This window comes from Lutjanus erythropterus, chromosome 14 (assembly GCF_056507025.1).
Source record: "Lutjanus erythropterus isolate fLutEry1 chromosome 14, fLutEry1.hap2, whole genome shotgun sequence".
In the NCBI taxonomy this organism is placed as follows: Eukaryota; Metazoa; Chordata; class Actinopteri; order Lutjaniformes; family Lutjanidae; genus Lutjanus; species Lutjanus erythropterus.
The window spans coordinates 21,444,117-21,509,038 of record NC_139330.1 but is presented as its reverse complement, the minus strand read 5'-3'; the positions used below and the strand labels follow the sequence as shown (position 1 = coordinate 21,509,038).

General features: G+C 39.8%; 5 protein-coding genes across 5 annotated transcripts; 3 read left to right on the top strand and 2 right to left on the bottom strand.

Annotated features, from left to right (window-relative positions):
* Positions 1 to 6,902: 6,902 nt before the first annotated feature.
* Positions 6,903 to 9,315, bottom strand: mzt1 (mitotic spindle organizing protein 1). The gene is made up of 3 exons (XM_084736065.1): positions 9,051 to 9,315; positions 8,710 to 8,855; positions 6,903 to 7,444 (listed from the first exon to the last, which is right to left on the bottom strand). Exons 1-3 carry the CDS (start codon positions 9,100 to 9,102, stop codon positions 7,421 to 7,423), a joined length of 222 nt encoding a protein of 73 aa, XP_084592191.1. The 5' UTR covers positions 9,103 to 9,315; the 3' UTR covers positions 6,903 to 7,420.
* A 78-nt stretch (positions 9,316 to 9,393) lies between these two features.
* On the top strand, positions 9,394 to 15,292 carry bora (bora aurora kinase A activator). The gene is made up of 12 exons (XM_084736064.1): positions 9,394 to 9,512; positions 9,813 to 9,970; positions 10,158 to 10,264; positions 10,950 to 10,995; positions 11,105 to 11,183; positions 11,312 to 11,356; positions 11,460 to 11,516; positions 11,613 to 11,878; positions 12,738 to 12,900; positions 13,060 to 13,655; positions 13,791 to 13,931; positions 14,506 to 15,292. The coding sequence occupies exons 2-12, from the start codon at positions 9,818 to 9,820 to the stop codon at positions 14,524 to 14,526; spliced, it is 1,674 nt and encodes a 557-aa protein (XP_084592190.1). The 5' UTR covers positions 9,394 to 9,512; positions 9,813 to 9,817; the 3' UTR covers positions 14,527 to 15,292.
* An 849-nt stretch (positions 15,293 to 16,141) lies between these two features.
* Positions 16,142 to 23,400, bottom strand: dis3 (DIS3 exosome endoribonuclease and 3'-5' exoribonuclease). Its single transcript, XM_084735521.1, has 21 exons — positions 22,908 to 23,400; positions 22,604 to 22,761; positions 22,279 to 22,475; positions 22,027 to 22,100; positions 21,683 to 21,850; positions 21,344 to 21,508; positions 21,021 to 21,134; positions 20,423 to 20,560; positions 20,169 to 20,315; positions 19,955 to 20,071; positions 19,766 to 19,867; positions 19,381 to 19,445; positions 19,145 to 19,229; positions 18,867 to 18,994; positions 18,489 to 18,575; positions 18,209 to 18,365; positions 17,685 to 17,899; positions 17,358 to 17,526; positions 16,985 to 17,143; positions 16,729 to 16,851; positions 16,142 to 16,503 (listed from the first exon to the last, which is right to left on the bottom strand). Exons 1-21 carry the CDS (start codon positions 23,124 to 23,126, stop codon positions 16,435 to 16,437), a joined length of 2,856 nt encoding a protein of 951 aa, XP_084591647.1. The 5' UTR covers positions 23,127 to 23,400; the 3' UTR covers positions 16,142 to 16,434.
* A 264-nt stretch (positions 23,401 to 23,664) lies between these two features.
* Positions 23,665 to 45,701, top strand: pibf1 (progesterone immunomodulatory binding factor 1). The gene is made up of 18 exons (XM_084735522.1): positions 23,665 to 24,493; positions 24,702 to 24,802; positions 25,638 to 25,836; positions 25,980 to 26,099; positions 28,042 to 28,175; positions 28,961 to 29,069; positions 29,194 to 29,313; positions 29,414 to 29,475; positions 29,642 to 29,767; positions 30,082 to 30,180; positions 35,710 to 35,875; positions 38,041 to 38,191; positions 38,505 to 38,595; positions 39,485 to 39,587; positions 42,572 to 42,702; positions 43,899 to 43,983; positions 45,040 to 45,219; positions 45,505 to 45,701. Exons 1-18 carry the CDS (start codon positions 24,227 to 24,229, stop codon positions 45,556 to 45,558), a joined length of 2,298 nt encoding a protein of 765 aa, XP_084591648.1. The 5' UTR covers positions 23,665 to 24,226; the 3' UTR covers positions 45,559 to 45,701.
* Positions 45,702 to 47,536: 1,835 nt separating this feature from the next.
* Positions 47,537 to 56,955, top strand: klf5a (Kruppel like factor 5a). Its single transcript, XM_084736326.1, has 4 exons — positions 47,537 to 47,994; positions 49,315 to 50,431; positions 52,473 to 52,532; positions 56,211 to 56,955. Exons 1-4 carry the CDS (start codon positions 47,830 to 47,832, stop codon positions 56,387 to 56,389), a joined length of 1,521 nt encoding a protein of 506 aa, XP_084592452.1. The 5' UTR covers positions 47,537 to 47,829; the 3' UTR covers positions 56,390 to 56,955.
* Positions 56,956 to 64,922: the final 7,967 nt, after the last annotated feature.

The following is a 64,922-nucleotide window of genomic DNA, read 5'->3' as shown; positions in this document are numbered from 1 at the left end:
TAAAAAAATAAGCTGACAAACTGGAAAAAAAAAGAATAAAAAAATGATAAAAATCAGCCGTAAAACCCTTTGAAGACTGGTGTAAGGATAAAGGTGTAATTTTGGACATTAAGATAGTGTTAAAGGAGCAAGTCACGGAAATTTTGAAATCACAGTAGGTCAGTTACAGGTCTTTGGGAGCACGACTGCATATCTGAAAAGTATGGGAAATAAATTGCCTCAAGTGATGTCACTTGAGTCAGTGTTGGTTGGATCTGATGACTCCAAGATTAAAAGTGAAAAAAAGAAATTAGGAGCTGACATTCAGACAGAATCAGGTGTTACAGCAATTTGAGCATAACCTCTGTCTTCCAGTCCACCAAAAGCATCTCAATGGCTTAGTGATCGGATGCTCGTCCTTAGATTAGAAAAGATCAACCCAAAAATATAATTTAATTTAGGAGCCAAATGTTTTTAATGCGGCTTTGACAAGGAAGAAGAATATGTGGAATAAAAGAGATGATATCTCTGCTTCTGCCGCATCGATTTTGATGCTCTTTTGAAGCTGTCCTTCCAAGTCAATTTTACAGGAGTCCAAGGCGAAATCAGCGGAACAGTCTTTTAAAGGACCGGTGTGTAGGATTTAGTGACATCTAACAGTGAGGTTGTTGACTGTGACCAGCTCTCACCTGGAACCTACTATCCAGAGCCACTGTCTGATTTGTCTGTTCTATGCTACTGTAGAAACATGGTGGTGCAACATGACAGAATCCACTGAGGAGGACCCGTGGTCTCTGTAGATATAAATGGCTCATTCTAAGGTAAGAAAAACACAGTGATTCTTATTTTCAGGTAATAATACACTAATGAACATATATTGCATTTCTGCAATATTCTGCCAGTGAATCCCCTCAAATCTTACACGCTGAACCTCTAAGTACTTTACGTTTCTCTTTCTCTATCTTGACTGCCTGGGAAGATTTTCCCTTCACTGAATATTATCGAGTTAATTAATTTTTCATATCTTCTTTAATTCCCATAATTGCTCCAGTACAGTGTGATTCTTTACCTCTGACATTTGCCTTGATTCTTGTTATTGTATCGTATAGTGCACATTAGTTTGTTATTTGAATATTTTTGGAGGAAATAGGTGACCTAATTTCTTTGGTATGTTTCGATCTCAGGTAGACTTGCTGATTAAATTAATTAAAGATTAATAGGCCTAACAGTCGGATCCCAAGTGAATCACCTCCCTGGACCACTTGAATCTGGTTTCAGGCACCTTTTCCTTACAATTTCTACTGTCTGAGACAAATAAAAGCAACAGCCTTAAAGAAACTGAATCTAGCTACTGTTTTAATAATTCATATTCGTCTTGCCGTAATGCCATTGTGAGCCAAGGAGACAAAGATAATGTTCATGTTGTGTCGCTGTTTGAAAGCCAAGCTCTGGTCCTTTCCACATGTCTGTTTTGGCCAGTGAGCAGCAGAAGCATGAGGGAAATGTGTAGGTGGCTAGATCAGCCGATGAAGTGTAAATACCACTCAATCTGTTCTCATTAGAGGAGTAAAAACATACGAATCACTTCGCCTCTATTAAAAATGCCCCAGGGTCCTGGTTAAGTGTGTGTGCGTGTGTGCATTTGGTCATTTATGTGGTTGTGTGTGAGGGAGAAGGAGGGGGGGGTGACAGGATGATGTTTTGGCATTTGTGTCTGCAGAGGGGATCTGAAATGCCACCACCATCAGCGCTGCTTAATTCTCAGAAACACACTCTTAATCTGAACAGACAATCCATTCCGACAGCCACTGTTATGATTCAAATCAACTTGGAGTGAAGGGTGTGTGTGTGTGTGCTCTTGTGAGTGAGAGAGTATGTCATTGTGTTTTGGTATGTGATTAGGTGTCTGAGTGTGTGTGTGTGTGTGTGTGTGTATGTGTGTGTGTGTATGACCAAGATATCACACATCCATTCCACATTCCCCTATGATAATGTGGATTGATTATGGATATGATAATGAGAGGCCGGCGCGGCGTCGCGACCTTCACAAGGTCTAATTGAAACAAGCGTTGGTCCTCCGAAGCACTTATCAAGTCACACAGCACATCATTAATCACGGAGAATACAAGCTGTCACTGTAACACACATGCACACACACAGACACACACACACACACATATTCTCTATTTTTTCTGTTTTTCTACCATACACACACATGCTCACTCTCCTGTCTCCTTTCTCTCTTTTTTCTTACACACACATACACACACACGCACGCACACACACAATGCAAGCTGTCACTACAATATGCCTGGCATTGTCTTCTTTTAAGGAGAGTGGACAGCTAGTCCACCCTCCATCTCTATTTTCTACAAGAAAAGTTGGAGAACAAACAGGCTGTTGGAGTTAAACCTTTAAAAAACAAAGAAAAGAGAAAAAAAAACATGAGAGGGAATGTTAAAACAATTCAACAAATACGAACAGCTGTTCACTTCAGCCAAACTCGCCTGAAATTGAATTAGCTCAAGTTGTTTTACTACCTGCTTTTATTAGGGAGACAATTTAACAACCAAATGTGATTCCAGTGTCTGATTAAGGCAGCATATGGTGCCTACCTGTTAAACACAACGTGTTCAATACCAGCTTAACGGCTCAGTGAGCCACTCGAATAAACTAATAAGCTCAATATCATATTAGTCATTACATAGTCCAACACACAAAATTCCAATCTGATAAAAAGGTGGTTTCATTATCATCATGGGGAAAACACAAGGGAGTTTGCACGCGCTGCGTCGATGCCATCACCAACTTTGTTAATTGTTATTCAATTAACTGCTTTTGTTAATGAAACCAATTAATACTTTAAAACAAGCAGGGAGATATACGATTATTATGCATCTATGCAGAAGACAGCTAATTACAACTGTAAATCAATCAATTCTACATTAATCAGCTTGGAAAATGTCCAAAAACAACAAAGTCACTAAAAGACTTTGGAAGTTTTTTTTTAACATATTTTGATTGCCATGCCATTATCCTGTCTAATGATTGTTAACGATCCTTTAAAGAGTTTATGATCCAATTTCCTTGCTATGAATTTAATTGGGATCTAAATAGTATAATCTTGCAGTGTAAAAGTGTGGCCCGTATTTAATCAAGGGTGGTGTATTGGAGGAAGCTCTAACAAGGTCACAGAACTCGTCTCAGGGCAAATACAGTCGGCGGAGCTGCACATCGCTGAAAGATGAGGGCCAGACGAGCTCGATCAGTTACAGAAATATTAATACATCAGTCGTTTTAGTGCCAGAATACAGACTTGTATAAGTATAATCTCCTACGGATATACACTGCTTAATAACTGGCTTTCAGTGCATTGAGAATATGCTGCTCTGTACTTAGTCAGATAAGTTATTTTTTCATTTATTCTCAGTGATATTCAGGTTCTTTTTAAGTAGAAATACCACAATGTAACAGTGGTCCATAATAAGTCGTAACTTTAATATTTTACTTGTAAAGCAAAGTAAAGAAATAACACAAGCTTCCTACAAATTAAAGCTACACGGTCTGTTAAAGCTAATTTAGGGGTTTTGTGGCTACAGTGTTAATTGGTTTGGCATGACCCTCAGCTTATGGTGGCTAATGTTAGCAAACTTAAGAAAGATACTGCTGTTTGCTGGCTTTATGGCCCCTCTCTACTTTGGCTAAAGAAAGGATGAACATTTTAAAACAAGATGTAATAAGGCTGTAGGTAAACCGGAGGCATTTTTTGTTGCTGTCAAACAAAAGTGTCATTTAGTCTCACTTTAAGTAAAAGTATGTGATTATTATAAATATTTCATATTTAAAGTATTCATTATCTACTAAAGGGCCTCTGATGGTGTTGCATTGTTTTATATTATACTTTTTAATTATTATTACTGATGAATTAGCAGCATTTTAATGTCACGGCTGGCTGCTGTGGAGCTAAGTGAACATATTCTATATACTGCTGGGTGGTTACATCTAGTGTAATACATAATATTTTATAAAGTATATGTATACTATTGGTTTTTAAACTCTTAATCACTAGCTGTCAGAATAATGTATCAGAGTAATATAATATTGCCCTCTGAAATATAAACCGTAAAACAGGAATTTATTGGAATCAACTAATCTTGTCTCATTAACTTAATGTAAGCATACAAGAGTTATTTATTCAAGGTACTAAAACTTTAAAAAATCTAATATTTATTTTCAGAATGCTATGGATTCTTCTAACCTGATATCTTTTGACTTTAAATGAGTTGAATGACTGTACTGCACAGAGTTCAATCAGCTCATGAATTTATGTTTCTAAAGAAACATGATCAGTATATTAGCAGACTTGCTCTAAGTTTGTGTGAAATGAAAAACTGACTTTTCAAATATGAGAAAACATTAAAGGAAATCAAATCTGTTTGTGATGTTCATCAGTGTGACAGAAGAGTTGTTGATTCATCTTAATATCTTAAGCTTATTGAACATGTTTTCTACAGTAGAACTAATTAATATAAAGTTTATTTGACTAGAAAAGTTTTGGTGTTTTCAATCATTGCAAACTTATCAAATCATTACAAAATCAGTCACTTAAAGTTTTAAAGCAGCCCAAACACTAACTTTTTCAAGTTAACACAAGTATTTTATTTTTAATTAGTTGAGTAGTTGAGTAGAAGTTTTAAGTATTATACAATTAAAATACTGTGTGTACCCATCCCCACATGGATTTTCTGTAAGACACCAAAAATACAGTGAGAATATATAGATGTAACATTAAATTACAAAGAAATTTGTTCACTGCCTGGGGCTCTAGGAATAAAATTGGCCACAAAAAAGTTCCTAAAACACAACTTGAGGGTTTTTTTTGTTTGTTTGTTTGTTTTTTAAATAATTATCCAACGAGAAGAACTCATCAGAAACCTTTTAACTAAAAATTCTAGCCCTAAAATCATCAATGAGAAATAAAACATGAAATGGACATAAACAAAGCCGTGTCTCTGCAGGGAGACCATTATATCTACCTATTTATGGCTAATGGTAATTAGTAACCCAAACATAACCGAGCACATAGAGATCTCTGACTTTTGGTTAAACTCTGCTTCGCACAAGGCTCAACACTTTGGTTGTTTTTCATTAGACAATATGCTTAAATTTAGGTTTGTACAAACATCAACAGACCATCTTCTCTTATGCATAAGGAACCTCTAATCAGTCCAGTCTAATTATTTTTGTAATATCTAATGCAAACACCTGGACCGTAATTGCAGCACACAGATCTTTCCCTTTTAAATGAGACTGCCCTCATTTATCAGAAAAATAATCCTCAGCCTGGATAATTATCAGACGTACAAACATAAACACCTTCAGAAGTTCTGATGTGAGGACCTGCTAGCCTCTTGAGTTTATCCAGTCATGTGACCTGACCAGTGCCCTAGTTGAACACCTCTTAGATGTTTATGCATATATGGACGCTAATCTCTCAGTCAGGACTATGGGATTTGTGAATATTTTGTTTTACAGAGATCAAAGTAGCCGGCTAAGATCAGGAGAAACCCTTCAAACACATCAAACAGAGAGCAATGGATCCTGAATCCCACGCCCACAGTAGCCAATCAAGCCATGCATAACTCTTATCCTTTGTAAAAAGACAAGGATTCTTGATGTGGGTCTCCCTCCATCAACGTCTCATGCAGCTCACCCCCCACGGAGGCCATGGGGTTGTTTAGGGCTGATGGGCTATCAAGGAGAGCCACTGCTCCGTATCTGTATGCCTCTCATACTTGGCGAACACGATGCTGGTATTGGGGAACAGAGGAGATACTGTGTTAAGAGATCAAAGCAGCAGTGCAGAGATTTAGACTCACAGCCTGTCAGTCAAGATGGCGAGACAAAGCAAGAGAAGACAGAAATGCTTACACACACACACTCTCGCTGGCTTTCTCCACAGTGAGCCTGTGAGGGGTGAGGTGTTACTGTCAGATGGCTTAGGGGGCTACTCATTTGTAGCTGCGTGAACACCTAAACTCTCACACACACACACATTCAAAAGATACTTGGATGAGAGGTCGCCTCTAGCCTGTATATTGGCCTGTGGAGGAATGTTCTGTGCTCTCAGCATTTTCCCTCGTCTTGAAGATGAATAGAGCTATTTTACAGACAGTGGAGAAACAACACAATGCTCTGTGTGCTCAGACACATGATGTAGGGGTTTCATTTCTGCTTGATCAAAGACATGTTTTTTTGTCAAGTTTGCAATAAATCTTAAACACTTTTTTGTGTGTGGATAGAGCACAGACATAAAGGGGCTTGGATTTCAGTTCAACAGGACATCCTGCTGTAAAGAATGACCCTTGTTCATGTCTTCTCTTTTGTACACGTGGATGTGATCAACCCTGCATGGTATGCGTTTGTATTATTGTGAAATGTTCTGCTGCAATCTTTGTCCCTTTCACCTAGTGTGACAGGAAAGATCATTTCCTTTGTAAAATATGAGGCCTGTAAGAATGATATCACTGGGGAAAAATGCTTTGGTACAATCTACAATGGGATAAAGATAGCACAGAAATATACAGCAATTTAATGGTAAATATATTTTTGGACTTTTTATGCTTTTATTAGAAAGGATAGGTGGTGTAAAGAAAGGAAAAGGGGAGAGAGATGGGTGTTATTGGCCCACATACAGGAGTCAAACTCACAGCTGCTGCAAAAAACACAGCCTCAGTACATTAGGTAAACACACTACCAGCTAAGCTACCAGGCCACCTGAAAATATTTTTTATTTTTAATTTTAAAAAGTTGAAATTACACTCTTAATGCCGTTGAACATCATGAAAATTCACAGTAGAAAAGTTGCAGTTAGAACACCCCAGAGGTACCTCAGATTAGAATAAGAATGACACAACACCACCTTGTGGCCGTTCACAGCAACAACCATTTTAATTTCTTTCCATCATTGATGGTTACATGGAAAATGGAAATGGCAAATGAATTAAACTGAAATATGCATAATGCTGACAAAATTGTTAAACAACTCATCACAAACAACAGACATTTCAAAACACCGTAAAAAAAAAAATCCTAAATGACAAGTGCAGGAAAAGTTGACTGTCAGAAATTAGAAGTAGGCTTTTAAATTAAGGCAAGACGTCAATGCTAATACCGCTTTGAACTTTACAAATGGCAGCAGGAGAAACTCAGAGGAGGAAGCAGACTGGCTGAGCCTGCCCGCATTTCAGGAGAGGACTAAGGTTCAGAAACTCAGACACAAGTCAAAGCACAGATCAGGAACAGTTAGTCGCTAGGGAGACATGGAGAGTGCCAATACACAGACAAATCTGATTGGCTGGAGACCTCATGGTAGGTACAGAGATCCAGGAATGGGACATAATCCCAAAAGTTTCCAAACTGAGGTGATCAGGCTCCAGTGTCAGTTAGTGCAGTTTTCAGAAGCCTGAAAGAGAAAATAAATATACAACAGTGATGCGTCATTATGATAATTATGCAATCATTATGCAGCATTTTTATTATAATCAAATTACAGCTGCTTCGTGGGTGGGCTACAACTGTGCACACAGCAAAGAAAATCCTAATAATAGTTGTCTCAATTGTGACTGAAATGTTTCCCTTCATGATTCAGTCACTAATAAGATGTGGAGCTCATATCACAAATATTATCTTGTCATTTGGTTTACCACAAAAACAGATATGATGGTCAGGGATGCATGATAAATATCATGGATGAATCATTTTTGGCCAATAAAGGGAAATTCATTATTATTATTTTGCAGTTGTGCTCATAAATATGAATCACTGCTCACAATGGCCTAATACACTGAAGGAGGGACACCTCAGTATAAATGACAATGCAGAATCTCTGAGAACTGACATTTTTTATTGTCTCATCATATATATTGTCTACCCCACCCTGCGCTACGTCACTGGAAACAGAACTGAACTTTGTTAACAGTTATAAGTTTCAGAAGATATCTAATTTGCAGTGTCAAAACACCGATGTAGCTAGCAGCTGCAGGCATCTCAATTTTGTTAGTTGATTAAGTGTCCAACAGAAATGTATGACAAATGCAATAATATATCTTATGCAAGTCATTAATCAAATAAAAATACCAAACACTTCACAACACCCTGGTTACAGCATCTAAAATGTGAGGTTTTCTGCTATTTCTACCTATATAGTATAAAAAAAACCCATATCCCTTCATATTGCAATTATTTTGACAGATGTTGCAGTTGTGTTATGATTCATGATCATTTTTGCACCTCAAATGTAACTTTCACTGAAGCCAACAACATAACATTTGTAGGGGTCTGTACCAGACAAATATGTTTTCTTACAGCTAGAGAACAAGATTTGTAGGCCAGAGTATCTCTGCAGCACTACAGTACTTAAAATGCTGTTCTGTCACACATTTTTACCTGTGATTTGGATAATACACTTGGCCATAATGCAATGCTGATAATATTCAATTAATTGTGCAACCCTACGAGATACTGCAACAAATTCTTAGAGACAACAACTGGTAATTTCACTCTGACATTTGACATTGTTTCTTAAGAATAATTAGGTCTTACTGATTGATAAGCAGTTATGAATAAATGGTAAATGGGGCTGGAACTTAAATGACATCGATGGCCACTCCCCAAACATGCTCTTCAATAATGTGATGATGTGACCTCTTGGGAAGCCTGTTTATGTACCTTGAGGGATTCAGATGCTTTTCTCAGTTCTTTGATGACAGCAGACAAAGCTTCTGGGTTGATGCCCTGCTCACACAGTCTCACACAAATGGACAGAGACTCCATGTCCAAACCAGTGTTTAGCAGCCTGGAGATCTCCAGCAGCACTGTTTGAGGAAGAAGATGACAGGTTACCCAAGTCAGATTAATTTAGTTTTGACAACCAGACAAAACCTGACTAAAGCAAGCCCTAAGCAGTTTATTAGGAACGTTATTACAAATAAGATAGGGGTTAGCAAAAGCCTGTTGATCTGAGACTAAAAGTGTAATGATTTCACAGATTATTATTAAACGTTGTTTACCGTCCATTGTCTCCCGGACTGCGTTTAAGTTTGCATTTGCTGCACTTGCCATGGTGTAGAATGAATATAGTTAGCCGACGCTAGCTAGCAGATGGCTAACAAATACGACGTGACGAGGTCTCTGATGCGAAACAACAATAGGTTATTGCAAGAGTTCAGCCAGACTTTAAACGTTTGGTATTCATCTTAGGTAACACCTCCCAAAATAGAAATACACGATATTTAAGGGATGATATCGGCAGCTAGCTACCTTACACTGAACAAAATTGGCGGAGGAAGTGACGACACGGATTGTTCCATTGATTGGTTCCCAAGAACTTCCTGAAACATTCCTATTGGCTAGCGGGCCCTGTGGGCGAAATTGAAATAAACGTTTGAGCCCTCTCGCTGCTGATTGTTTGCTGACTCTTCAATGAAGATTGTATTTAGTTGTGTGTTCAAAGTCCTGGCTCACTAACACTTGTAAGTACCAGCAGAAAATGTATATTTCTGATGTTTAAACGTACCATTCATATCTAAGTAAAGTTGTGTGCTAAAGGAAGACGGCAAAGCGAAATGTGTAACGTAACTCTGTAACCAAGTTCCTTCCCTCGAAGGCTAGTTAACGCTATAGAAACAGGAAGAGTTATGTAGCTAACGTACCAAACTAAAGCAGAATAATTTCACCGTACAAGTAATCATAGGCTGTTGTTTGTGTGAACTGTTTCTTTAGAATTTCCTTTTCCTTCACAATGACTGGAATATTTGTTGTTGTAATGTCAGGTAAGATGGGGGACCACCATGTTGAGGTACAGATCACTCCAGAGACTCCAGGCAGACCCTCCATTAGAAACCCCTTTGAAAGTCCCAATGACTACCACCACCTCCGTGAAGCCCTGGTGCCAAGCCCATCTGTCTTCAAGTCCAAGCCATGTAAAGCTGTAAGACTGAACACACCTCACACACATCACCTCAAACGTTTTAGACTTACAACAATATTGTGTAACACATATCCAGAGACACATCTCTTATTGCAAATATCTAAATACTGTATTATGTCCACAGCTTTTGCTTAGCTGAATGGTGTACGTAATCTGTTGTTCACTTCCTCGTTTGTTTCTCCTACAGACTCCTCCCAAGTTTAACTGGTCTATTGACGAAATGGCCAGTCTTCTCCCAGTGCACATAGACCCAGAGGAAATCCAGCGACAGTCGTTTTACCTCAGCCAGACAAGGTATGTGCTGAAAAGCAGTAGTCGTAGTAGATGTGTAGGTAGTACGGATGACACTGTGACAGTACTTGTGATGTACAACAGTACTGTCACACTGTTTAACTAAGTCCATAATATGGATGACTTGATACCACTTTTTCATGCCTGAGTATCATCCGATATTGTCTTTTTCCCTCTCTTAAACAACTAAGCTGTTGATACTACCTTGGTATGCATGCACTTTGCTTGAAATAGCCATCTATATACATATAAGACAAATACTCTACTCCCATTAAGCAAGTGATACAATATCCACAATGTGACTGTTATACAATGCAACTCCTTCTTTTTATTTATACTTTCTACCCACACCAATCAAACATTCAAAATGAAATTTAAATAAATTGCACAAATTGCTCCTGGTTGTTGCTGTTTTTTTTCTTTCTTGACCTTAAAATAACTCCAAACAGCTGACATAATGATGCTGACAGGCCTCATACACATTCTAGTTATTCTAGTTACTGTTCAAGTGACATGTGCCTCTCATCTGTGTTACTCGAAACACATCTCTCTTTAAGGCATGTTATTCAAAGTTTCATGTTGCTATTTGATTGTCTGGGCTAATGGCTCATGTTGAATTATTGATAAGCAAATTAACGATGGCAGGAAATTTAAATGACACAACTTTTTTTTTCTGTTCAACAATTAGGATGGATTCTGACATTGAGGAAAAGTGTCAAAATGCTATTGAGCAGGTATGAGATTCTAATCAAATCTAATCATGTTCTATAATAATGGAGAAGTCGATACATTGATGATTTTTTAACTTCATTTTGTAATTATGCTATTTGTCTCGCAACAAAGTTTTTCACCAAAGGAGCCATCGTGCCTTCCCCCTGGGCAGGATCAGACACCCGTAAAGGCCCTCAGATCTATACGAAAAGTAAGTTATCTTATTGTTTATATAACTTTTTAATTCCTCAAAATCTTTTATAGTCACATTTTCTTCCCTGTGTACATTATAGAAAGATTTCATGCTCATTTTACTATATTCTGTCTTTGCACCTGTAGGTTGTCTGTCTGCAATGATCACAGAGGAGCCAGAAAAAATCTCAGGTTGGTGTTTTCTTTTAGTGGGTTTTAAATTACTTTCTACAAATGACATCCTATTTCTTCCTCTTGTCTTCACTATCTGCTAACTTGATCTTTTATTCTACAGTTTCTTGTCAGACAACTCTTACATTACCTTTGGGTTTTGATTTGGAGAAAGTACTAGGTGAGGCTCAATTAACATTGGCATGATCAAACCAGAGGCTCTCTTATCGAGCATCAAATCAAAATGATTATCTGTCTGTTTCTTCCCTCTCCTCAGGCGATTATTACCGCCATGAGGAAGCATGTGCTGCTGTGCAAGAGAGTCTCAGTTCCTCCTCCTTGAGACGAAAACTCTTCCTCGACGGTCAGGGCAGTTACAGCGGTTCTGACAGCTCCAGCCCACCAAGTCCAGAGAGAAGCCACACCAGGCAGGAGAGGCCTTCTCTAAAACATGGAGAGGGAGCTGTAGGAGGGACTGAAGCCATATCATCTATTTTTTCCTCCCCTTTGACCTGTGGTGGGTCAGCTCCAACTCCCTCTACGGTGAGTGAAGTGTAGGACTGCAAATGATTATCTATTGATGTATCTTGGAAAAATTGACATGTTGACTATCAATAATTTATAAAATTCTGCCATAAATTTAGTGTAAATGGGGAAATCCCTGAAACACTGTGTTCAGACAACTCTGATTAATGTTGGCGGGTAGAGGCACTTTCGACACAGAGTAGCCGACATGTCGGTACAGCCTCGACAAACTGATTCACTGTTTTGTGCAAGGAAAGAAATAACTTATTTGAACTCATAACCACAAACGTCTGCACCAAATTCAAGATATTGTGGAATCATTTGAAGCACACCGTGTGTTCATAAATGTCTTGGTGCTTATTTTAGCAGGTGAGAGAGCCCAAATGTGTAACTTGCATTACAGCGAACAAAATAGAAATCAGACAGCTGTTTTGTGTGTGCTTACAGAGCATCCATTGAGTATGTGGTACTTCACTGTGGCCCGGCACACTTGTGTATGTTGTTATGTAAATATTTGTACATAAGCGGCGCAGACCACCTCCAAGTTTGGTCTGAGTGATTATATCTCTATAGCCTCTTTAACACAGCCTGTTCAAGGTAGGACTGTTACACTCTGCTGTCTGTAAAAGTTGTGGAGATGCTATGGAGGGTTATTTTCATTCTGCCTCTGATTCACCAGCAGAGGCTGGAACAGAGCTGAAACGCCGTCTGTGTAAAAGGGCAGACTTGCATGTAGTTGTGGCTTACATGTAGTTGTGGTAACTAACATTTATGCTAAGTGATTTTTATCAAAGAGTTACAGCTTTTTGTGTTTGGGTGACACTGTTCAAGTTAAATTAACACTTGCACTGTTGTATTTGCATTGTCTTCACCACAGGGTCAGTTCTCGTCCAGTCCCATCCAGCATGGCTGCTTTCGGGACTGCAGCCTTGGCAGCATCAACAGTCCTCTGTTTCCTGATGGGTCGTCTCCCGCTGGTCTCGTCTCCCCTACAATCTCTCCTATTGTTGTGCATGCAGCACGCACACCCATAAGCTCAGGTAGACTATTTGCTTTGGAAAATAAGGCAGAACTGGAAAAAAACCCATAATTTTCATGATAGGATTTTTCAACTTAGGATATAAGATTTAATAAAAAAAGACACTGATATGATGGTAACCGATTTTCTCTTCAAATCTGAATCTGTGTCTTTTCTTTAGCTGAGAGGAAGCAGCCAAGCAGTTTGACTCCACATGGTGTCCCCCTGGACATAGATGTCACTTCCTGCAATGAGAGTCCATTCGTTGAGGGTTGCTCTCCCATCCGTAGCTGCTCCCCACACCAGCTCCACTGCCACAACAAGCTCCAGCACAACAGCAGACCCAAACCCCGGCCCAGAGTCCGCTACTGGGCCTCTCCTCCCCTCATCTCCCCGATCCTCAACCCTAAGCTCCAAGACAATCAGGAGACGGAGGAACAACTCCCCTTCTCTGCCTCCTCCTGTTCTTCTTCTTCTCTACCCCCTATGGAGCTAGATCCATCTTCACCCATGGCCCGTGATGCTCACCCCGCTGATACCGAGAAAGTTAACCTGGATCATATAGAACCTGTGAAAATGGAGGAGGACAAGTTGCCGGGGATTGAAGGGAGGTTGGAGGTTGAGGAGGATGAAGAGGAGGAAGAGGAGGAAGGTGGAGGGCCTTCGGGACAGCTGACCAGCTCTCGTATGGGCAATGTGTCAGCAACAGAAAGCTCTCAGATGTTTGTGTCTCTTTTGGCAGAGGGAAGCAGCATACGCTACGATTCCAGCATGCAGGTTAGTGTGAGCCAGAACTAAAAGCAACTTCTTGTATTTCTCTGGATATTTAACTTACTCTTATATGAATTAATTCTTGTTTGTCGTTACATAATGTGTTTGTCTAATGCAGTGTTTTATTTTTTATTCCTTCAGGTGGACAGTGGATACAACACTACCTCAGCAGGCACCGCCAGTCTTATCGATGGCCTCAGCTCAGACTATCACAGCAAAGAGTCATTCAGTTCAAATCTGACAGAAGAAGCCTTCCAAGGCACTCGGCACACTAAAGTAAAGGTACTGTCTGATCTAACACAGTCTCAGTACTTATTTAAGTGATAGCTCTGATTATTTGAAGAGGTTGTATGAGGTATTTATCCATATTCAGTGTATTACCTACTGTAGGTGGTGGTTTGGAGGAGAGAGGAGTACTGGATAAGCCTGTGGACGAGGTTAAGTGTACACTATATTTATTTTTTACAGCCGAAGAGACTTATATTTGTTTTAAATAACATTAGATGTCCGTTGGAAAAATGCTGTCTGATGGCATGGTAAAATGGTGAAAATATTCTAAATATAGTGTTAGCTAAAATACATGAAATACACTCTGTTGCTGACCCTGCTGCTGCTTCTCCAAACTGGGGGTCTGCCAGTCATCACTGACTGTAGATAATAAGCTGACTATGAAAAACTGCCTCAAACAACCCCACTTCAAATAATCTGAACTATCCCTTTTGAAATACATCATTGACGGTACCTCACAGAATTTGCTGACTGTATTGTGCATGCTTGCAACACTTTATTGGTTTTATTTCAGTGACTTTCTCATTTTCCTTTTCATCTCACTCAAAGTAAGTTTCTTATTTTCCAGGCATTTTATCCTCACCACTGAGCCATCGTTTGAAGGGACGCCTCTTCCAGGGGATGCTGAAGATGATTATTTTGCAATCAAATACAACAAAGTTTACACTAAGTTTGGAGCATTTATGTGGAAGGGATGAGGTTATGGTGAAAGGGGTCGAATGTTAAAAAGAGTATGAACAGAATTGAGGGATTTCACAAGTGGCTATTGATTCTTTTAAGGTTTAAAGTTGAAGTTGCCTGATTGGAAGCAAATGCAAAGTAAGTTTTATCACAGGTTAGAAGGGAGGAGACTAACCCACAGCCTTTCAGTCTCACTGTAAGACACTGAGAAGCTATAATTCAACAAGGGTTTTGCACCCAGTATACTAGTGCGATGAGGGAGAAAAAACAATTTAATTCTGTATCAAATTTGCACAACAGTAACCTCCTTGAATGCTGTATCGATGCTTATGCGAACATTTCACTTTTATATGGTGCTGACATGATCGACCTAATAGATCCTGACTTTGGGATGACATCAGATTTGTACTGTATTTATGTTTTTATAAAACCGTTTATCATGATGTTTTTATACGATGAGAGCTTTTTCTTGTATTATAAGAGTAACAATTGTTAACATTCAGGTCACCTGTGGATCACATTTGAATTGGTAGAATATTTATTCCTGAATAAGATGGACTGACTGATGCCACTAGCAAATTAAAAGCTGATTGAGCCATTTCTTTTTTATATATATATATATGTATACTTAAAAGCATGGGCTGGATGGTCACATTAAATTCACTTGAATTCTTTGTCTGGCTTGAGAGCACAGTTATTTTTGAGTTGGGTGTTTTTTTTCGAGTATCACTCCATGTAACTGCATTGTGACGACTGTTGTGGTTCACAATTTTGTTCAAATTATATTTGACCAGAATATGTCAGTGTGAGAGTTTAAATAGTTATATAGAATTTAATTTTTCAAATTGTTGGATTTGCTCTAGCAAGATTTAATAATGTGATGTAGCTTTTGAATACTGATATCCTGGTCACATTGATAGAATGCTGCAATATTTATTTTGTACATAATTCATGGGGTATGTGATTATAACCAGGGGTGTCAAACTTCATTCCAGGACACATCAGTGTTATGGATGCCATTAAATTAATGGACACTACTTTTTCAATGCTGCATTGAATTGTATTATGCAAATTATGTTCTTTGCGAGCTCTTGTGGGCCACAAAAAAAGTGAGGGGTTTGACACATTTTTTGCCAAATTCAGTGAATATTTTCTTACAATCTGCAAGCTATTCATTCTATGTGCACTAAAATTAATTAAAAGAAAAAAGGTTTTTGGCTCAGAGAGACTTGGACTGAGCTACACAACAGTTTCAGCCAATCAGCAACAGGTCACTGTGCACAGGACAAAGGAAACAGGAGGGAAGATGGGAGAAGTGAAAAGGATGTTATATCTTCTGAAGCACAGAAGGGAGGGGTGTATTTGTTTGGCTGTTGACTTCAACTATCAATCTCTTTTCCAGAAACACATACCCCACCTTTAATTTGGGTTGTTTCTGTCAATTTTATTCGCCATTTTCTGTACAAATACTTAAAGTTTATAGGTGAAGATTCACACTAGTACACAAAACACAGAAAAATGGGTAAAAAACAAGACTTTAATGACAGAGTCATCTACTACACTGTTATTTTACAAGTTATACTGCACTCATGATTTGTCACTTGCACCTGTCTCTGTACGACCAAGTGTTTCACGTAATGTAAAATGACAATAAAATCAGGGTGGTGCATGTGAAGTTATAGCAGTGCAGCCTCACTGTGGTACATTTATTAAAATGGACACACTTGCTCAAAATATAACAGTTCGCTGTGTCAATGCATCAAATATACTAGAAGATCAACTGTTGGTTTGGGTGATAAAACTGCTGCTTTCTGTGTCAGCGGTCCAGTTTTGGTTTCTTGGCCTGTGGTTCAACATCTGGGGCTGCGACACTGACACCAGGAATCTAAAATAAAGATAATTAACTTACATTAAACATAAATGGTGGAAATCTTGAGTAAATTCTCCCAACTGAAAACAACATCTTAACTTTCCTTAATCAGACCAAGCTGTTAGCTGAAGCACAAAACAGCAGCATAAAAATCTTAAAAAGACTAAAATTAAAGACATATAGATAGTGATTGTGTAACAGGTCATTCGATAGTGAAACTTCAGTTTAGTCAGTTCTTACCACAGGGTCAATCAGAGCCATGCGGATCTTCTGGTGCTGAATATTGGAGTCGTCTAGGCTGATGGTGACCTTCACCTTGTCAAATATTCTGAAGGTGTGCTGCTCTACCTTCAGAGTGGGGCCCTAAACACACACACACACACACACACACACACACACACACACAGAAGAGATCATATAAACACAGTCTTCTGATGGTTTTATTTCTCAGTGATATCTAACCATCTATAAAAAAAAAATAGCTTGTGTGTTATACCTCCTCATCAAAAACAAGGTTCGGGGCTGCCTTGTCTTTGGTTTCAAAGAAGACAGTTCCTTCCAGTCCAAACTTTGGGATGAGAACAATGATGGCGTTCTTCCTTACAAACAGAACGAATCCTTCTTCATTCAGAATGCCTCGACTCTTGAAGAACAGCTGGAAAGAGATCATTTGTATTAAAAGCATGAATTTTCAGTAATTTTTTCACATTGATGTGGGCCGTTTCATTCTATTTTAACTCAAACCAAAGGTTCATTGGGTTATATATATACATGCTGATTCTTCATTTTAATTTTTCACAGTGGTTCAGGACAGTGAGTTCACACAAGTTCCTGAACCAGTTCAAACCAGTGCGTCCATGTGTGCTCACCTGTGTGTGGAAGGCCACAGACGCCCTCTGTGCATACTGAGACATTTTATGTCTGTAGTTGAGGTTGTTGGCGAGGGCTGACTGCTTATGTTTGTCCATCAAGTCTGGGTAGGTGCTGTCTGCTCCTATGGCCACTGCCAGCAGACGATGTACTATAATATCTGCGTACCTGTGTAGGAGAGCAGGTGAACAAGGTTTAGAAAGAAAAAAAAAGGGAAGAATATGGATGACACAAGGAGGTTAGTGGGGGTTTGCGCACATTTTTTAAATCAAAAAGTCCAGAGCCACGATACTTCATCAAAATGTGTAGTGTGTCTGTTTTCACACCTTCTAATAGGTGATGTGAAGTGTGTATAAATGGGTGAGGCCAGGCCGTAGTGGTGGAAATCACTGTCCATGCCAGAACAAAAATAGACAGCCTGCATCATGCAGCGAGTGGCCAAGATGCGCAGTAGCGTGTTAAAGTATGGGAAGCCGTCCACTTTGGCCACGTCAAGGGAGTCAGCCAGTGCCTTGGCCGAATCCGTGTGAATCTCCACTGCCTGATAAGAAAAAGAAACAAAGTGTTGACACCTTAAAATATATTTATAGTAGGAATCATGATGATGCTTATTTTTATACAGGCAAATGGCTAAACAATGGTTGAAATATTTAGTTAAAAGTAACGGATCAATGGTTGAAATAAATGGCCACAATGATGAGGAGACTTGAGTTCATCTGACAGGGACATCAGTGAGCTGTTGAGATCTTTTGTTCTGTGTCTGTGGATAGTTTTGTATTGTCCAGCAACTTGCAAGTGTATAACTTGAAAACCAAAGCAGTTCTCTGCATGAGCATCCCCCTCCACTCACCTTGGACTTTGCAGCCTTGAGCAGGATGTCATAGTTGGATGGAGGCGGTGCTGGATGTTTCCTCAGCATGGCAGTGTCTGAAAATTCTTCATAAATCTTCTGGGCAACTGAAATATTGGCGAGCAACATGAACTCCTCTACCATTGAGTTTGTCTCCCTAATAACAAAGAGATGGGTTTATTCACACATGTCCAAAACAACATGACACGCAAAAAAACATAAGTAATGTACTACTATGGAGAAATGGTTTCAAAAAGGACTTCTTTCTTAAGTTACTTACATGAGTTCTTTGGTCTGGAGGTCGATGGGGTCGTGTGTTTCACTGTCAATGTGGAAACGAACCTCTAAGGACGACAGCGTCAAAGCCCTGAAGGACAATAAATGCAACACAACACACAATTCATGTTAAATACAGCAGTTTATAGCAGTATTAGGAGTTATGATCAACTAAATTAATGTTCTAAATGAATTTGATTTAAAGTTTAAGTTGTCAGTCAACTGGAATGCATGTTTCTTGATTTTGAAGGCAACTGAGCCAAGTAGAAACAAATAAAAACTCAAGCCAAGAACTTTTTCCACCCACACCATCACAATGTACCATCCAACGTTTCGTAAATCTATTCTTATGCCCCTATTGCTTCTGCCTCCCAGTCCTTACCCATTCTCTATCCTCTTCCTCTTGAGGATTTTGGCTAGTTTGTTGAGACCTCGGAGGCTCTTGGTGATGTCATCGTTCTTTGTGGTGTCATCGATCCTCATCTGGGCCTCGGCGTAGGTCAAAGACGCCTGAACCAGGCAGGAGAACAAAAACCATGCTTGAAAGTATCTTGACACTGTAATTTTGAGTCTTATAAATACATACTTAAAGGCAGGTGGTAGTATTGTCATTATTATTATTAGTAGTAGTTGTTATATTTTTGTGTGTTGGTACTATACCTTGGAGTTAATGACGCTTTTAGTGAAATGTGTCTTTAGAATTTCAGCCTCGTGGTTCATCTCCCAGATACATGAGAAAGCCATCCTGGTTAAAAAAAACCCCAAAAAAGAACCAAAGACATTTTAACTGCATTCAGTTCACATCAGCTAACATGGCAAAAAAAAAACCAATATGAGCATTGACGAGACTGATTATTGTGGGTGTGCAAGTGTGTGTATGCATCTCTGATCCTCACCTCTCCACATTGGAGCGAAGAGAACAAAGATTGGAACTGAGCAGCTCAGGAACCATGTCTATCCTCTGATGGAAAACACAAATCGAACGCAGCATGTAAATTCAATCAAATTTATCGGTCAAGGAAAGCAGATTAGTTGTCAGTATGCAAAATGTCAATACAACCCAAATATCCCTCCCCAAAAATGAATTTATAAGAAGATTTTGTAAATATTCAACAATGTCACCAAATATGTTGGCACCTTCAGAGTCAAATAGATGAAAACATGGCAAAAGTGCCAAATAGTCATAAGCAGGTTTTCTAATAACATGAACTGCAAACAACCTTTTAACATATGAAACAACAAGGCCTTATGGAGTCTCAGTGTGTGCGTGTTTTTCCTTACTTTGCCACACAAGTAGACAGTGGTGCCACGATTTGCAGCCTCTTTGTCCAAAGCGTTGCCAGGTCTGATGAAGTGACTGACATCAGCAATGTGGACACCGACCTACAGCAAACAAACAACATTCTGTGAAACATCAACACAAGTAACTTACTACTCTCACCTTACAGTGCCTCTGTATAATACGAGTACCTCAAGATTTCCATTTTCCAGCTCTCTGCAGTGCAGGGCATCGTCAATGTCTGTACATCCTGGAGGATCCACACTGCACACCGTCAGATGCCTCAGGTCCGCTCTTTTCAGCATGTCCTTTAAAACACACAGCCACATTCATTCATACGCAGAGTTATACATTTGTGCTTTCAAATTATTGGGTAAAAGATAACTAAAATACTACTGTTATTACCTCTGGTGTGATGGACCATGGCATTTTGGGAAGGAAACTGAGCACAGCCTGAGAGAAGGCCTGGTGGGGGACATCATGCTCCAGTAACAGCACCTCCTCCTCTGTGTCCTTCTCCCCCGCACCTCCCAAACTGCGCACAAAGTGACCCTAACAAACAGAAGCGTGCCTTCAAATAAATGCAGAAAACACCGACCTGCCTCTCTGGCAAGTAGAGATGCACCCAATACTAGTAGGATATCTAAATTCCAACTCACATTTGGATATCTGGAGTGTTTGGGCCAGCCATCGATGGCCACCATGATCCTCTGGCCTGCCAGTGTGGATGCTTGACGTGTTTCAATGCGAATGCGGGGTATACGGCGGTCTGCTGGAGTAAAAAGATGCCGGGTTGACTAAAGGAAAAAGGAAACAAAAGAGAGAGTCAATGCTGATGAGAGGAGACAAGGATGTGTTAGAGGAGTTTGCACAGTATACCTATAAAAGGTTTATTAATTTAAACAAATAATTTGGAAGCCATCCTGGTCCAGTACTCAACCTGCAAATATGTGATGTGGAATCTTGAAGGCTCCAGTGCACAGACACTAAAAATGAGCTTTACAGTGAGGACAACAGGTGTCTAAACACCATCATTTTTAATGTTGGCAAATGAGTAGATGTAATTTCAAAGATTAACAAAATAATTTAACTTTTGTGAAAATCGGTTACACAATTATTCAACACAGCAGTTTATATATGTACATGTTAAAATGTGTGTGTGTGTGGGGGGGTGTCTTGAGTAATATGCATACCAATTCGGGGACAAAGCAAAATTAAACTGTTATGATGTGGTATTATAGAAGTGTCTAGATTTACCTCTTTGATCTGAGAAACATTGAGCATGCCACAGTACGGCCTCCAGCTCCTTTTGATGATTCCCACGACTTTCCCTGTTGGCTTCCTAGCTGCTTCAGCTGCCGAAATCCTCAACTGCTCAGACACATGGGGACATGGAGGGTCATTAAGATACCGTAGCTACAAAAAATAAGAGTTGTCATTCAACTGCAAACTTTTTGTGTCACACAGCACTCAGATACTGTCCATCCACACCAATGAAGACACTGCTGGATTGGAAATAACATATGCCTCCTCTAAATGCCAGCAGAGGCAAAGCCGGTCTACTCAAAATCTACATTCACCTCTTTCTCCTCATCATCTTCCTCAGTATTTTCATCCTTTGCTGCGCCTTCATCCTGCAGCACAACTGAGGAAGGCGCCACCCACTGATCCCGTGGCAAAAGCTGCACAGCAACCACATCCTGGTGCACTGATCTGTTGAGGTTCTGAAGACCCTGGATGAGAACCTGACAGCAAGCCGAAGGGACAAGAAAGAACTTTTTAAAAAACGCAGACACTTTACTACATTTGTCAGTCAATTAACTTGTAGTGATTCCTCTAACTGGAAACGTACATCTCAACACAGCATGAGAAATGGATTATGATGCATAATTGACCAAACCCTCCAACATTGTACACACCTCTGTGCCGTCTTCCCCCTCTCCTTGGACAAAGACTGTGGCCTCCAGATAGTTGTCCCTGCTGGCCCTGAAGGTGCCCTGGAGGAAAGTGCCACTCTTGATTCCTGCCTGGATCTTGGACAGAGGGAGGTGCTCTGGGAATAATACCTTACTGCTGGTGATCTCATTCTGAGAAGACAAAGAAAAATACATCAATGGAAGGAAAAAAAATGATGTTCCATAGAGTTTGGGCACAAAAAAGCAGCTGGGGTGTAATAACAACAAAATCTACAGTCTCACCATCTAAAACTGAAAATAGATTTTGTCTCTAGAAATAAATAGTACAAAATCGTGTGAGTGTTTACCTTGTCATCATTGGACAAAGCCAGGCGATCCACAAGCTCAGGGTTTGCTATCAGACTCTTGATGTACTCATCACCTGAAACATAAATGAATTAATACTTGTGACAAAGTGATAAATACAGAGATTATACTTCTACCCCACAGAGCCCAGTGGGAAGGTCTTAAGGGGGGATCTGCTTGCTGAAAAGGGGATGGAGAGTCAATCAAGAGCTGTGTTCTTGCTATGCAAAGCTTTTTTTTCAAAGTCCACTTACATCTGTACACCAGGACGCCACGCTCCTCTGCCTTCTGCTTGTTCCCTCTGTCATTGGTGAGGAGGACCACCTTCAGCCCATCAGTGCTGGACTCATCCGTCTTCAGGTGCTGGCTGTACCATTTAGCCGCCACACGGATTGCACGGTCATTCCGGTCATTGGCGCTCTCCCCTGGTTCACGCTCAATGAATGTCTCTCTGGAGAAAAAGAACAGAATTTACACGCAAATGTATATCATTAGGGACGTTACTACTTTTTACAGAGTACTGTCATGCAATTAAGATGTTCTGATGCAGTAAAAAAAAAGGCAGCAGCATCTCTGTACCTGTGGTGTTCGTTTGTAAAGGTGTAGAAGTGTTTCTCTTTCTCATGTATGACATCCTTCAGGCGTTTATAGACTGGTGCACTACGGTGGCGTACCTCTTGCAACACAGTCTGAAGGATGATCACGTTACGAATCACAGGGTCTTCCAACACATCGATCTGCAGGACACAAAAATCATAAACATGAGACGAGATAATTAACGAAGTCTCACACTCACGACACATGACAGTCACAAACTGGGTATACATGTCTGTATGAGAAATTATATATCAAGATGTCTGGAAAAAAAAACTTTTTTTTTTACCTGATGCAGAACCACATTTGTGTCAGGGACAAGATAATGTGGATAAGAGCAGAGGTTGCTCTCAATACACGCGTCTCTCTGCAGCACCGTAGACTCCTGTTTGCATTCAGTGCAAACTTCGCTTCCGCACCAAATATCATCTCTCAGATAATGTTCCCGCACTATCTTCATCACCCCACCCGACCGGGTCTTCTTAACGAAGGTTTTAGATTTCAACATTATGGTGATCCTCAAAAGACTAAATCCTTGTGTTTTATCCTACCATTTGATGCTAAGAAACCAGTTAGCTACCCATGTGTAAACTACCTCTGTGGGCCGACAAAACCTTCCCGGAGCTTTGATAAACACAAGTCGGATTTTAGGACTTCGTTTTCAACTATGTATTTTTCCTTTATGCTGATCTCTATTTAGAAATGATTTCGAGAAATAATACACAGATAATAACACGACTACATTTTACGAATTTTGTGTAAAATACTTATAATGTCCGTGTTTAATTTTGGTTGGCCATCTAATTCTTGTTCAATGACAACAAAACAGAAGACGGCAGTTCATAACAAATTGTCGGTTTTACTGCGGCGCCTATGTTTAGGAGGAGGTACTGCATGCTTTGTGCATTGTAACATGTTACAAACGGAGACTTTGATTGTATTGCACGTTCATTATCGCAGAGGGCGCTGTAGTTGTAGCCACTCAACACCATCATAGTCGTATTTAAAAAGGAACCCCAGAACTGCGAAAGATCTCGCGAGATTGATCATTTCGCTAACTCACAGATGTGTTTATGGAGAGGTTGTTCTATGTTTGCTGTGCCTAAAAGATACATAGTTTTTAAAATTAGATTCAGATTAATATTTAGTTTGTCCAAGGTGCACAATGAATAAACCCAAACAAATCTCGCGAGAGGTTTGCAAATCAAAGGATCCCTTCTAAGCACGACACACTTTGGTTGTTGTGAGCCGTTGGCGGTTAGCAAGGGGCCAGGAGCGGGACCCTTGAAAATAAAAACAACTCACTGTGTTCTTGTGAGCTCTGGGATATCACGACAATGCGTTATTAGGGTTTACACGTTTTTTAGTCGACAATGAGTACGTCGGTAGTCTGTTTTAAACGTTATAGCCATACTGGTGTTCAGTTGGGATTTGTTCACCCTGCTGCAAACTAACGTCAAAGTATCAGATATCGCGATGTCAGTGAACTCTTAATTAACTAGCTAGCTAACTTTCTAATCTCACGTAATCTCTGCTACAGTAACTGCTTCATTCGTTTTAGCTAACGTTAACGTTAGCCAGCAAAGAAGAGGGCTAAAACGATACAAAATGCCTCCCAAGAAGCAACAGCTGAAGCCGACAGCAGCCAACGTCTCCAGCTCTCTGGACCTGGAGTCGGAGGACATCAGCCTGGAGACAACCGTGCCCACAACCGAGGATGTCTCCTCGTCCGACGAGCAGCGAGACGGCTCCCAAAAGGTGACCCGACAGCTGATCGAGAGGAAGGAGCTGCTTCACAACGTCCAGCTGCTGAAGATCGAGCTTTCTCAGAAAAACCTTATCATTGACAACATGAAGGCCGACCATATGTCCAAGGTAGGAGAGAGGGATGCTGCAAAGTCTGAGTCAGGGGAATGATAGATCGTTTATATTAACATAAAACAGTAAACATTGTCCATGTCATATATAGTTATTAAATAGTATTATTATAGGTAAGAGCCAGAGCTACAGTATCGTTTCCTGATTATCTTTGTTGCAGTAATAGTCCTGTGATCGCTTCCATGAATATGTTTTTATATGTCAGGTTGATGAGCTGGAGGAGAGGCTGAATGATGCTCTACATCAGAAACAAGTCTTGGCCCTGAGACTGGATAGTCAGCTGAAACTAGCTCAAGAGGAGATCAGGTGAGGAAACTGGACAGTGAAATGTGCTATAAGAAAACTGTCATGCCATTGTAATTGTTGATTCTTCTGTTGTCGTTTCGACAGTTATTACATCCATGTAGACGTATCTGATCTGGTTTTTGTATTGTTTTGAAATAGAGCTACAGTGATTATGCCTAGTTGATAAGTTGTCAAAAAAAGAAAGCATAGTTATTTGCAGCCCCATTTTTTAAATATTTATAAATCATTTAAAAAATTGAAACTTGAAAAGGATTAAATTAATCACAGAGGAATTGATACTGGTCAACTGCTTCTCACTGACATATTTTTTGCTTCTAATAGTTTTCCTCTGCCATACTGTCACATAGTGTTTCCACAAACACAAATCTCACTGAACCCAATTAAGAACACACATGCTGAGGAAGGCAGAGCTAAGATTTGTGGGAATTAATTGGCAGAAATGGAAACGATGAAACGATGAAAACACACCTATGAATATTAGGTGTGTTTTCATCGGTGTATGATCACATGAAAGTAAGAATAATTATGTTTTCGTTACTTTAGACTGAGCCATATATATCTTTAGTAAGAGTGGGTCCTCTTACATGGAGGCCGCCATGTTTTTATGGTAGCCTAGAATGAACAAAACAAACACTTTAGTTAAGGCATTTCGTGTTATTAATGAGTTTTGTAGCCACCATACTTTCTTCTGCACGCTTGGAAAAGGGAGAGTAAGATGCTACTAAATCCTAAACTTAGGCCCTTTAATCAGGATAAGTCTGCCTGTGTTATCCATTTCATCATTTAGCTGGTAAGCACAAATGTGAACTGTGCTAAGAAAGATTCTTATCACCAGAAAGCAGCAGACTCTGCGTAAGCAAGAGATGGAGGCTATCTTGCTGAGGCAGCAGCAGCTGGAGGAGACCAATCGACAGCTGTGTGAGAAGGGTGGAGAGCTGCGCAGGTCTCTCAGGGATCTGGACATCTCTCAGGACAGGTACCAGGAGCTCCGTGACCTCCCTGATGACAAAATCTCCATACAGGAATACATAGCAGTAAGTACTGTATGAAGGCGGTCTTCCCTCTCCCTAACTTCTAACCACCTTGTTAAACCACACTCATAGTTACCAGAGATAAGATATGATGCTGTCATGGTATTTCCAGGTATGGTGACCATTTCTTTGTGCTGTGTGTTTAGATGCGCTTCTATGAGGTGGTGACTCCTCTGCGGACTCAGCTGGCTGAGCTCAATGCGATAAGAGGCAGTTTGAGTGAAGAGCTGGATACACATAGAACTCAGATGAAGGCTTTGATGGAGGTACCACACACACACACACACACACACACACACACACACACACACACACACACACACACACATATATATATATAACTTTACTACAGCTCTGTGTTGCATTTGCCTTTCTCTCTGACTTAACATGTTATGAACTCATAGGTTATTCTCCTCCTACCTATGCCTTATTGTATTCCTCCTGTTTTCTTCATTTTTTTGTGTATTGCTATATTATCTCTGTTCAAATCATAGACTGTGTACAGTAGGATCGCAGTTCTTTTGCATTTTCTTTAACCAAGAGTTGAACACATTTACAATCACCAGAACTCTAATAATTAGTTGATTAAATGATTAGTTATCAACTGGTAGATTAATCACCAACTATTTTGATAATCAAGTAATTGTTTTGAGTCATTTTTAAGAAAAAAAAAATCAAAAATTCTAACCTAATATTTCAGCTTCTTAAATTCGAACATTTTCTGAGTTTTTTGGCCCTCTCTGGCAATAAACTGATTATATTTGGCATGTGGACAAAACAAAACATTTGAGGTTGTTACCTTATGGGAAACGGTGATAAAGGCTTTTCACCATTTTCTAACATTTTATGGACCCTACAAGTAATCAGTTAATTAAGAATGTAATCAAATACAGATTTATTGATAAAAATAATCATTAGTGTTTTCTCAGGTGAAGTTTTGCTTAAATATTTCTAGCAGCACATTACTTATGTGAAACATTACTTCATGAAGCACAAACAATTTAAAGAAACAGAATAATAAAACAAACAAAGCAGACCAAACCAAATCATGAGAAACACTGATCTCTGGAGAAATGGAACACAAAACATACATTGTCAGATAATAAAATTTTAATCAGTTAAATTCTTAATCGTGATTAATTGATTAATCACTGATTATTAACATTCCTGGTGTACAGTGTAAAGTTCAAATAAACATAACTATTGAGCTTATTTGTGCAGCTTATCAACAAAGCACTTCTTTTTGTAAGCTTTTTATGTGTATGTGAGCACACATAATATGTGATTTGTTGCAGTTTTGCTTTTTATTTACTTTCTTTAAATTGTTGAGAACAAAACAAACCCACTTTAATCAAACACTCACTCCTCCAGGCTTTGAGTCACATATTAAGAAAGCATAGGCATGACGAACGCAGAAAGGGTCAAGAGGTTCGTTTCCTTTGAACTAAGTGTGAGAATGGGGAAGACGTGTAATGCAAGCCTCCTAAGATGTGTAATGTTTATGCTAGATGTGTCATTTAGAGCGTCCTCGCAATGATCTTACTCACAGCCTGCAGTGTTGAGAATGAGAGTGGTGTGATTTACACAAAAATCCATCCAGATAATTTAGTCAACAGTAGCCCTGTAGGTATAAATGACACATTGATGAGATAATGATGCGACATGCTGAAGGCAGGGTCAGAATTTCTACAAAAATAGCATGAATCCAGGCACAGGCTGTTGGTAGAGTAATGGAACAGAGAATATTTTCCTGGCAAACGAGACTAAGTGAGCTTAATTTGAATACCACAGAGTATCTAGACATTTTTACTGAACAGGTGTTTGCCTTTATTGTCACAGTTTCTTTTTTCACTCGGATACATCCAGCGGGTAAATTGCTCATCAGCTCAAGATGTGATGTTCACTGCATGATTTTACTATCAGAAAATCTGCAGGAATGACGCTAGTAAGACAGCATGGAGCAAGATGTATTCAGAAGTAGGGGTGGCAGTATGGGGGTATCTCATGTCTTGATTATGATTTTTTGATGTTGGATTCAGAATCAAATGAATAAAGAAGGGGGCAAAATTTTTGGTCTCTTGCTCCAGTTCCACTGATATACAATATGAAACATAGTTGGTAATTAAATGGTCAGCTGTTATTTTAAAAAGTTATGTATTTACTAATATGCGTTTTTATGTAAATGTTGTCTGTTCTGTGTATCTATAGAGCTATGAGGAGGAGCGGCGGCTGCGTACTGATCTGGAACTAAGGAGCCAAAGACTGACCCTCGAATTGGCCGATACCAAACAGCTGATCCAAGAAGGAGACTATCGCAGAGACAACTACCCCAACATCAAACGGTGTGTGTATTTGTGTGCCTCCTTTGTACACCTAATCTTTGTACAATGAGTACATGTATAATGAGCCCACCTTTGATTCCACTGAAGACCACAGTACAGTTTTGTAGGATGTGTCCTTTGATGGAGGCAGCACTTGAATTAAGACCCAGCTAACATCTTCAGGACAATAAGTGGGGAAAAAAAATACTCACACCACAGGTTTAATTAATTAATTAATTCATTCATTCATTCATTCATTCATTCATTCAGTCATTCAGTCATTCAGTCATTTATATGCTTATTAGTGATAAAAACAAGTATTTTACTGATATAACTCCTTGATTTTTTTGAGATTTTTTTGAAGTATTTTTGTTTATTTTATGTGTTATTAGAAGAACATATTGTTGTAACAGAACTAGCTGCTACCTGATGCATTTGGGTAGCTTAATTAAAGGACAAGTCTGTAGGATTGAATGGCATCTAGCAGTGAGATTGTTGATTGAAACCAACTGAATACCGCCCATCTAATCCTCTTCTTCCAAGTGTGTAGGACAACCTATGCTTATTTTCAACAATAGAGACCGAATTGAAATGGTCTTGAATGAGCACTTGGATCTTTTTTTCTGAACAGCTTCTGTACTGTCAAATGTATAATGGAGATTGTATCATTATAAACACATGGTATTGAAAAAGTATGGAGGCATTAATGCTTTTGACAACCTTATGCTGAATTGTAATTTTCCCCTATACTTAAATTCTGTGTATTAAAGTTCAAATGTGTGTTAACCCTTCACACTGGTTTGCAGTGAGCGTGACAACTTTGAAGCAGAACTGAAGGAGTTAGCAAGGAGATTTGAGACACTAGACTTGACTCACACAGCGCTGACCAGAGAGAGGAACACGCTCAGCAAAGAGGTGCATCACGCATACACAACCTAAACACACACAATATTTTGCTTTAATATTATTCATTTAAGTCATTTTGAATGAAATGTGTTCTTTGACAGTTTTTCATTGTTTTTCTCTTCTTTCCCTCCAGGTGGCGACATTGCAGCAGTCTGCAACTCTTCTTCAGAAGGACAAGGAGTACCTCCACAGGCAGAACATGGAGCTCAGCGTCCGTTGTGCACATGAAGAGGACCGCCTGGAGAGGCTGCAGGTCCTTAGAGCCAGTCATCTATGAGGCTCATAAAATATAAAAGACATTCAGTAATAGGAAAGAGTCTAACGTGGTCTCACTTCTTGTTTATGTGGTCCAGGTACAATTAGAAGACACCAAGAAGGCAAGGGAGGATGCCTATGAAAAATATGTAGCATCCAGGTTAGGCTCTGTTGTTTTATACCAATCACCAGCAGCCAATATTCTAGTGTTTTTACTGTGCCAAAGAATATCAGTCTGTCAGTGGAAATCACTAAATTTTGACATTAATGGTTTCATTTGCTATAAATGTTCATATTTGTCTTCTTTCAACTTCTTTCCACTGCAGAGACCGCTATAAGTCAGAGTATGAGAACAAGCTGAGAGATGAGTTGGAGAACATCAGACTGAAAACTAGTCAGGAGATTGAAAACCTGCAGAGAACCTCCAGGGAGATGTACGAGAGGGAGAACAGGTATCAGTCTTTTATTGTATAACTCCTAAGAATCTGAATGTGAATCTGAAACAAATATCAAAGGGTGCGATTCAAACCAGAAGTTACACATTTTGTTAACATGCCATATCAATTATTATTTAACTCACCATTTGTGAAGAGAGAAGAGAGGAAGCCCACAGATACTTCACAGTAGCATTAAAATAAAAGGAAATACCAACACAACTTGTTCTGCTGCGTCCAACATAACATGACATGCTGTTTAACTTGTACAGGTATTGAGGGTATCTTTCTGCTGTGTGTGTGTGTGTGTGTGTGTGTGTGTATTCGATCAGGAACTTGCGTGAGGCCAGAGACAATGCAGTACTGGAGAAGGACAGAGCAGTGGCTGCTGAGAGAGACACTCAGTCCAGATATGACCAACTGCTGGAACAGTGAGTTTTACCATCTGTCACAAATGTCAAGCTCAAACAGTTTACATTCAGTACGGTACATCTAGTTTTCATTTTGATTTTTTCTTTTTCTGCTTTTACTTCTATGACTACAAATATTTTCACTTATTCCTAGCGGTATCTAGTTATGCAGTTAGTTATAATTTCATTTATTATAAAGAGAATAGTAGCAGGATGAGAAAGAGTATGCAGGGTTTTTGTTGGTCCATTAAAAGTCTAAAATCCAATAATATGAATAGTAGTTCTTAACATGTCTCGAAACGTCTTCAAACCCAATTTTGACAGGTTATAAAAAATTGAATGGGTTTAACAGCAACTTAGATAATTTAACATAATTTTTAAAGTTGCATGAATTCAGAGTCTCTTTAAAAGTGTTTTTGTTAAAAATTTGTTTTGATAATGCTGTAACAGCTATACCCTGATTTTCCTTCATACCTTTCATTTTTTCATCTTACATTGCATTCATAAAGGTTTTAAAATGGGTCTTAAAAGTCTTAAATTTAACTTGTTGAAACCAACAGGAACCCAGGTATATTTTTTCTATAATTTGGGTGAACTAACCCTTGAACCCATGTTTTAAAGTGGGAGCTATAAATGGTATACAATAAAAGCTGCAGTTTTGACGATGCAAAATCTTTTCACTTCACAAAATGTTCTACTTCTGACTATTTACCATTTTCCAGTGGCCTTTTAGAAGTTAAACTTTGCTACTCTCAGCCGCAACTGCTGCACTCAAATGTCAGTTACTTCCTGGATGCCCTTTTAATAAGCTATAAATCATGGAAAGTTAAGGAACTTCACCTTAGGGCAACTGTTAAACTGTCAAAAAATACTTGGGGCAGTTAGTACAGTTTTTTTGGTGTCAGGGCTAACCACATTATTTTAGATTCAGTCCTTGTATTGTAGGCCAATCAGCAAAGTGTTAGCTTGTTTTGTGTGGGCATTGTTGTGCTTAATAGTGACCTATTTCTAAATTTGTGTTTTGTTCAACAAGCTTACAGTATATTCAGCTTGAAATCATCAGTATTTCCCTGAAAAGCTGTGAGCTTGTTCATGCTCTGATGCTGATGTGTGAGCCAGCGGCACTCTGTCATTAACTCATGTTGTGGGCGCGGCAGGACTTTAGTGGCTGTGGTCTGTCTCTTACTAAAGATCACATGAAAGCTTCGCTGCGACCGAGGGGTTAGAGGGTCACATGAGAAGTCAGAGTTCACTGAAGGTCAATTTAGTACCAACTGGTGTTACTGGCCTGGCTGCCTGCCTCTCGGGAGTGAAATAGTTTCAGCACAGGTTGAATGCAAAGGAAGAAACATGAGCCTGTGTCGTACTTAAAACAATTTATATGCTGAGGAAGTTTCTTTAAACTCGTTTTTAAAAAAGCATCTACTCTGCATTTCTTTTCTTGTTCTTGACAAATTGCACTGACAGAGTGAGCTAAACTGAGGGTTTTTTTTGTCTTTGTTTGGCCTTTTTGTTTTTTTCAGATTTTGTGTAACCCATTTGAATTTAATGTTGCTTTTTAGTTATTTCTTATTTCCAAACTTACTTTTAGTGATTTATGTCAACATTTTTAGTCCCTATCTTTGCTCCAGGCAACAATGCCCATCTCAGTCTAGCCTCGAAAGGTGCCTCTGGGTCATGGCCTTGTCAGAAGTTTCATATCTTGCATGGAAATTGCAACAGCTATAGTGTGAGCCCTGCTACACATGTACACACACATGCACACACACACACGGACACACACTTTAAGGCTGCATTTTCTTCTTATCTGAGGAAGTTGTTTTAGTTAGCCTCCTGAACAACTTACCCTGTTTTACTGCTGCATAATATATGTCTGTCTTATCTGAACAAATGATTACAGAACCAGTTTCTTTGACCAATAAATGATTATTTCTAATATTCTTATTTAACTGTTCAGTGGCATCTTTGTCTCTTTCTGCCCTTTCACTTGTCTGCCTGGTTGAACCACTGCACAGCATTTTGTTCTCATGTACAGAAGATTACTTTTTTGGTAAACCCTTCATACAAAATAGCTCTTTGCAAAGAGGACTTTCTAGAACCTAAAAGCATGAAAAGCCATTCAAAAATACAGAGTAGTCCTCTCAGCCACCTGACTGTACCAAGCTTCAGTGGCAGGTGATACCAGACTTTTGAATGATAGTGTACATCTGATTTTTCTAGCCACACACACTAGGGGGTGTAGAGAAATATGTTTCTACAACAGGTCTTAATTTACATTGTTTCAATACTTGTTAGCATTTGTTTTATATTATTGTATATGGTGTACTGCAATCTCCAGGTCGCAGGAGGCACAATATTTGATAAAGGCAAACTACCATTTTAAATTAAATGTTGCTGTGCTGCAGAGATGTCCTGGCTCACACATCATATTCTACAGACTAAACATTTTTGTTTGCTATATTTCCCCCAAAAAATCGCACCATAATTATTTTAATGTTTTTCAATGCAAATGATAATAGTGACGCAAAAATGTGCATTCCCTCAAATCAGATCAAATCACAGTTGAAATACTACTCAAAATAATCACAATATGAGATTATTTTTAATTGGTCAGTCCTAGTTGCATACATACATGTGTATTTACTTCGGATTTATTTTTAGTCACACACATTTTTGAGAGGAATTATTCAGAGAAATATGTTTCCACGACATGCCTAAATTTATGTCGTTTTAATACTTGGTCGCATCTTTTTATTTTAAACGTTGTCTTCCAATATTGTATCTGCAACAGACTGACAGACCGACAGACACCCAGACACAGACAGCAACAGCAGCAGCAGCAGCAGCAGTAGTGTCCCTGTCCTGGGTTACTACTAAATGCCAGTCATTTCTCTAGATCCAAACCACCAGCTGTTAGTCTTTCCATACACACTCTCTCTCTCTCACACACACACACACACTTCACTCTCCCTTGCACTCTCTCTCTCTGCTGCGATCACATTCCGTCTCTGTGTCGCATCGCAAGCCAGCAACGACAGATGCTAGCCACAAGCCCTTAACCCCTAACCCCACGCATGCCCCTATTTTTGGGGCAAAGAATGAGGTGGACAAGCTTGAAATGGCGTCGGGTGATTGTAGCATAGAAGGCCAGCTTGAATCTCAGCACTCTGTATCAGAAACAGGCCAGGAACGGCTTGAACAACTTGTCCAAAACAAAGCACTGAGCAGGGTTTTCCTTTTTCACCCCTTTAGCAGACCAAAACTTGGAATAAAATTGCCCTCTGGAACTACCGAGTCAGGTGCTTGTACTTGCTGTAGCTGTAAAAGTTGCTGTTAAAATTGTCATTTGAAAGGACAGAGAGAGACCATGTCTGACTACCCTCCTCTGAAAAGCAAGTTACATTTTTTAGGAACATTTTGCTTCGCCTAGATTGCAGCCGCCAATAATAAAAGAAGGCATAAAATGTCGACCAAGTGTACATGTCTGTCACTGCGAGTACACGAGCCCAGGCCTGCGCTCGATGGATGATGAAATCCTATCAGGTCAGCTGTAATCGAGAGTTATTAATATTATCCAACCAACCTCCATGGTTTGATAGAGTCTGTGTGTGTGCTTGAAAGCAGCCTGAGGAAGAGCACTCCATTTTATTTTTCATTATTTATTGTTTTATTTATTTTTAATATTAGTATTCATTGTTTTTTATTTAATCAAGTAATTGTTTTGTCTATAACAGATATAAAAAGTATAAAAAATATCTGTCATAAGTTCCTAGAGCATTAAGTGATGTCTTCGACTTTTCAACTTGACGATTCTCAGTTGAAGTGATATAAAATCAAGGAGGCCTATTCTGGTGCTTTTTTGAAGAGCCAGATTTGAAGTACCAAGGGGCTGGACAGTTACATTTTCTAGGCCTGACCTATAAAGTTAGTCATTTAAATGTGTAAATCAATGCACCTTTTAATTTTTTCTTGATTTCATTCGTTTTCACAATGGAAAAGAAACATAATGAACAAAAGTACAGGAAAAACGCACCTTTATAATCCTAGATTAGAAATAGCTTGTTGTTTTTATAAACACAATGTTACATTTAACATCCTTTTTCATTCAGTTTAACTGAAACCCCCTCTGACTGAAGCCTCCTTTGCATAAACAACCTAAGTTAAAACCTTTTAAAATAAGTGTCTTAACAACAGACATAACCAATAAATACACTAATAAGACTACAAATAAAATGATGATATTGTAATAAACAGTTTAAACACCCATAAACTTAAAATGTTAGTAGGTTGTTTAAATAAAATCACAATTATATATTTTCCCCAATTTATAAATGATTAAAGGGCCAATTTGAGCTTGTTAAAGGAATATATACATATAAGAATGTGTGTGTGGATGTATGTATGTAATTGTGTAATAGATTAATATCAAGTTTTCATGTTCATCCACCATAAATCTATCTCTGTGTATGACACGTGCTTTATAAATACAGTCACCTTGCCTTACCTTTCTTTGTGTTCTGTTTGTGCTTATGTTGATTTGTGCACATTAGAAAGCTTCATCTATCATGCAGTATTGATACTCTGATACCAGTTGCACTGAAGTAGCTCTCTCCTCTCTTGGACAGCCAGTTTACACACACACCACTGCAGTACCTACACAGTCCCACCTCCTCTCACTTACTCACAGTGCTGTCTTCTTCTCGCCACTCATCTCATTTGTTGTAACTGTTGTTATAGCCTTGTTATATTTATCTTTCCTAAAAAATCTAAACTTTATGTCCTTGATGTTGAGTCAGTTTTGTCCCATGGTATTGAAAATTGAATTGATTATCACCGTTTTTCAATGTATTGCATTGAAATGATGTGTTGTGACAACACTACAAGGTGCTTCTATCTGCCTCAAAATTGTGTGTGAACCTGCCCATCCACGTGCACTTCTGTAACACATGTTGGAGTCGATGTGGAATTGTGTCATCTGAACTGAAACTGTAAAAAAACACTCAGGGTTCTCTCCTAATTACTAAACTCTGATGTAGAAACACCTTTCTGCAGCTGCCAACTTGAATCATGAAAGATCAAATGAAACCAAACATTGCTGCGAGCGCCATTGAGAAATGCTTCTCTGTAACCAAATGATTTAAGGCTTGGCTTTCCCGCTCGGTGACTTATTGTAACACTGTTGTTGCCAGTCTGTTTGGTGCCACTGAACGCTTTGAACATATAACCTCAACATAAAAATTATTCGTTGTGCAAGGTAAACCAAATAGTTAGTTCCTTGCCAATTTATAAAGAAACATGACGCAAATTATCAATGTAATTGTGAGGGAGAATGAAGGAAAACATTGCAGCATTTGTTTGAAACCACCAGGCATGCCTGAGCTCAACCAGAAGCCTAGAGCTGAGTTTACCCTGTTTGTGTGAGAGGCAGCTGCTTTATTATCCGGACTTGTCCACATAATCTGTGTGCAGCAAAAAACATTATCTTCCCATTTTTAACACACCTACTCACATTTATATTCAGTGAGGGTTTGCGTGTCTCCATCTATGCAGGTTTCGTCAGCTCCAGCTGGGCACTGACAGCCGGGTGGCGGAACTGTCCAACCAGGCCAAACTGCACTCCTTCGAAGCTGAGCGTGCTCAGATGGTCAAGGAAGAGACGGCAAAGGCCCTGGCCCAGTGCCAGGTTGAATGTGAGAAACAGCAGAAGAAACTGGAGGTACTTCAAACATGAAGACAAAAGGAAGAAAATGTTTTACCTGTTGTATTATAATGGTATACCCAGTTACAGGTCTGTCATAGTGCAGCCTTGTATTCTGTTATCATGATTTGATTTTAGTCAATGAAGGGATAGCTTGAATTTTTTTGAAGTAGATGTTAATGCTCGTTTGGAGAGAGCCACTTTAGGAAGCTAAGTAGTCTGTGCAGCAGCAAAACATAGTTCTAAAAAGAAAAATATTTCTGTTTAAGTGTATGGTATCTTTAGAATATTTTCATATATGTACCTTGCTGTCATGCAGCCTTGTCAGACCGGAAATCACATTTACATAAACCAAATATCACTCTCTAGCTCAGCCAGACTCCATTGGTGAAATCAGTAATTTTCTCTTGCAGAACACAATAGTTGCCTCAATCTCTTTGTTTGTTTGTGTTATTGTGTGACTTCAGAGTTAGTTTGGGTTCACCAAATTCACACAGATGGAGGCAGCTGTAGACTAGCAGCTCCTGTGTTCTGTGAGGCAAAATTACTGATTTTGCCAATTGAGTCTGGTCGAGCGAGAGAGAGCAATATTTGACTTATGTAAAGGCTATCTGACAGCAAAGCAAAGCGGTGAAAATATTCTAAATATGGTGTACACTTAAACTGATATTGTTTTTTTTGTTTGTTTGTTTGTTTTTAGGTGGGGCTTTTTTTAAGTGGCTAAAATGCATTTTAGTGGTGCCCCTGTACACAGCAATGCATTGCTTAGCTTCCTACACTGGTACTTCTGCTGCTTCTCCAAACTGTTGCCAACCACCATCTACTGCAGGTACTATGGCAACTATGGATAAGTACCTCATACAACCCCACTTCAAATAATCTAAACTATCCCTTTAATGTTACTCCTTAGTTTAAAGTTTCAGCAGCCAAACAAGTAGATGATTTAATCATTTTTAAATAATGAAAACTTGTGAAACAACATAATTAAACAGATTCGTAAATCCCCCTTTGCCTCATTGTAAACATTGTCAGCAGCAATAATCAATATAACTTGAATAGAAATAGAAAATCTTTCAATATTTGGTTGTAATTTAGGTGTTCAGTCATGTTTAGTCAACATGTTGTTGATGGCAGATTAATTTATTGGATATAGTGACACAATATTGTCCTCATTAACATTGTGTGATGGTAGTACAGTTGCTCACTTGCTGCAAACATAATTTGAAGTAGTACAACAAAAAAATCACAGCTGCTTAAAACCTCTGCTTTGTTCATCTCCACAGTACTTAAAAATTAATCATCCACCCACAGAAATATGTCTATCCAGACTTGTATGTCAGTCCAGCGGCTCCTTTCTTATCTCTGTCCACTGCAGCACACCCATTTATACAAGAAGTTAATTGAGTGCAGATTGTTCTTGATGTCTGAATGCACTTAGTGAGGTCCACCTCTTCACCTGTATTTAACCCTGTCCTGCCTGCCAGAGGGACACACACGGTGTAATCACGCATTGCACATGATCATGGACGACTGAAGACCATTTCTCTTTTAAATAACACAGCGAATGAAGAGCTGGTTTAGGCTTAGCTTTGATTTTGTTCCAGTTCTTTATAATGGCATGGTTTAAAGCCAGTTTGGGATAAAAACTCCTTTAATTTACTTTTTTTCTCCTTTTTTCTTTCACTTCTCTGTCTTTGTGAATGTTTTTGTCTATGCTTGTAAATGTGACGGCATAACAACAACTCTGAAAGAGTCGCAACAGGACCTTTGTTGAGTTTCAGTCTCAATGACATCAAATACATTTGAATCATACAAATTCTCTACAAATTAAGCAGTTTAATTTTAGATAATAGTTTAAGAATAAATAAAGTTTTGTTGTCATTTATAGAAAATATGTTACAGCTCCAATAATACACAGTTAATGTAGCAATGTATTGAATAATTAGGAAAAATAGACCAATCTTTATTACAATTATAGTTTGTAATATTTACAGTGACATTATTCCTCAGGGAGATTTTGTACAATTTCAAAATACACTATTTTTCACCTGACCACAACAGAAAACAATGCTGAAAGTTCTGTTGTTTGCTCTCTATCTCTCTCCTCTCCTCTCCTCTCCTCTCCTCTCCTCTCCTCTCCTCTCCTCTCCTCTCCTCTCCTCTCCTCTCCTCCTGTGTCTCAGCTCCTGACCCAGGAGTTTTACAGGCTGCAGACGTCATCAGAGAAGCGGGCGGCGGAGCTGCAAGCTCAGAATGCCGAGCAGGCGTCTCGGCTGGAGACGTATGAAAAGCTCGAGCAAGAGTTGGACCAAGTCACCATGCAGGCTGCTGAAAGTAATAACATAACATTGGCTCTGTATTACCCATTGCATTACTCACATTACTCTGAAGTTAGAGAGAGAAAGACACAAACAACCAACCACTGATTCCTTCAGATGTCTGGGTCTGGCATCAGAGAGTGTGTGCAGTAAAATTGACAGATATCTGATGACAGCACTGTATTGGATTAAGATGTGGGGAACAGTAATCGCAAAATCCATAGAACAGCCACACGCTGCCACAACATTTTCCAACATTTTCATAACAGTCCTGGAGAGGTATAGACAGTATTTATGTGTGGCACTTATGTGTATTTATCTGTTGCCAGTTGAGAATGAAGAGGAGGCAGAGAGAGTTCTCTTCTCATACGGCTACGGAGCTAATGTCCCCACAACGGCCAAAAGAAGACTAAAACAGAGGTACAGTACATGATACACTTCACATTTCATGAATAGTGCACATTGTGAGATATGTCAAAATTCTGTCAAAATCTTTTCTTACTCTGAATCTTACTTTCCAGTTCATAATGATAACAAGACATAGCTTCTTTACTGTCATTTAATTTACAAAAGCAACTTGATCACAGTAATGTTTAATATAAAGAACAAGCTTACAAATTATGCATTTATAAGGGAATCGAGAGAAGAATTTGAATTCTGAGTTGTGAAAGTCTGCTGACAACACAAAGAGCTGCAGCTTTCTGATAACCATATTTTTATTGGGCCAACTTGGTGACTGTGTCTCTAGATTAAGCAACTTTTAGAACCTCTTAGTGCCTTTATTTCTAAAATGTGACCACCGACAAAAATTGGGGACTTATTCAGTCCATGAGAGAAAAGGCTAAATAAAAATAATTTCTTCTTCTGCCACTAAATTCTACACACTGGTCTCTTAAAGTTCCTTAAGATTATCATGCAATCAAACCCCAGTTTTGATGCTATTTATGGTAGGCATTGTTCTGCAATAGTCATTCAGTGTATTTAGTTTAGAGTTATCTCTCCCCATATAGTGTTTTTTATTTAGTCCACCATTCTTCTACTCTGGATTTCCTCTTTTTAAACTGTATTATGCCATCAGATGTAGATATGTATTACTGCCCTCTGCAGTAGGATAAAATTGTGTTCAATCTGCAGCATGTGTCCTGCTTACATTGTGCTTGTTTTGTGTGTATTGCTTATCTTTGTATACAAACCTCTAATGGGCACCTTTTAAAAAAGAAGTCACTACAGTGAAAAATTCCGAAATCCTTTACACAGTGACTTTGGCAATGACTTTGTGTTTGTTTGTGTGTCTGTGGCTGTTGTGCAGCGTTCACCTGGCCCGCAGGGTGCTGCAGCTCGAGAGGCAGAACACGTCACTGAGGAGAGAGCTGGACAGACACAAGTCACAGACTGGACAGATATCTGGAGAGGTACACACACAAACACACTCTCAGCCTGGGGACCATCATTAATGAGATTCAGTTTAATTTAATGTATTTTTTAAAAACTCTTAAGCTCTGCAAGTCAGTACTTGCAACACACACTTGTTTTCCCACTGTCACAAATCTGCCACAGCAAGTCAGATTATGTTTGCTTGTATCTAAGCTATAAAGATTTATTTACTGGCTTTTACCTGTCTCTGATGTCATCATCAAGCTCGGTGGCTCTTCTGTCATCACTTGCCATTTACCGCCTCACACCATCACACTCTGCTGTGAAAGTCAGTGTCAAGAGCACATCTAAACACTCCCTTAAAGACAGACTCTATAACACATTTGGGGTGACTTTTCTCTCTGATAGAAAATAATGACCAACAGAGCTTGTGAGACACCACATATATGATAAAATACACTTAAGCACTGATTGATGAGGGCCTCCTCTGCCTGTTTTTTTCCTGAAACTTTTAACAATGGTCCTGCCAAATCTCTGAATCTACCTTAAAGGTTTTGACTGGAAAATGACAGGCTGTTTGAGAGCAGACTTATATGAGAAAAGCAAGATGTTCGAGTCTTAGTACCTGTCACACTTGTTGACACAGTGGGATACAGTGCCAAAAACCGTGACGGCCACACTCTTCACTCTCCCAATAACTCACCACACCAGTCATTAAGGCTTTTGTTGTATTTGGCACACCATGTTGATGTGTGTGCAACACTGAGACTTTAATTTTGGGTGTGTGCTTTTTGTCTTTGTGTGAACTTACATGTCTGCTACTCATGCTCTGACACTAAAAATTATCCACTGGTCCAGGTTTGAAACTATGGGAGTAACAGCTCTGGCAGCCATGTGCTTGCTTTTAACCCCCGCTCCTTATTATAATCTCAGCAAGAGGAGAGATTGTGCAAGTCAGGCTTGGCAGATTTGAGACTAAATAAACTGCCCATTCAAGTGTCAGCTGTGATTGACTGGCACTCGCCTGGAATTACTCATATTTCATCGAGTATAAAAGGAAAAGGTGAAATATTATGCTTTTTAGTCATTAGAAAGAGCAAGGGTGTTAACCACTTAACCACCCACACAGATGCCCTGACTAACTATTGAATGTACTCGCCCACCCAGTTCTACTCACTACTGGCCGGCTGTAAAAGCGGTTTAATGAGTAACACCCTATCTTTATCTTTTGTTTCACAGATTAAAAACGATACTGACTGAGCAATATTGTATTAGGTATAGTACACGCATATACACTTATACAAGGGATCATCAGAACACTATAAAGGTGCTTTTCTGACAGTAACTGAAAGAAAGGGGTTGTTAAAATTGTGACCTTTCATTCCCTTCCCCTTTTATGGCTTCATCTTCGATTGAAGTGTTCTACTACTTTTAATAAAAGGATACAACCTTTATCTTTGTAAAAACTCACATTTATTGGCACTCAAGCCATCCCTGATGATGTCAGAGATCTCTCCAATCATTGTTGATTAAAACGGAGGGCTCAGTGATTTTGAGAAAATATCTAATTGTGATTATTTTGACTGATATTGCGATTGTGATATAATTTGAGATATTGGAGGGAATGATAACTTTTACACCATTATTCACATTTTCACTGATAAACAAACTAAAATGATTATGGTATGAATAATGCTCCTCCTGTGATTTGGAAATTGCAGTAGGCAATGCTCTGTTGTGATTTTGATAAAATCTTGATTAATTGCTCAGCCGCATTTAAGAGTCATTCAAAAACATGGATGGACTTGCACTGTTTTGATAATGTTAGTCACATGTAAAGTCAGTTTTAAAGTGAAGATATTCCTTAACTGCTAACACCATCTTTTATCATTGAATACTAAAGCCTCTGGAAACTCAAATCCATAATAGCCTATTAACCATGTAATTTAGGATCTCATGTACATAAATGTAAGCATTCAAAATAGTATTACAAATTAGTTTTAATCCAAATTTGAATATTGTTGTTTAAGTTTTTGGTCATTTCCCTGTATTGGGTTTGAATTGGGCGTACTTCTGCTCGGACATTTATTATGAAAATTATGCCATAAATTCCATGAACCAATCATAAAAATATCTATGTCACTTACCAGGTTGTTGTGCAACAAATTTTTTTCTGTTTCCGTTTAATCTGCCTCTGTGAGATTGGAACTCCAGACTCCTCTGACAAAATTTTACCTTGCAGAAATCAGTATCTCTTTAAGTGTACTCTCCCTCTCCCTGCTTTACTTTGCCATCAGGCAGCACTTTCCAATGGGGAACTGCAGCTGCCATCTATGCTCTCTTACGAGCTACAAAGACTCCTTTAAAAAAAATACATTAATTGTTGCTGGGCTATCACTGCCTCCGTACACCGCAAGTAATTTTAGTTTGTATTTGAACTTACATGTTAAAACACTCAAGTCCCACAATAGCACAAACTAACTCACCAACCGAGGCAGCGGTCCTGCGAGGTAAAATTATTGATTTAGTCAAGGGAGTCTAGTGGCTTTGGAGAGAGCATAGATGACGGCTTCAGTTCTCCATTGGAGAAGACTGTCAACAGGAAAATAAACTGGTTAAAATAGTGAAAATGTAGAGGACACTTAGCATCTGTGTTGCACTGATGTCACTCAAAATGTTATAAGAAATGGTCTTAACAGTGAAATGCGCTGTCTTTGAACCAGGTTTTCTAATAGTTATGAACATTTATTGTCACTCAGATCTTTGCGCCACATTTCCAGAGGCTTTAAAGTCATGTTCAGTATAAAGAATGTGATGCTGACAAATGTTTGACTTTGTTGCTGTTGCGTGATACATGATTCTCCACCGTTTGTGGAGTTGTACAGCATAAGTTAAAACAATGTCAACTTCAGTCTCATCTGAACTTATCAAAGGGGAAAAATAAAAGCAACCTGAGCTGACCTTGATGTTGTGTATATGAAGTGACTGCTTCTGTAATTGCTCAATTATGTTTTTTCCTCAGTTGTTGGCAGCCAACCAACTCTTACAGCAAACGCAGCAGCCGCATAGTTACCTGATCGAGACCGTGAGACAAAGAGACGCACAGATCAGCACGATGAAGGAGCGTATCACCACGCTTGAAGACGATGTCAGGTACATGTTAAGAACACACATTCACAGAGAGGGAACAACAGGGTGCAACAAGGAACTGAACTAGGAAGAAAATCAACACACAGGTTTAATCAAAGGCCTTTAGGTTTTCTGTCTCACTTGCCAGCTCTTTGTGTTTGTTAAATACGTTACACTTTGTATCTTGTAATTTACTCGTCATGGCAGCATGCCATACCTCCCCGCCCTCAGGCGTCTCTGCTTTATCCCTGTGTGCACCTAGCTTGTTCTGTTTTCTTTCATACCTGCATGTGTGCATGAGTTCGTCTTTGCCCAGTAAGTTGAGTGTTTCACATCAGCACAACATGGCGCTGAACTAAATCCCCTTGCCCCCCCACTGAATTTAACCTGAGAAATATGCAAACTGACAGACTGCAGGTTTTCTCTTGCTGCTGACTACCACCGAGCGCTCACCTGGGGCAAGCAGGAGAGCAAAAAAAAAATCCTTAAAAATGCTCTGAAGCTTCTTAAACCTCCCCATCTGACAGAGATATTGAAGTTTTCCTGTGGCTATGCAGTGCTCTCTGTACAACAGCAGAGACGCGGCTCACAGGAGAGTCTCACTTTTCGTGCTACCAGTCTCTCTCTGTCTTTAGTATTAATTGTATTCACAGTTTGTTTGGTGATATTCAAAATTCACTCAACTCAAATCAGACTGTAAGACCCATGAGTTTAAATCCTTTTTCCAGGGATATCTGAGGTGAAGCTACCAAGCTGTTGTTTCAAGATTTGCAAGATGATTTGCTTTAAAGCACCCCGATTACAAGCTCCTGCTTGTATGTTTCTCAGCCTCAGGAAAGAGCACTTGGGCAGCAGTAGAGAGAGCTTGAGTTTTTCTCACAAGATTTAAGCCAAATAAACTTACAAAGCAGAAAGCAATTGATTATTTAGAATATTTTTGAAATCTATGACTTGCATGTTTAATTTAATGTTTAACTTTTGATGGTTTTATACCAGAGAATTATACATTCAGTGCTCGTAAAACTGCCATGTAGACTGATTGATTTATAGCCCAGTGTTGTTTTTATTTTTCTTCTTTCCCTTAAACCATGGTTGAATGCACAGTCACACAAATGAGGGAACATTTAAATTACAAATGTATACCACACCTTACACCTGATCCCCTGTTGACCCTAACCTGATTTAAACTTTTTCTCTGCCTGTTTTTGATGTAATCCCAGCTCTCTGAGGAAAGAGCGGACTGCGCTGCAGCAGGTGAAAAACAACATGGCTGCCGATCTGGAGCGACTCCTCAACCATCGAGAGGTGATGATGATGTTCACTGTTAGATATTTATGTTAGCTGTTTGATATTTTAGTTGTGACATTCTATTCCAGTACATTAGACTGTTTCATAATGGTAAAAAATGGGACACTACAGCAAAACCTTCCTTTGAAAAGAGAGATGTATTAGTGAAACATCTCCAAACCAACCAAACTCCACGGGGAAATCAGTAAATTCACCTTGGTGAATCAGAAAAAAGCTTTTAAAACCATAAAGTCCCACAGTAACCCAAACAAACTAACTAGACCAGCAACTCCCATGTTCTGTGAAAAATTACTGATTTTGCCAAAGGATCTAATTCTCACATTTGAAAACCCGAAACCACGTTTTTGTTTTTTTTTCATCTAAACAATAAATTGACTAATCATTGCAGCTCTACTTTTTATGATAATAAAAAAAACAGTTCTGATAGTCACACCACACAGGTTATTGCACTGTGTTGCAACGCTTCCTTCAAGACTGCGTGCTCGTATGTGCGTGCGTGTGTGAGTGTGTCACCCCGAGCCAGCCGTTTGCTGTATGAAGTATGTGCCCTGTCACAGACAGCTGTTCCTCAGCCTGGCTGTTTGGGATGCCACCGGGGTGCGTGTGCGTTTGTGTGTGTGTCTCTGAGTGTGTGTGTGCGCTCGTGCGTGTGTGTGACATGCCAGGGCTCATGTCCTCAGGGGTGATAAATAGAACCGTGAAATGGCCCAGAGTCCTCCCCTCTGCCCTGCTGCCACCCCTGCAGACCCTTGAGCTTGTTGAACTTATTGCAAGTTGGACTTGAAGAGTTCAGCTGTGTTGGCTCGTGGTTCAGGACAAACATGCCATCAGAGAGCAGCAATCAAAATTCTTGAACTCATATATTTTAAAGCAAATGCTTCATGAAAACGTATCATCTTAAAATATATTATATTTTTTATAAAGGTATTTCAGTGGTGATTTAGTTCTGGCTTTTTAGATGCCACACTCCCACTTATTTCTGATAAATATTCCTGTTTGTTGTTTTACTCCAGTTTTCATGTTCCTGTTTTTATGAACCATCTGATTCTCCAGGAGTTGGCGGTGATGAAGCAGGTCCTGATCAGCATGCGGTCCAGACAGGGAGACGCTCTGAACCTGTTGGAAACAGATAAAACTGGCATCAGGACCTCTGGTGCAGGAAAACACCAGTCCAGACGTATAAACAGGACCACAGAGGAGGAATCGCCAAACAAACCCAAGCCCACTGTGTTTGTAAGTGTCTGACTTGGCAACACCCTCGTATTAGTCACACCGCCTTAACCTGCCTGGACAGACATTCAGACAAAGGAGAGGTTGACAGGATATGATAGATGGCTTTTTTGTCATTTAGTTTTGTTTAAGCTTTTCTCTGCTGTCAGCTGAATAAAGATCTGCTGTAGGTATATTTCCTTGATTCATGAGAAGTTCAAATAGGTGAGAATACCTCAAAGATAAAAAAGAAGAGCTCCTGCTGTCATGCAGTTCATAATTCTCCTTTTCTTTCTCTTTCCTTTTCAGACCAATAAAGAAGTTCCTGATTGGTACCAAAAGCTGAAACAGAAACCCAGATGAACAATAATTTATGTTACTACTGGTGCTATTAATTGTCACTCAGGGCTTTAACTACCTTTTGTTTTATCTTTTGTATTTTAAACTTGTAAATTACATTTCTTTTAAAATTTCAAAGCTTTTTGAAATACAAAAGCAGAACCTGTTACTGGCGTCGGAGTGTTTTGTTGCTCTCATCCTTGGCTACATATTGTTCAAAGATGATAAATTCCCTGCGTACTGGTCCAAAACCAGAGGTATTACCTTCCACAGGGTACACATTCCTCGCTAACTGACTGCCCAAAAATTCCTCTGTCTTGGCAGTGGTCTGTTTTATTAGGTCTGTCTATCATTATTTCCTCATCTTTTCCAGGTTTGCAGATATGGGTGGCTACAGACAAACACCATTGCAGGAACCTCAGCAACTGATTTGCTCGAGCAGAGGCTCCTTTGGCTTTAAATATAGACATAGTAGGCATACCTTTATCATTTCAGACCATGTTCTTATTGGTGTCATATTAAACTCAGGCAATGGGACTGCTTTAAAGCTGGTCAATGCTTATCACTTGTATGACATTTGTTGTACATTTATCAGTTTAATGATAAAGACTTATTAATGAGAGCATGACACATTTCTCATTATAAACTATGATAAATGTGATTTTTGGTATGTAAATAATACTGACGTAATAGGACTTCAGAATGTAGAGGAAAGACCACTGTGTAATTTTAAACACCATGCAGCTCACAGCACAAGGAGGTCCTGCTAAATTATTTAAAATCATGTACTCTCACATATTAAAGGGACACTCCTTCAAGTTTGCATATGAAGTTCAGTTTCCTTGTCTGTAGAAGTACTGTTCAGCTTGTAGAACATGTTGATTAATGTCTTTGTGGAGGAGCGTTCCAAATGTTTGAGAGAAAAAACAACAGCTTGCATTATAAACTGGGGGTTTTACACAAGTGGGAGGCTTGGGGAGTCTAATAAGAGGCTTGTTTCATGGACAAAGGGACCGAAAAGTCAGGATATCTCAGCTTCTGCTGGTTTGATTTTTAGTTTTAATATGTCTCTGATAGTCACAATTTAAAGGTAGAATATGCAAGATTTGTCAGTTGCTGTTTGTTCAGTTGTTGAATCACATTCCAAGGTCATGAAATACTGATGCTTTGGGTTGGTAAAACACCCTGAACACATCAAAATAATGAGAAAATAATACTGTTTTAACACCAAAATTAGCACATATATAAAGGGGTTTTTTTACACATTGTGAAACCTGCTAAAAATAGGTGATTGACCTTTTTCCATAGAGTTTGCCTTCCTGGGTATTTTTTGTGATATGTAAGCCAAGACTCAACTTGTGTGTACAGGAGAGCAGAGAAAAGAGACCCTTTGCTTCTAACTAAATTTCTGTGGTTTAAAGTTTCCTCTTCATAATAAAAGCTTTTAGATAACAAATTAATGAGGAAGTTTAATTATGAAGAATTTATAGAAAATAAAATGCTAATCTACATCTTATCTGCTATCAGCCAGTATGTACAGACACCACCACACACTTGTAGTGGGTCATATGTGATGATTCAGTGGGATTATTTTTTATGAGTTTACTTTTTGTTTTGTTTTTATGGAGAAGCCTGCATAGCATGCCTTAAAGAAAGTGACATAAGTCTCTGAAATATACCTTTAAGGGTTTACATTAGGCAGGGATCTAATTAGATTTAGTGTAGTGACATTGTATATAATATAACTCGGCAAAACAAAGTTGAATTTACAGAACTTGAGGACAATACGAATAATTTCTTTAAAATCTTAAATCCATTCCAGATATTTTGATGTAAGTTTAAAAAAAATGGAAGAGGACAATAATCCCAAAAATCTGTTTAAAATTTCTAGTGTGTGAGTTTAACCTTCAGCATCTCTGTGGATGTGTGTGCACTTTACGACAGTGTTGTCAATGCATTTAGATGGAGCGTAGGGCGGTGGCCAGTGAATGAATGATCAAAGCCTTTTTAAAGGTTTTGGGGGCGGTGCATGTGCTTATTTACACTGGGCCGCTCCGCCCTACGACAGGAGAGAAAACTGTCTGTGGGCCGGTGGAGGGATGAAACAAGTGGAAGGAGATGTAGCAGACAGGCAGCGCACATTAATAACCCCACCGCCACCTCCACCGCCACACTCAGCACTACACCCCGTCGGCTCCTCTCCTTCTCCCACAGTGCGCGCTCGGTAGCATCCATCCTCCCTGTTTTGCATAAGAGGGCGAGCGGCGATCATCTGCGGAGCTGCGTCGGAGCTTCATGGCCGCGACACTCGCGATGAGCGGCGGCGGCGGCGGGCAGGAGGACCCCTTCTACCCGCTGCAGAAGGCGACCCTGCCTGCTGGATTCCCCCTGGAGGACTCGGCGCTGTTCGGCTTGGACTGCAAGATCACAGACAAGGCTGCACAAAACGACTACACTCAGGTTAGAAATCACGCACATTTAATAGTGATGTGTTTCATTGAATGGGCGTGGCAGAGTGCTTGTACATCCAGGTTGTTGTTTTTTTTTTTTTTTTTATCCGCTGGCCTCCACATTTCGCTCGGCCCTGCTGCGTGATGTTGATCAGCACTTTGTTTTGCACTATTTGCGGTATAAGCGAGGCCAGCTGGACGTGAAGCCGAGCCTGCAAACGCATTCACCGCATGTTTTCTGTGCCAGGGCAGCCAGTTGGTCACCAGTTGTTGGTCTGCTCTCACCATCATACCACGCTGACAACAACTGACTTCGGACAGAAAGGTCCCAGCAACTCTGTCCCTCAGTTAGCAGGAAACTTGTGCAGCAGAGGAGAGACTTGACTATAACAGCTGGTTGGATCAGGAGCACAGAAATAGCAGCCCATCCCCAGACTACTCCTGCTGCTGTTGCTGTTGCTGCTGCTGCTGCAGCGGACAGGGAGGCATGGGTGTTTCCCCATTCCCTTTCATGTTGCTGTTTCATCCTCTGCTGCAGGGCTTCTCTAACTTTTGCACCAGTTTAGATCCCTGAGATTTTCAGGAATTAGACCGCAAAGCAGAATCTAAATGACGCTTGGTTTGATGCAAAGTTGCACCTGTGACGATCAGTGATAAGCGGGTTCTTCAGTCTGGTGTCATACCTGCAGAAATTTCAGTGTTTTTAGATGAGAAATATTAATCTGATCTTTATTTGCAGCAGCGCATAGCCTGATCCTCAACTGTTGGCCTCGTGGCTGCTGGGTTTTTGAGTTCAGCCTTGCAGGCAGAGAGGGAATGTGGCAACCGCCTATTGATGACTACTTGATAAATGTTTTCGCGGTGACTGTCCTATCAAACCTTTGTCTTCTCAAAATAGCACCTCAGAATAGTTTTGTGGTGGCTCATGAGAAGCACTTGCTGGAGTCGGAGCTGGGTACGTTTTCATTTGACCAAAGTTTACTTTATGACCTTAAAATGGCACATTTGTTGGAGTGGGAACCTCTTGACACCTGACAATTTGATTTCAATTCAGAGGGGTACGATACAATACAATTATATAACAATTATCGACGCATGTAAGCTTTTAAGCCGGGGAGTGCTGATCAGATTGTATCATCTGCAGTTGATCACGCTCAGCCATCCTCACCCGAACTCAAGTAGTAGCCTTTTGGTGTTTCACCATCCAGTTTATTGACTTTCTGCACTGATTCATAATCTTTCAAGAGAGAATTACGATGCAGCTACTAATTATTTCTCACCGCCCGCAGACATTTCTAAACTGCTTTGTGTTCTGTCTTTTTCTCAACAGGCAAAGTGTGAGATGGACAGGTATCTCTCCCCTCAGTCTCTTCCCCTTCCGCTTCCCACAGCCAGCCAGCAGCAGAAGTCACAGACAGACGGTGCGTCTGTGGTGGATCACTTCTTCACCGACGACCACACTGGTTCTCCCTACACCCTCAACATGAATCTTTACCTCCCCGACACCGCCTACCTGAGGATGGGCGTGTGTCAGCAGGCGCGACCCCCTCAGCACCAGAACCACACGGGTCTCACCCACATCAAGACAGAATCTGTCTCCCCGTGTTTCTCCCCCAACCTGCAGCTGCACTGCCCCAACACGACGGCCACCAGTAGCTGTGGCACTGTTGCCATGGAAACCTCGGCCATAAACATGACGCTAACAGGGTTACCAGACTTCACCACTGTTTTCAACCAGTCAGGAAGCAGCCGCGGTGGCGAGTCGGTGCCAGAAGTGTTTGTAAAACAGGAAATGCCGTCACAATTCGAGCAGCACACTCTCCACCACCATGACAACGGTGGCTCGCTGTTTCAGCTACTGAACTCTGGCATGGACCATCACCATGCAAATGGTATGGAGGCTCAGCATCAGCATCATCATCAGCAGCAGATACAGCACACTTCCACGTCCACAATCCACACACCTTTCCACGATCTGCCGGCAGCTTCCTCTGCGTCTCAACAGGAGCAGACGGCCAAGCCTGCCTACTGCGGCCTGAGCGGCGGGGCATACACACACCCTCACGCTCAGGCGCATCCACATTTCCTCCAGCAGCAGGTGCCGTACCTGCCGCCTTCTCCGCCGAGCTCTGAGCCCGGCAGCCCCGACAGGCAGAAGGAGCTGCTCCACACGATGTCTCCTCCTCCGTCATACGCTGCCACCATTGCCTCCAAGCTGGCAGGTGGCACCCCTGGACTCGGCCCGGGCCCGGGACCAGGCAGCTTAGCCCTGCCCCTCACCACAGGTCCCACACCAGTCCCAGGCCAAGCCACAGGCCTCCCACAAGCCCCTTCAGCAACCCCAGCCCCAACCCCAACCCCAGCTCAGACCACCGTGCCTGTTCGCTACAATCGGAGGAACAATCCGGACTTGGAGAAACGACGGATCCACCACTGTGATTACCCAGGTTAGAACAACAGCACAGGTCTGCCACTGTGTGTGCATGCTGATTCTTGTCACTGTGTGTGTGTGTGTGTGTGTATGTGATTATTTTTATACAGTCCTGTGGTCAGGTGAATATCCGATCACTCACAAAGGTCAGCTTTAAAAAAACAGCTTTATTTTGAGACAGGCGTGCATTTTTTACAAATTATATGTTGTGTTTTGAATGACTTTCCCAGGCCTATGAGTCACGATATGTACTAGAGCCACAGCAGAGCACACGCAGCACTGGAATTAAAATATTTTGGCACTGGAGATCACTACCGCATCGCTCACTACCTTTCATTTGACTGTCTGCTTTAAAAACTACTTTGCATTTACTATCACACCTCAAATGGCTTGGGTACTCTCATCCGTGAGCTCTCACGCATTGTTGTGGCTTCAAAGTCATCGCTGGTATGATTGTGGAATGAACCTGTGTGTGTGTGGGTGTGTTAATTAGATAGGTGTTCTTCTTAAGTCCTCTGACCTTTTCTTTGCCCAAACATATTTGCAAACAGTCACTCACACTGTGGCTATACGATGTGCAGCTACTTGTAGGGCATGTAATGTCAACTAGCCTGTGGCAGCGTGTAAAATAGGCTTAAGCGGAGCCTCCTGCAGCATGTTGGCACATGTCTAACTTCTTTAAAGTCAGATGAAGCAGATTCATCATATCCACACACAGACAGATCCACATGTTACCCAAGTGCATATTAGTCACACTGCTGCAGCTGCTCACCCTGTAGTCTTTGCGATACATGAAATTATATCATATACTTTTTTAAAGTCATAATAAATGTGAAGAATGTCTTTCTAAATCATTAAAAATCCTAATGACCTTTTGACATTGTAATCTACATACTGTGTGTGTAACATAATGTGTGGAAGGTTCTGTAATCCTGAACTTAAAATATCTTGACTTTGATGTCAAGCTAACAGGTGCAGTAAGCAGATGTTTTTAACAAAGCTGTATTCTGTGCCATTAGTGGCATGCGGTTGAGTAAATTGAGTGTATTTACTCAGAAATTCAAAGGATCAGTTCATCCCAAACTCAAAAGTACATATTTTTCCTCTTACCCGTTGTGCTATTTATCCATCTAGATTGTTTTGGGTGTAAATTGCAGACTTTTGGAGATATCAGCCATAGAGATATCTGCCCTCTCTTGAATAGAAATGGACTCAAAGCTACTGTGGTGCCAGAGTGCCAATAAAAAAAAGAAAAAGAAGAAAGAATATAGTTCTTGTAGTATAGAAAGTAGTTCCTACATGAAACTTCTCACCACAAGGTCTGTGGTCTTGAGTAACCGGGTCATGATTCCTGGAAGAACACTCTTGTACTGAATTGTTCAAGTGTATTTTTTTTGTGTGTTTTGAGCACCACAAACCGAGTGCCATTCAGTCCCATTGTATTGGAGAAAAAGCAGACATCTCTATGGCCAGTGTCTCCAAAACTTGGTAACTCACAAATAAACAATCTAGATGGATAAAAAGCACAACAAGCTAGTTTCAAAACATGTGTTTTTGATTTTGGGCTGAACTGGCCCTTTTAAAGTCCTAAATGTGAAGAATGTCTTCGTAAATCATTTGAAATCCTAATGACCCTTTGACATTGAAATCTACATACTGTGTTTGTGTGTAACATAATGTGCAGAAGGTTTTGTAATTCCAAACTTAAAATATCACGACTTTGATGTCAAACTAACAGGTGCAGTGAACAGATGTTTTCAACAAAGCCTTGTTCTGTGCGATTAGTGGCATGTGGTTGAATGAATTTCTGTGTAAATACACCAAATTTAAACACTTTTCATACCAAATAAGACTGCGTGGGCCACAGTTTCATGTAGTTTTTGCAAAGCAAAAGCAAACATTTACTGTATCTCCTTCTAAACAGCTTCTGTTCTTCATTAGCTCACATTTCTTGCATACCGCTGCTCAGTTTATTGGCTAAATACATGTCTGACTTGTGAAAAATTTGGATGTTGATTAAGCCTCCTGTTTGTGTTTATCTCCCTATTTGTCGTCAGGCTGCAAGAAGGTCTACACCAAGTCGTCCCATCTGAAAGCCCACCTCAGGACTCACACGGGTAAGACATTCCTTTAATTAATGCAGCTTTTTTAAATGGGACCCGTCAAAAAAAAATGACTCTGCCCGCCTCGACTTGTATTTCGGTATCTGCACTGGCACCATGTTGCTAGGCAGAGTGTTGTGTTCCTGGCATGTGTGTGTAAATGTATCCTACCCCGTTCCCATCCTCTGCCCAATATACTATTCCATCAAAACAGGTGGAAGTGACACACTTCTGCCAGGGGATGACTCTCAGACTATGTGCTCAGCGCTAGACGGATGGTGCTATCGATGTTTGAATGCTTTAATATGCTTTTCTCAAACTAGTTGGGCTTGGCGTTTTATTAAGTTGGAAAAAAAAATACTGATTTCAAACAAATGATTCAGTGTTTAAAGACAAATGAGAGTTCTGTGACATCTTGCGGAGTTGGCACAATTTTACATTTTTTCATTTCACGGCATACTTGTAGTCATAGTCATAGTCGTATTTTTTGGAGCTGCTAAGAGTTCTCTTAATGCTTATTAAAAATACACATTTTTGAACCATAATTCTTATTTAGCTTTGATTTAGAAAGGCCACGGAGTTTATATGTTATGGTTGAGACACATCTGATAGCAATATTATTTTGTGAGTATGTTGAAAAATAAAAAGCTTACAAGTGCTTGCCAGTATTCCCATCTTTTTTAAAATCGGGTATCGAGACAGGGGTCCTCAGGGTAGAGCCGACCGTTTTTATGCCTGATTATATCATGCTTTTGCAAATCATGTTTTGTTGATGGAAATCTTGGGACACCACTTTAAAGGGCAAACAGTTTCATGAAAAATATATTTCAAAACAAAGATGATTATCATAGCACAATTTTACACGTCTGTTTTCACTTTGACACATTTTTTAATTGTGTGAAGTTGTGAATTCTTGTCTGGGACAAAGGTGTTTTCTGGCACAGGGCAAATTTAGAAACTTAAATTAAAAAAGAATAAAACTTTCACTCAAAAATCAGACTAATAGTGTTAGTAGAAATTTTTACATTTTTGTCGGTAGTACATGATTTGACTGAAGAGACTGGGCGAAATACAAGATCTGTTTGTTGAGATACAAAATTATCTTAGATCATCTGTGTTCAAGTCATGGTCTGTTTCCCTTTCTCTTTCTTTGATTTCCCTTTCTGCTCATCCTTCTATCCTCCTCCTATCAGTCTCCAATCACATTTATATTCAAACTATTATTTTTGCACGAGCAAAGTCAACAAACAACTGCTAAGGTGTTGGGCCCCACCTCACTGCAGCTAAGAAAACAAAGCTTCTGTTGATGTCTTCGCATTCCTCACTCATCTGAATACACACACACACACAAACAAAACTCACTCTTTGCACTTTGCGATCCAGAATCTGTTCCACTCATGAATCTGAACTGCCTGTCCCGAACATCGCTGTGGGTGTGCGTGCCTAGCATTTCAGTATCGGGAACATGACACGACAATTAGATGTGCCGTCATTCATGCTTCAGGCTGATTGTGGTTATTGCAGTTATTACAGACCACAAGATCAGAACACGACACGTACAGAGGGATGTAGCAGCAACTTCCATATCCTCTCTGCTTTTGTCAGTCACGCTCACTTATTTTCTCCCCTTTTTTTCTATCGCTTTCATTCATCTAATCATCCTTGTCTCTGCTGTGTGCCAGCCTCCCAACTTTAACCCCCCACCCCCGTATTTCTATCTTTGTCTGTTACTCATTCTACGTCTCTTATTCAGCTGCTTGAATGCACACTTACACACACACACACACGTCCACACACACCTGTCAGTAATCTGTATGAGATGATTCCTAATGCGTTTGGGTCCCCATGGGAGTTCCCACTCTAATCTCCATCAACATCCATTACCCTGATTGTTTGTGTGTGTGTGTGTGTGTGCGCGCGCATGTGTGTGTGTATGCATGCATGGGCGTCCATGGGTGTGCATGGTGCATGTGTTTATGAGTGTATTGTGAAAACTGAACACTCCTCCCAGTTCACTCCTTTTTTTTTGTCTTGGTGTCTTTTTACTGTCTCTCCTCATTGTGTTCAGTTGTAGGTGTGTTTCTAAGTTTGGTTAATTTCCTAACAGGTTTACTCTGCTTGCTGGTTTAGCAATCAGAGCTTGCGGTGCTTGTTTAGAGGATTAGTTGACAAAAATTATATAGAAAAAAAACAAAAAACGTTTTCTTACTCATCTCTAGTGGTAACCAGCATGTAGATTTGGTTTATTTTGTCCCAATTTCTGCCTCCACCCCAATTTAATAGATGTGAATGGAATGACGTTTATGGTGCTTAATGCTTTGAAAAATAACGTTTAAACTGTTTAATTGTTTTTTTCCGGCACCATCGTCTCAATAGTCTGAACAAGCTGCAGAACGCGCCGTCAATAATTTTCACAATTTCTTCCTTAAAAGTTGTTCCAATGGAAACCGCTTCTAAAGAGACACACTGGTGGTGTTGAGTTATTTGACTTTTACAGGAGGACTGCAAATAGTCTACATATTCATCACCCTTTTTTTAATCATTATAAATACACAAATAGATGTTAAAAACAAGGATGAGAAGAAGAAGACTTCCAACCAGGCAAAAAAAATAATGTCAGTTATGTTACTGTTACTTTTTTTGCAGAAATAACACAGCACATAGCACATTAAATTGTTTGTTTGCATTTTAATAAAATTTAGTGAAGTGAGCCCACACTTTTCAACATTTTGCCCTGTCAGCTGTTTATGTAGCATTAAATAAAGACCAATAAATACTTAGCAATGTTGCATGTCCAGGAGCTTATCGATATTTTGGATCTGATCAGTTAGGAACCGGTACTGATTTGGTGCTGGTTCTTGATACCATCCCTTTTCTCAGCTGGCCATGTTTCTTAAGCATTCATTGAGCTTAATACATAAAACTGACAGAAATGCCAATATGGATTGTTTAAAAGCCATGCATGAGTTACATAATTGTGTTTTACAGCAAAGTCTTTTCTTTGTTACTTTTCATTCCTTAATTCATCAGTTCCTTTATTTTTAAGTCCCACAAATAAAATTCCATTCACTTCCCTTTTATGTCACTGGTGGAAGAAACCTCACAACCTTGGCCAATAAAACCAAAATTATCTGCATGAATGAATATATTCACTATTGTGAAAATATGTTGGAGGTGTTTTGTAATTTGGGCGAGCAAATTCTTGAGTGGACCTGGATCGGTCCTTGTGTATCACAGGTCGTGTGGTTAGGCTGCGTGGCTGAGGCAGAGCTGTAGCTGATGAAGACAGGTCACACTAGTTTTCACAGAACGCCCGAGGCTGCAGCTGAAAGATTATTGGAATGGCAGAGTGACAGAGAAACAAACTACAAGCACCAAAGAAAAATGCATAGACGCAAAGGCAGACAATACAGATGAGTCGTCCGTGGGAAAGTTTAGTGTCTGAGTGCTCAGTGAATACCTGTGACAGTATATGTTGTGAGACAACTGAAGTTTTCAGTAAAGCCTGTTTTCCCAGTCTCTCCACCCAACTGAGTGAATCATGAAATTCAGGGAATTAAAGTTTGTTTTAATAATAATGATCAGTCATCAGTGCTTATAATCGCACACGTCTGCTCTGTCATAGAGTGCTGGAAATCATGTGATTGAACAAGAAATGCAGCTCAGACTTTTTCTTTTCCTCCTGTCCTGCAGGTGAGAAGCCGTACAGGTGCACGTGGGACAGCTGCGACTGGCGTTTCGCTCGTTCGGATGAGCTGACTCGTCACTACCGGAAGCACACGGGCGCCAAACCGTTCCAGTGCGCCGTCTGCTCACGCTCCTTTTCACGCTCCGACCACCTGGCCCTGCACATGAAGAGGCACCAGAACTAGCAGCGTTTGCAGACACACACACGCACACACTACAAATAACACAAGCACTGTCCTCACACACACAAAGCTCTCACTCCGTCTCCCACAACTACATTGCTACAGGCTGCCTGATGTAGAGTGACTCTCACTGATGCCACAGCTCCTCCTGGTGCTGCTATCATGTGCTAAAACGGTACGATAGCTTAACAGATGTGTTGCTCTTAACCCGGAGTGGGCCGGTTTGGAGGTTGTATAGTAGAAAGATGACGGCCAGATGGAGCTCCTGGTCTCCTGACCTCCAGATATACTTGGTAGAGATTTCTGTGGACAAAATCAAAGACGAAAAATGAAAGAAAAAGAAAATGGTAGCTCCAAAATGTCTCCAGTCCATTTGGACTCTTGTGTGACTGGAAAGAAAGCACTTACCACTCAAAACTTGTACATCTTTTTGTCTCTGTTCTTAACATAGAACTGGCTTCATGATTTTTTTTTTCTATTAAGGAGAAGCTTTTATTTGCAAAACTAGTCAAGCCAAATCTTTGTTTACTCTTTGGTTTGTTAGTTTGTTAATATAACTGGAATATCCAGATTTGATTTTTTTTTTTTTTTTTACCAAATCCTTCGGTTTGCACTAGAATTGGTAATCAAAAAGTCTGAGCCTTTTTGAGGCCCATGCATCTCATTCACCACTGGAACGATCATTATCACTGCTGGACTGAATCTCTGTCAACGCCACACAAATCATCGCTGTTCAGATATTAAAAATTGAAGGCATTTATACTCTGGAGAGAAGAAGATAGTGCAGGGAAAAAATGAGGGAGGGGTGGAGATGGAGAGATAGAAAGATTTTTGATTTTAGACAGAGGAGATATGAGGACAACTGAGGAACAGAGGGAGGTGGATGGTTACTAAAGAGCAGCAATTAGGGGATGAATTATTCATGATGTCTTTCGACAAATTTCCAACAAGAGAAATGTAAGCAGAACCGTTAGATATATCCTAGAATTCATTCAGATAACACAGAATTGACTATATTGGATGCACAAGCTTGAATTAAGCGTCTTCTAAACACAGTTACTGTCTGTCTGTCTCATCCAGCGTTTGACTTCTTTAAAATGTTTTAACCAAAGTATCATCTTCATCATCAACACCTTCTTAAGTGCCTCCTTCTCTGGTTTATGTGTGTTTGCTCAGTGGTAGCAGAGCTGTGATCAATGTAGACGGTCCTTTTAAATACACACGGTGCTGTTTTTATTTCTTAATCTATTCAAGAAAAAAATTTCTTTTAAATTACCCATCATCCATTGTAATTTAACAGCTCGGCTCAGTCCACTTCATGGACATCCTGACACAATATGGAACTTTTAACTCAAAATGACAGTCAGTCTTTTCTCTGAGGGTGCTCGCCCTCTGACTCTGTACACAACTAACATGCAATGCAGCTATATCAGTCAATCGAACATGGACGCATGTTTTGTTAAAAGACAGGTTCACATTTTACCATCAGTACTCTCTTGACCATATCGGCCGTAAAGAAGAGATCCCTGTGTGGAACATTTTCAGTGCAAGTGATAGGAGACAAAATCAACAATGAAATAAAAAATTCATGGTAAGGCTCAGCTGTAGATAATGTGGAATGAGCATCTTTCGAAGTCAGTCTCATCCGTCCCTCTTCGTGCTTCAGCAGACAGAGTTTCCTTGTTGAGCTGCAGTGAGGAATGATAAGCATTTTGAATAAACCCATTTGAATTTTTAGTAGCTTATAGTAACTTTGGTGAAACGTTAGGGCTGCTGTAATTAGATGATTGAAAAAAAAACTGTTTTGATAATCAATTAATTATTTCAGTCTTTTTTTTTAGTAAAAATGTCAAACATTTGCTGGTCCAGCCTCTTAAATGTAAGGATTTTCCTGCTTTTATTTATCATTTATGATAGTAAATGAAGAGTCTTTGGGTTTTGAACTGTCGGTTGCACAGAGGAAGCAATTTGAAGATTTTTCACAATTCTTTTTACGTTTATAGACCAAATGATACAATTAATCGTGAAAATAATCAGAAAATGAATTGATAATGAAAGTAATCTTTAGTTGCAGCCCTATTGAACTTTAGAAATAATTCTTTGCATTGAAATCACATTAGGAAGAGATCTTGTTCAAATCAGTATCAAGGGGAACTGAAAACTGAAATGCACATTAGGATATGAAAGTATTGTTTAAAGATCTAGTGTGCAAGCTTTATTAGGATTTACTTGCAGAGAATGGCAGAAGTGGAATACAATAACTAAGTAAAAAACATGCTTTCATTAGTATATAATCACCTGAAAATAAGAATCGCTGTGGTTTCTTTAGAATAAGCTGTTTATATCAGGTCCTCTTATGGAAGCTGTAATTTTGCACCGCCATGTTTCTAGTAGCCCAGAACGAACAAACCAAACACTGGTGCTACATGCCACTAAATCCTGCATACTGGTCCCTTAACGACTCACTTGGAAAAAATGTGAACCTATCCTTTAATATCCACTTGAACGTCCTTGTTGATGGTGTGATTTAGCCTGCGTCTATAACTGTATTTGTTCATTCACTGCAGGTAGCATAAAGATAATATAGCACTGTAATGTATCAAGGTAAATCTGACTATTTATTTGATTGTGTAGAAGTGGGGGTTGTATCAGATCAACCGTCTTTTCCCCAGCAAAAAGCCTTAATGTAAATATATGCACTGTAAATAACTTGATTTTTCTATTTTGTTTTTTTTTCCTCTTTTGTTATTATTTTGTAAACAAATGGGCGAAAAGAGGAAAATGCCCTGCATCCAAAAAAATATTTGAGCCTTTTTTTTTGGATTTGTTTTCTTGTCAAAGATATTTTGATGCCATTGTTTTATATATTGTCCTTCCAACAACTTATTTTGTAGATTTGTTTTCTTCCTAGGTAAAACGTTCCAAAGACAAAAGTTGTTTTTTCTTCAACTGAGTGAAGCCGATCCTAATAAAGTCAACTGACACTTTTACAGATGTGCTCTTGTGCTGAAATTAATGAATAGATTTCTTCTTTTACCTGCAACAATGATTAAAATTAAGAGCTTACTGTCAGTATGGAAGCGTCATCAAAGTATGTGGTACAATTTGTGTCCATGAGGTTTATATGCCCAACAAAAATATCAGTGTGGACACAAAAGGTTTATTTCTCTCAGATTTTGTTTACAGATCTGTTGAAATTGTTTGCTAAAATAATCCATTCATCCACCTGACTGGTGTGGTTTATAGAGATGCTGGTTACACAACGTGATCATTGCACAGGTGTGCCTCAGTCATGACAAAAGGTTCAGTTTTATCTTGAAAAAAGACATTTATTTGGCACTGAAGTGTGGCTATTTCACATAGGACTACAGATATATTTTTTTTACCATGCGGGCAAAGTCAACTCTGTCTCTGATTGTCTACTCGCTGCCTTCATTGGTTGGGTCAGTTAGGTTTTGGCATGAAGAGTGATTGGTTAGGGTTAAGGTTAAAATGTAAGGGTAAGTCAATCAAAGGCAGTGCTGGGCAGGGTATAGCTTTGCCCTCCTAGGACAAAATGGTATCTGTAACCCTATGTGAAATACGTCAAAAGTTGTTTTTTCAAGAAAAAAACTACACATTTTAGAGTGTCCTTTTATTGTGAGCAGTCCAATGCACACCTGTACAATAACTGACCCTTCCAAAGTCCCACCCCTTTCTGCTCTGTGCTTCAATGACAGCTAAACACTTTGTACCTCAGTCAACTTTCTCCTCTCCTGTTTCCTGCTTGTATACATTACGTTAGGCTAGGCTTGTCTCTTTATTAGAAAGAAAAATAATTTTGAGGATGGTAGCTAGTAAGCTAGCGTTTTTCTAACACTAGCTAAGTTAAGACGTGACCATGTCTTTTTTACAGGAAACGTTGACAGAGGTACCAAGTTTGCTCAACTGTCATTGGAGCACAGACCAAAAAGGGGTGGGACTTAGGAAGTCTCGGCTATGATGTTTAATCAGCATCTCTATGTGCCACACCTGCCAGTTGAATGGATGATCTTGGTAAAAGAAGTGCTCAACTCGCTTAACAAAATTTGAGAGAAATAAAACTGCGTGAAGAGAAGAAGTCTTAGAATTTTTACTTCAGCTCGTGAAAAATGGGAGCAAAAATAAAAGAGCTGCTTTTCTGTTTTTATTGAGTGTATTAAAACAGTTTTCTGAGGAGCGAGCCGTTCTGTACGGAGTGAGTGTGTGGAGTCTGTGGGACATTAAACAAGCCCTGTCAAGGTCTAAATGAAACAAATGAGGCACAACCACACTTAATTTTTTAAAATCCAAACATGGTTTCTGTGGAAGTGCTGATCCAGCGGGTTTTCTGTCAAGAGCCGACATACTTTAAAGTGGAGTTTCGGCTGAAGGAGATAATAAGGGAAGACATGGAAGGGAGGCAAAGCGCTGTCGGCCAGGACCTGCAAGTAACCTGCAGCACCCTCGCTGATCAACAAACAATAGTTCTTTGATGTCCCAGCGAGAGACAATGGACAAGAAAATAAATTTGACCACCACTCAGGGACCGGAGGGGAATCCCACTGCATTGAAATGGACGTGCACACACACACACCATATGTTCTTGATTTAAGTCATAAATGTGACCCGGGGTCTGTGTTGTAATCTACCTCAGATGTCAGAAGAAGAGGGACGTGGAGGCGAGAGAGAGAGTGAAAGAAGTGAAATGCAGAACAATCTAAACAAAAGAATCTCTGGGGGGACCCAATCAACCACTTCCGTCCTCCTACATCTCCTCGTTCTCCTCCTCCGCTCTTCTTATTTAATTTCATTTTTTTCTCTCTGTCTTCTCTTTGTCTTTCCATGCACCGTATCCCCCTCTCCTCCCCGGTGGAAAGTATTGTATGAAAGTCCAGGGGCGCTGCTCCACAGGTCAGAGTGGAGACTGTTCTCATAACCTGCTCCGCTCCTCATCTTTTCCTTCTTTAATCATCCACCTCGTCTCCCTGTAGTCCTCTCTGCTCCATCTTTACCTCCACCTAAAACTCAAGAGGAGAACTTTTCATTTCGCTCTCTTATCTTGATTCATTTTTTCTTCCAAAGTATACAGAATGTAGGAGAATGTAGACTTGCAGGTGTGTGAATATTAAAAAGTTGGGATGAATGTTCCACACACACACACACACACACACACACACACACACAATGTGGTGGTGATGAGTGAGTGGGAGCTACCGGTTCATGTTTTGGATCAACTAAATTAATGTCACACATCTGGAAGAAGGCTCCTGCCTGCTCCACCCTCTGCTGTGCTGCGTTGGTGTGATTCCCAGTTTCCCTTTGTGTGTGTGTGTGTATGTGTGTGTATGTGTGTAGGTATAATGTTTCCAGTGCTCCTCTCTTGGAACAGACCACCCACTCAGAAGACCAATAGAAGGACCGCGGGGAGCCCGGATAGACACAGACGCACACACACGCACGTAACTCCCTCCAAAGTCAACCCTTCCCAATATTCTCAGAATAGAACATGTTGTTATCAGAGATAGAAGAGATAACACAACAGCTGACATGCTATCACAAAGTTAAAGATAATATCAGAAAACCAAGTTCCAAGACGTTACGTTCAGGTTTAAAAATGTTGCCTCAGGTGAACTGCTCAGCAGTTAGAAAATGTTCAAAGGTTTGAAATCAAATATCGGAGCCTCATCACGGCCGCTGATCTGGTTCTCCGTAGGAGCCCCCTATATAGAACTGCTATAGGGGAGTTGTTATGAGGACAAACATGAGCCCTCAAGGGTAAAGAAAATCCAAAAAGTTGAATGTGAAGTTTTCACACATGGTCACTGAGTAGCTGCTCATAGTCTACCAATGATTTCCCCCGACTTTCCAGATGCATCCCGACAAAAAGAGTGAGCCATAAATCGGTATACTTAGTTTTCTAAAGTCGTAAAACAAGACAAAAACACCAACCATCAAAAATAATTTGTAACATGTCAATAATCAATGTCAAAAAGGTTTTGACTTCAGGGAACTCAAGAACTAATCAAACCTCAGGTAATTAGGTAGTTTTTGTGACGTAGCTTTACAAATGTTGCCTTCTCCCAGTAGCCAGGATTGGCAAATTGATCTTGTTCTCTTCCTCCTGTCCACATGTGCAGGTGCCCTTGAGAAAGACACTGAACCCTAAATTACTCCTGATGGTCAGGTCAGCACCTCGCACGGCGGCTTAGCTGCTGTCTGTGTGTGAATTAGAGGCAAATATCAAAGCACTTTGGATAAAAGCGCTACATAAATGCAGCCCATTTACCATTTCACTCAGCTCAACATGAGCCTCAGATGAGATGAATTATTAACTTGACACACAGGGCAACTGGTACCAGACCCCCCAGTACCTCAGAGGCCACAGGATTCCTGTGTTTGTGGTTTGATTAATTGCAGATTTGTTTAGGAGTGTGCATCAAACCAAATACATAGTAAAACTAGAAGAGGCCACTCAGTGGAGTGCAGATCTCCGCTAGGCAACCTGCAAGGAATATTCAGATGTAACCCCATTGTAATCACCACGGTTTTGATTAGTAACTGTAATTTCATCACAGATTTTTCTGAGTAACTGTAACAGATTACACTTACATTCATATTGTAATTCAATTACGTGGAACTAATTACATGGAAGTTGTTACTCTCCATCACTGCCAGTATCCTATTAGACATATGTGTGTCTAATCAATTCATCCTCCAAATTTGAAGAAACTTCGTCCAAGTGTTCCTGAGATATCAAATAACCGGGACAGACATGATGTAACAGGGACCACCAAAATTTAGTTAGGTTGTCCTTGATTTCAAGTGGACATTTGTGCCAAGTTTGAAGAAATTCTCTCAAGACATTCTTGGCATAATGCTTTCACAAGAATGGGATGAACTAAAAGCACAATGCCCATGGCCACAGTTGTCACCAGTGTGAAGCCATAAAAAAAGGTTTTTGCAAAATTTACAAAAATTGTTAATCACAGAGGTCCTTCGGCATTCAGTCATGAATGCGTCCAAAAAAAAAAAATAGGCTGATCAGTCCAGTGGTGTTCGAAATTAGTTGCAGACAAGCTCCCGCACTCACGCACACATGCACAACTGGAGGAGATAATGATGCCCCTGAATTTGTACCTAATCATAATCCTTTATTTTAAAGGTCCTTTGCATCAGGATCCAGTTTTACTGTAACTCCTTCACAAGTAGCGTCCAGCTGTTGGACTGGTCATCACAAACTTTCTTTGTCTGATTCAAAACCACAGAACTCCCCCCAAAATCCCAAAGCTTTCATACATTCCAAATATGTCAGAATGAATTTTGAGTCTTCAGCTTAAATATTTTAAGGGTATTTTTTCTATGTTAAAGCTACTTAAGGGAAAACTGTGTGTTATGCTGGACCTTTATTATTTCAGTTTCTATTATGCTTACATGGTTCATATTTCGTACTGTATTTGTGTTTAATATTGCCAAACGTTAACTGGCACACAACAATCCTCAGTGGATCAGGTTGGATTCCAGAAATAAAAATAACAGAAGTAACTTGTGTAGTCTGCCATGTACAGGGTACAAGCAACAGGATACATATACACTGAGTATGAGGAAGGTATCTCAGTTCTAGACCTCTATATTGCCACATTGCAGATATTTTCAGGTTGTGCTCATTGAAGTCTGTTCCCCCCAGTTGGAAAAATAACTAGTCAATTAGATTTTTAAAGGTGGAATGAAGAAAAGTACAAGTATAGAATATATGTACAACATACAATAATGCATATTTTCTTAGATCGACACAATAAAATGCAACCATAAAGTGAAAAAAGAAATTGCAATTCCGTCTGATTCTCAGGATCCATAGTTTGTTTTTGCACCCCAACTGTTTGATCCCTCTCTGATATCAACATCGTCATGCCGATGACAGCTGATAATCAGTTCAGAATTGGCAATGCTTCACTGATCTTACTACTTCGATCAGAAGTATCAGCAGGCTGCGCCTTAGCTGAAGGGCTTTTTCATGGCTGTAGTGATTTCACAATCTCTCATTTTGAAATGAAATACTTGAAATAATGACCAGCAGAAAATTCCAAAGCAGTTTCAGCTGCTGCTCTAAAGGATGAAGTCTTGTTTTATTCACAATCACAAGTTGTTTTAGTGACTTAGTTTCAAATTCTTTGTCACCATGCGAAACGCAACATCCTATCAGCTGTCAAGGAGTTTTCACATCACTGCACTGACTAATGGGAAAAAGATGACGAATCCCACAAACCATAAACCAACGTGACAATCTGAGATCAACACAGCTCCTGATAAAGAACTAATCAGAGAAACATTCTGGTAATAACTGAACTATTCAGTCCAACTCTGGCAGAAATCTTTTATGATAGCCGTGATCCGCCCTGAGCTCCAGTGCAGTTATTCCCTCGGTAGGTTCCTCTGCATGTAAAATGAGTTCAAAGGACAAACCCATTAGGCTTCCCTCCATATCAGGCAAATATCTTTGCACTGGCTAAACACTCAGGGTGACACCCTGACTGGGCCT

Coding starts and splice junctions, on each gene's coding strand:
- mzt1 (XM_084736065.1), bottom strand. CDS start 9,102: ATGGCAAGTGCAGCAAATGCAAACTTAAACGCAGTCCGGGAGACAATG. Junction 8,856..9,050: donor AGTCCGGGAGACAATGGACG/GTAAACAACGTT, acceptor TTCCTCAAACAG/TGCTGCTGGAGATCTCCAGG. Junction 7,445..8,709: donor AAGCATCTGAATCCCTCAAG/GTACATAAACAG, acceptor TTTCTCTTTCAG/GCTTCTGAAAACTGCACTAA.
- bora (XM_084736064.1), top strand. CDS start 9,818: ATGGGGGACCACCATGTTGAGGTACAGATCACTCCAGAGACTCCAGGC. Junction 11,184..11,311: donor CCCTCAGATCTATACGAAAA/GTAAGTTATCTT, acceptor TTGCACCTGTAG/GTTGTCTGTCTGCAATGATC. Junction 11,879..12,737: donor CAGCTCCAACTCCCTCTACG/GTGAGTGAAGTG, acceptor TCTTCACCACAG/GGTCAGTTCTCGTCCAGTCC.
- dis3 (XM_084735521.1), bottom strand. CDS start 23,126: ATGTTGAAATCTAAAACCTTCGTTAAGAAGACCCGGTCGGGTGGGGTG. Junction 22,762..22,907: donor CAAATGTGGTTCTGCATCAG/GTAAAAAAAAAA, acceptor TGTGTCCTGCAG/ATCGATGTGTTGGAAGACCC. Junction 20,316..20,422: donor AACACTCCAGATATCCAAAT/GTGAGTTGGAAT, acceptor TCTGTTTGTTAG/GGTCACTTTGTGCGCAGTTT.
- pibf1 (XM_084735522.1), top strand. CDS start 24,227: ATGCCTCCCAAGAAGCAACAGCTGAAGCCGACAGCAGCCAACGTCTCC. Junction 28,176..28,960: donor AACTACCCCAACATCAAACG/GTGTGTGTATTT, acceptor ACTGGTTTGCAG/TGAGCGTGACAACTTTGAAG. Junction 29,070..29,193: donor GGAACACGCTCAGCAAAGAG/GTGCATCACGCA, acceptor CTTTCCCTCCAG/GTGGCGACATTGCAGCAGTC.
- klf5a (XM_084736326.1), top strand. CDS start 47,830: ATGGCCGCGACACTCGCGATGAGCGGCGGCGGCGGCGGGCAGGAGGAC. Junction 47,995..49,314: donor CACAAAACGACTACACTCAG/GTTAGAAATCAC, acceptor TTTTCTCAACAG/GCAAAGTGTGAGATGGACAG. Junction 50,432..52,472: donor CCACCACTGTGATTACCCAG/GTTAGAACAACA, acceptor ATTTGTCGTCAG/GCTGCAAGAAGGTCTACACC.